General features: G+C 33.8%; 5 protein-coding genes and 1 long non-coding RNA gene across 7 annotated transcripts; 3 read left to right on the top strand and 3 right to left on the bottom strand.

Annotated features, from left to right (window-relative positions):
* Positions 1–2,186: 2,186 nt before the first annotated feature.
* LOC146888595 (uncharacterized) lies at positions 2,187–4,317 on the top strand. Its single transcript, XR_014992966.1, has 3 exons — positions 2,187–2,485; positions 2,772–2,788; positions 2,905–4,317. It is a non-coding gene; the product is annotated as an uncharacterized LOC146888595 (long non-coding RNA).
* A 659-nt stretch (positions 4,318–4,976) lies between these two features.
* LOC114194157 (uncharacterized) lies at positions 4,977–5,853 on the top strand. Its single transcript, XM_028084249.2, has one exon. The coding sequence runs from the start codon at positions 5,106–5,108 to the stop codon at positions 5,721–5,723; it is 618 nt and encodes a 205-aa protein (XP_027940050.2). The 5' UTR covers positions 4,977–5,105; the 3' UTR covers positions 5,724–5,853.
* A 17,031-nt stretch (positions 5,854–22,884) lies between these two features.
* SMT1 (sterol methyltransferase 1) lies at positions 22,885–28,035 on the top strand. Of its 2 annotated transcripts, XM_028050423.2 has the most exons (14): positions 22,885–23,045; positions 23,138–23,255; positions 24,752–24,818; positions 25,182–25,255; positions 25,340–25,424; positions 25,520–25,575; positions 25,668–25,722; positions 26,094–26,141; positions 26,411–26,494; positions 26,729–26,845; positions 26,949–27,032; positions 27,140–27,265; positions 27,424–27,521; positions 27,775–28,035. In XM_028050423.2, exons 2-14 carry the CDS (start codon positions 23,191–23,193, stop codon positions 27,836–27,838), a joined length of 1,023 nt encoding a protein of 340 aa, XP_027906224.1. In that variant the 5' UTR covers positions 22,885–23,045; positions 23,138–23,190; the 3' UTR covers positions 27,839–28,035. The 2 variants fall into 2 exon arrangements, with proteins under 2 accessions (XP_027906224.1, XP_027906938.1); XM_028051137.2 differs by lacking the exons at positions 22,885–23,045; positions 23,138–23,255 and adding an exon at positions 24,473–24,495.
* A 376-nt stretch (positions 28,036–28,411) lies between these two features.
* LOC114164670 (amine oxidase [copper-containing] gamma 2-like) lies at positions 28,412–31,547 on the bottom strand. The gene is made up of 4 exons (XM_028049413.2): positions 30,181–31,547; positions 29,785–29,898; positions 28,939–29,486; positions 28,412–28,833 (listed from the first exon to the last, which is right to left on the bottom strand). The coding sequence occupies exons 1-4, from the start codon at positions 31,444–31,446 to the stop codon at positions 28,623–28,625; spliced, it is 2,139 nt and encodes a 712-aa protein (XP_027905214.2). The 5' UTR covers positions 31,447–31,547; the 3' UTR covers positions 28,412–28,622.
* Positions 31,548–38,187: 6,640 nt separating this feature from the next.
* On the bottom strand, positions 38,188–41,023 carry LOC114164078 (amine oxidase [copper-containing] gamma 2-like). Its single transcript, XM_028048622.2, has 4 exons — positions 39,702–41,023; positions 39,322–39,435; positions 38,697–39,244; positions 38,188–38,591 (listed from the first exon to the last, which is right to left on the bottom strand). The coding sequence occupies exons 1-4, from the start codon at positions 40,962–40,964 to the stop codon at positions 38,381–38,383; spliced, it is 2,136 nt and encodes a 711-aa protein (XP_027904423.2). The 5' UTR covers positions 40,965–41,023; the 3' UTR covers positions 38,188–38,380.
* A 16,027-nt stretch (positions 41,024–57,050) lies between these two features.
* LOC114180751 (amine oxidase [copper-containing] gamma 2-like) lies at positions 57,051–61,658 on the bottom strand. The gene is made up of 5 exons (XM_028067047.2): positions 61,562–61,658; positions 59,758–61,285; positions 59,359–59,472; positions 58,394–58,941; positions 57,051–57,462 (listed from the first exon to the last, which is right to left on the bottom strand). The coding sequence occupies exons 2-5, from the start codon at positions 61,075–61,077 to the stop codon at positions 57,252–57,254; spliced, it is 2,193 nt and encodes a 730-aa protein (XP_027922848.2). The 5' UTR covers positions 61,078–61,285; positions 61,562–61,658; the 3' UTR covers positions 57,051–57,251.
* Between the last annotated feature and the right edge of the window lie 10,431 nt (positions 61,659–72,089).

Raw genomic sequence — 72,089 nt, 5'->3', positions numbered from 1 at the left:
AGCAATGTCTAACTTATTTTTTGTTGGAAGGCTGAAGCAAGGGTCTTTACTTGAGTTTTTCCTTCCCGCGCCTCCATTATTACTAACTACAACCCCACATTAAGCGTAAAGACTAAAGTATCCTTACTCATTGTATTCTACTAGAAAGGAAAAAAGAATAAGAAAGAGAAAGTTCATTCTAAAACCCATTACATTACATGTATTTCAAAAAGCATGTTTAGGAAAACTTATTCTGAAAAGTATAATATATATTTCAAAAATATCACATTTTGGTCTAAATTTTTTGTTTCAGTATCTAGAAATACTACTCCAGAAATAATATCTAAAAATTCTATCATACTTTGAAAATTATAAAAAAACATGTTTCGGGACATTTTCAAAATAGATAGTCTGAAGTTCTTTTTGTGAAAGATAAAATGGCTATATTATAAATGATGAGATGTGTTTAACAATTATGGGAGTGCAGAAAGAAAAGCCCTTTACTTGCTTTATGGATGAACGAACACTACAAAATAGAACTTGGGGCTTCTCCGAATGGCATTTTTGAAAATAAGGTAAGATAGTGAGGGTATTAATTTGGTGGTAGTTGCGTAAATTAGAAAAAGTAGTAATGTTATTTTGGATAAAACATCAAGTGAGACGTGTGAAATGGCGAAAAGCCTAGTAAAAAAGTTGTCAAAGTACGATGCTTCTTTTATATATATGTAATAGAAAAAGTAGTAGTATTATTTGGGACAAAGCACTAAGTAAGATGCGTGAAATGATGAAAAATTCAGAAAAAAAATTGTTCAGGGATTGACACGTGACAAAATACAATATTTATGTCGATATCCAGTATACTTGATCGGTGTTTTTAAGAAATAAACTAAAATTTAAAAATCAATAAATGTGAATATCTGATAAAAAATATTAATCGTATATGAATATTCAGTATACATAAAAAATAATTTTAGATGTATATCGAATATTAATATACATTTTATATATCACATCAATAAAAATTTGTTAAATTCAAATATGTAAATTCCGTGTGTTTATAAAACAATATTATTCTTGACCGATTTTAATATCTTTATTATCGCCACCTACTTAAATAAGAGGGAATAACGATAATTAGACCGAGTCTTTGAAAATGAAGAATAAGGGGTTGGAAGAAGCTACCATAGAACTTGATTCCATGTAAGAAGGTGCCAACTTTCAAGAACATGATAACAAATTTATTTTGTTCCCTTGACCTACCTCATTAATATTCCTAATTGTTCTACGAAAATAATAGAATTTTATTCCATTTTACGAAGTTATTCTATAATAGGTTTTTTTTTTTTTTAAAAGATAGATGCATACAGAATACCAAATACTGCATGATACTGAATTGATGTCTTAGCAATAAGGTTCCAATTCAAGAAAACATAGACAACACAATTTTATTAGCAATAGATGATTGGGAGAAGTAGAAAACAGTGCTTTAAAAGTTGTCATTTTATCATCTCTGAATTCTACTAATTTATAATTGAATTAAATATAGTCAAGACTCCACACTGAAAAATGTTCTATTACAGATAGATTTTTGAAAACTTTTAGTTTTTATTATTAATTATACTTAATTTAGTGTTAGAAATGAAAAGTATCAATATATTTATTATCATAAGTAATACATAGAAGTGATACCACTTTGATAATTAGCTTTGGTGAATATTTTTTTTTATAATTTTATTTTTGTTCTATTATTTCTTCTATCTAACAATTGTGGCAATTGCTTTATATTACACAACATAATTGCAGATATATACACTTAAGATAATAAGAGTATTTTTGCTAGTTTTCAATAAATAATTAAGATAATTACATTTAATTTACTTTATTTTTTACTATCTTATAAACCATAGGTTTTAATCGAAATTTGTTAATAATTATTAAGTTAAGTTTAATAAAGTATTATTAAAAAATATAAGTTTATATTATATAACAAACTATAAAATTATGCTAAAAATAATAGTAATGTATTTAGGAGGTTTGTTTAGGGAAAAGAGAAATAAGTGGTGATAGGATGAATCGGAATGTGGTCACAAAATCGTGTAGAAGATTTGGTTTGAGCATTGGAAAGACGAGGGAATCTAATGTGACCTCTACTATATATCTAAGAAAATGTTAGTATAATGAAGTTACTGAATTAGATGTTTTTTGGTCTTTTTGTTGTTGTTTGTGTTTTGGCCCGTGATAACTTTTGCATTGATTGATGATTGACGTTGGCAGTCAGAAATTATTATTCTTCCTCTCCAAGCCAAGCTATTTTTGAATGTTGGCTGCTGCTGAAGCATAGTTGTGATTATTTTCTCCGTGCATCCTTCTACTTTTTGACGAATGTTTGAATTTTTTTTACTATTGCTTCTTTTCCTTCATGAATCGATCTTCTTCTCCAAGAAAAGTTATTTTCAATCTTCTTCCTCCACAAAAAGGCAATTTTACAGAATCAGACGGCCTCAAGGTTAGTTCTCCTTCTTGGCTTTTTTTTTCTTATTGTTTGAAAGACATTTTCAGATTTGCTTTTACTTTTTCTTCATGAAAGCTTTAATTTTTTTGAGCTTTTTTGTGTTTAAGATGGTTTCTCTGTCCATCTTCTTATTCTTCTTCACGAAGGTTTGAATTTTTTTTATTATGTTCTTCTTCTTCTTCTTCTTCTTCTTCATGCATCTTTCTTCTTTGTGTATCCTTCTCCTTCTTCGTGAAAGGTTCTATTTCAACTGAACTTTATTTCTATTTCGTCTATGCAGGTCTCCTTCATCAAAGGGTATTTTTCTACTTTTTATTCAGTGAAATATATCCAGACATCCTTGTTGTTCTTAGATCTTGTTGTTCTTCTTCTATTTTTTTTAACTGAACTTTGTTTCTATTTTGTCTCTGCAGGTCTCCTTCATCAAAGGGTATTATTCTACTTTTTATTCGGCGATATATATCCAGACATCCTTGCTGTTCTTAGATCTTGAGTCGACTTTCTTTTGGGTCTGCGGAGGTTTGTTGGGTATTTTTTTTCTAATGTTATTGTCGGGTTAGTTGGGTATATTTTTATGTTTTTGTTCTATACTTAGGGGTTTGCTAAATTTTGTTGTAAAATGCTTTGGTTTGTGTTTGCTATGGATGTCGTTGATGAATTTTTTGTTTGCTTTGTATGATAGTCTAAAACAAGCATTAGCTTTCAATCCTATTGACTTGAAGTTTGAGTTGAGTTTCTTCTAGGTCCGCAGAGATATAACCTCAAGACCCTGTTATGAGATTTCCTGCAGTGATTACTGATTTTTTTGGGTGCTTTTTTCCTTCTTTTGTGTTAACTTGAATCTTCAAGGTAGGTTTTTCATAATCTTCGTTTTGGAAGAAGGTTTTTTCGTAGCTTTGTATGTTTTAGATGTTATCTTCGTATGTTATATTATTTTGTTGGTTTTGTTACTATGGAGTGGTACATTTAATATTTGCGTATACTTTTGTCTTGGTTTTTGTACAAGATGAAGATGAGCATAACAGAGTGCCACTCATTGAAATTGTTTCTTGCTTTTGTAGATTAGAGGATACACATTTTATTTTAACAATGACGCGTGGATACACATTTTATTTTAATATAATATACATGTATTTATATCAACATGTGGTTTTATTTAAAAATGTTAACATCAATTTCATGTTGTATTATTTTATACGGGACAATATTACACAATATGTCTACATTTTACTTTAGTAACGACGTCCCGTGGATACACATATTATTTTAATATAATATACTTGTGTTTATATCTACATGTATTTCTTTTTAAAAAATTTAACATCAATTTCATGTTATGTATATTTTGTATGGGACCATATTACACAATATGTCTACATTTTACTTTAGCAATAACATGTGCATAAGCATTTCATTTTAATTTAATGTACATGTGTTTCTATTTAAAAATGTAACATCAATTTCATGTTATATTTATTTTGTGCGGGACTATATTACATAATATGACTACATCCTACCTTTAGTAACGACCCATGCATACTCATCTCATTTTAATATAATATAGATGTGTTTGTATCTATATGTTTTTACTTAAAAATTTTAACACCAATTTCATGTTGTATTATTTTATAAGGGACAATATTACACAGTAGGTCTACATTTTACTTTAACAACGACCCGTGGATACATATTTTATTTTAATATAATATACATGTTTATATCTTTTTGTGTTTCTATTTAATAATTTTAATATCAATTTCATGTTATATATATTTTGTACGGGATCATATTACACCATATGTCTACATTTTACTTTAATAATGACTCATACATACACATTTCAATTTAAGATAACATTCAAGTGTTTATATGTACATGTGTTTCTACTTAAACACGTATACATATAAACATGAAACACAAGTGTTTAAATACATATAAATTAAATAAACATGAACACCATATTACATAATATGTCTACATTTTACTTTAATGATGACTCATGAATATGCATCTTATTTTAGTATAATATAATATGCATGTTTTTATTTATATCTACATGTGTTTATATTTAAAATCTTTAACATCAATTTCATGTTATATATATACGGGATCATATAACATCATACGTCTACAATTTACTTTAATAACAATCCGTAAATATGTATTTCATTTTAATATAACATGTTTATATGTACAAGTGTTTCTATTCAAAATATTTATATATATACATTTCAATATAATTTAATAATAATAATATTATTATTATTATTATTATTATTAATATTATTATTATAAATTGTTATAATTAATTAAATCAATAATATATTTAAATAATAAAATTAATTATTATATGCAATTAAATCAATAATAATAATAATTTAAATAATTGATTTATATAATTACAACAAAATTTCAGTTTTAAAAATTACAAAACATAAAACTAAAAAACATGATGCACACATCTCCTACTAGTTTCTAGGAAATTAGATAACCATGTTTGGTAATTTTTGCATGAACCCAATAAGTTTTGAGTGCAATGGGTTTGGTGGGCTTGAAAAGCCCAATAGAGTAAAATTCGGGGAGGACAGTTAAAACTTTATAATAGGAAAACAAAATGACACGGAGCATAGAGTCAACATCAAATGTCCCAACTTCATTTCACATAATTTCATCGCATCATCGGATGCACAACCCATGTGGGGGCACATCGCATCCACCACGATCACCACGTATACCAACGAAAAACGACGTCGTTTTCCTCCCGCATCTTCAACCCTACCGCCGTCCCCATGATCCCGCGCCCTCCCCCCATATGCTGACCAACGCCGCCGTCGCCGCCTCCTCCTGGCTCCGCCGCCGCCGGATCCGCTACTTCTTCCTCTTCCTCTGCTCCCCGCTTCTCCTCCTTCTCCTCTGCGCCGCCCTCCCCTTCCTCTGCGCAGCCGAGCTCTGCCTCCGCCTCCGCCTCCGCCTCTGGCGGAAGCTCCTCCGCCGCGACTCCGCCGCCGCCGATCGTCTCCGCCGCTGCGAGGAAGGGTTCTGCGAGGAGCAGCCGCAGGAGAAGGGCCTCTTGCATCGGTACCTCGAAGATCAGCTTTTTCTCGTCGGATCCATGTACGAGTGCGGCGACGATGACGATAACAACGGTAACGACGAAGTAGAAGCTTCTAGAAGCGTTGAAGATGTTGTAAGGTTAGGTAGTTCCACTGCTAGAAACCCTCTCTTGAGATGATCACACAGTGAAACAAAGGAAAGAAAAAAAATAAACTTATTTTTTACATTTTGTGTGTATATAAATGTTTAATATTGTTCATTGTTTTTACTTTTTATAGGAAAAAAATTGATTGAGATTCTGGGAACAAGTTGTGTCTCTTTTCTTTTCAATGTTTTATCAGTTTTCTTTTACAATTTTCCTTCAATTGAATCTCTAAAAAGGTTGATTTTTGATGATTCAGTAACAATGTCACTGCCATTAATGCAAACCACTAAAGCTTTGAAAAAATCTGGTGCCACCTATGTTCAAATTTGTGGTTTTCCTTAATTAACAAAAAATTAATCAATAGTGGGCAATGAAATGAAATAGTATATTTTATTTTTACCTTTTAAATATAAATTGCCTTAAACTTTTCCACACATAAATACAAGTCATGCATGAATTTTTTTAATAAACAATTGAATGATAAAATAAAATAAAATAATTTAATTTTGTTAACAAGATAAATCAATTTATGTAATATTTTTTGCAAAATCTCTCTGTTTTTTTTTATGTTGGGTTATATATTTGAATTAAAATCATAAAGTAGTTATATATTATTTTTGTAAGGACATCTTAACATGTTTGTTTTAAATTTCAATGAAAAATGATGTTTCTTTAAATTACCTCTATATTTCAACTTTAGAAAAAATAACGTTGGGAAGAACATTGTTTCTGCACATTAATTTGAATCAAAGATAGATAGAAAAACTTATTTGAGCATTTCTCAACCCTTTTTTTTTTCTTTCTAACCAAATTAACGAAAAAATTTCCTTCCATTTTTAATTAATTCATATGATTTTTTATTCAGGAACTTCAAGTTCAAGGATGAAATGGAGTATACTTAAATAAGAATTTAGCACCCCTAAATGTGTTTTTGGATTTTTTTTTTATAATGTTCGTGAGAATGGTATAAAAAATATTATATTTTTGACTCAAAAGAGTTTTTTTTTTTTATGTACGCATTAATTATTTCTAGCTCTATTCTTAATTTAAAGAATTCACATCGGTAAAAAAGTAAAGGTTTAAATAGTTTTTTGTCCTCATTTTCGTATTTTTGTAGTGTTTGATGTAGATGATTCTCATTTTGACATAATGTTTAAAATGTTCCTCATTTCTATTGAATGTTTAAAATGGTCATTATTTTCGCAATTCGTGTTTTATTTGGTCATTTTCTGTGACGTCATTTAAATCATTAACGGAGCATTCGATAAAAATGATGATCATTTTAAACATTGTGTCAAAATGAGAATCATTTGCAACAAACACTATAAAAATGAGGACCAACAAAATATTTAAGCCAAACGTAAAAAATAAAGATTACAAGAAATTAAGAAAATTACGAAAATTTGATAAACAAATTTCTTTAATCTAATCTTTATATAAACTAGAGTGAAATCATCATTGTTCTTTCAATATTAAAATTTTAATATTTGAAATGAATTGAGTTATTGATGTATAACTTAACCGTTATTAAATAGGATCAAGCTATTAAATGTTGATTCATATTCAAACTACAAGCACCATTCATAATCACGTAAGCAACTTAAAATTTGGAATTGATGAGAGAAAGAAACATGCGCATTCACAAAGTAAATAATGATAAAAAAAAAAAAACTTGAATTCTAACCGCGTTTTTTGAAAGAGTTTAGCCTTCGTTTCAATTAATGATGGATTCAAGCTTAGAAAAACACACAAAGAATGAAAGAAAATGAGAAAAAAAGGATGTTGCACATTTAGATCAAGATTGAAAATGTAATTAATTATAGAAATGATAAAGTGACTCCATTTTTTTATCCCTTTCCTTACTTCTCGAGTTGAGAGGTAGATGTGACGGGTGGGATGACTTTTATTTTTGAAATTAATATAATTTTTAAAAAAAATTTGAGGTAGACGTGACTTTTATTTTTTTATTAAAAATTCTTTTTAAGAAAAACACTCTGACATAGTGGTGGGAATTGAAGGGATGGAGAAAGTTGTTTTCGTTGCGCAGACCACTCCATATGAAGAAAGGGGAAAGGAAGAAAGGATTTGTCTGTGACCAAATCTCTACTTGTTTAAATCAACTACACTTCTTCAATGTCATTCAAGTGAAATTGAAGAAAGGGCAAAGGAGAAGACGAACCTTGCAGAATCCCATTTCGTTTAAAGATTTCTTTTGTGGTTGTAGCGGCGTTAGGGTTTTCAGTGCTTTTCGTTGTTCGATTCAACCCGATGGCTGGCAAGTTGGGTTTATTTTTCGTTTCTGTAATACGCAAACACGTCAGAGTTTTTTTTTTTATTTGAAATCATCGTTGTGGATTTTTGGGTTAAGGAAGTGAGATTTTGTTTTGCTTTTGTTGGCCCTGAAATAAGGCCATTGAGACTGCAATGCTTGGTTGATATACCTTGGTCATTGAGAGAGATGATTGTACATAACTTATGAGTTAGGGCTAGGGTAATTATCTTAAACCAAATGTGAGTTTTATATATCTTTTTCTGTTTGGTCTTCACTATTTATACATTATTGATGTTTAATGTAGGTACTATTGGAGTTGAAAATGGTTATTTAGAATCAAAAGTTAGTCCTGGGAGTGATTCTTTAAAGGCAAAATTGATATTTATATTATGCAGGTCGATTACCGCAACACTATAATCTTCATTGTTAAATTTTAATAACATATGAACATCTTTTTAATTACAAATAATGCTTGTTTCATACTAATGAAGTTTTTTTGTGGTATGTATGGTTTAAAATTTCCAATTTTCCTTTGTTTAAAACAAAGTTCTTCTTTCATTGTCAAATTGAGACAAAAATAAATTCTATGGTGATCAATAATTGTGTGGATCAATAATTGTTTTTTCTGTCATCATGGCATGAGAAGAAGGACATTTAGCTTATGGTTTTGTTAGAGAAGTCTGACCTTGTTCTAGTAAGCATGATAGGTAACATAAGTTGTAGATTGATTACTTAAAAATAGAACTAGGTCATTATTTTGGTATGATTGTGAGAGTGGGATGATTGAATGGCTTGGTGAAAATGAATAACACTTAATTTGTGTGTTTTGCTTGTCAAGTATAGTGTTTTTGTAATATACTTTATAGTTAATATGTTTGTCATGTGATTTAGAAAGATGATTTGGTGGGTGCTTTATGTTGAGGTAAGTCACATTAAGTGATTATGTGATAAGTGTTTTTGTGCACGAGTGTTAGTTGTTCAAAGTGAGAAGAATTGCGTTGAAGTAAGTTTGAGTGTTGACATTGTGTTGACCTAAGTTATGCATTCAAGTGATAAATATGAGTGCACTCAGTGAGGGAAGTGGTTTCAGTATTGACCGCAAGGTAAGATATATTTTGGAATTCAATTTTTGAATTTTTTTATATGATTAAAAATGGCATAAATTTATTTGTTTGTTTGATGTTCCAGATTTGTTTTAGGCATTCATGCCAAATAAAATTGATTGGTAGTTTGAATAAGAAGTTAACAAAGGAACAAAAGTCATTTATTCGAGGAACACCATTTGGATGGTTGATTGAGTTGAAAGAGTCTATGAAGATATTTAGGAATCTTTTGAGTCTGTTAATTAGTAGGTGGGTGGAAAGGTTGAGGGTTTCACAAGAGTATAAAAGTTGTTGGATTTACCTATTTAGATGTATGTCTTGGTCTGAGTTTCAGAGTGGTGGGTGAGAACATTGATTTATACCGGGAAGGGTTAAATAGTGATTGTAAGAAGTTTTTTAGAGTTGACAAACTTGTTCATATTGAAATGGTATATGATTACCTATTAAAACATATTAAAGAGCTTTGTTTAGAGGATTTTTGTAAGCTTTATGTTTTGTTAGCAATTTTTTAGTTTTTGTTGCCCAATCATAGTGGAAGCGTTTTTTTTTTCCATTTTGTTCAACGTTGTTGATGACCTTGGTAGTATAGGGAAATATAATTGGGGTCGAGTGGTGTATGAGTATTTGGTTGGGAGCATTTGTGAAGCTAAAATGTTCTTGAAGGACAAATAAAGTACCAAACACTTCCATGTAGTTGGATGTGTTTATTTGTTACAAGTAGTGTATGTTCAATTCATTTGAAACTCATTTGAAGACTTTAAAATATTTGGTGATGAGTTGTGACTGATTTTCGTTACAATTTTTTAGTTATAGTCTTTTGACCATTTTCTAATTCCAAACTCAAAGGAACTTCGTCCAACGACCAAGTTCCCTATAATCTTGCATTGGATGGAAATGAAAGCAGGGGACGATGTAATTAAAAGGAGTTTGACAAATACCGTAGCAGACTGAGTTTTTTGGTATGATATTAATTTTTTGAATTGTATCATCTGTACTTATTGATGGTTGTTGTGAAATGTTATAGGTTGTTTCAGATGTTGCTGCCTCTGTAGAAGAGTTGACCAATTCCTTTGTTAAAGAAGGTTTTGAGGTATATGGACGTCGAACTAAGGGTAGTAGAAAAGTTGACTTACTGAAAGCTGTTGAACATCAAGAAAGCGTGCTAGGAGAATTGCAAAAAGAACTTTTATACTTGAATGGAATGATAAGTGAGAGGAAGAGCCAACGCCATAAGCATGGGGGCGAACATAATTTTTGTGAGTGGGGTGAACCAAGTTTTAGTGAGAGAGAAGCAAAGAATTTTGGTTAGAGGGCTACTAATGTGCATATACCCCAAAGACTTTACTGAATTTGGCGATTTTGGTGAGATGGATCATGTTGACAAGGCTGATTTTGTTGATAATACCATGGATCAAGTTGCCCAAGAAGAAAATGTTCCAAATGAGGAAGCAGAGCAATCACAAGAGAACAACATGTATGCGCGATGAAAGGATGATACATGAATGTGTGTCAAGAGTTTTGCAATAAGAACTCCTTTTGCAACGTATAACAGGAGGAAGTGCCATAAATAGTTGATTTAGAAAAGTTATGTTTGGTGTAGTTAGAATTTATATTGCTAACTTTGATATTTTTTAAATGTAAACTTTATGAAACTGATTTATGGGAAGTTATTCTTTGCCTTATTGATTGATTTATGAAATTCTGAGTGATTTATGTAAAGTTATTGTTTGGCTTATTGAGTGTTTGTGTGGGATATAATTGTTGGTTTATGGAAAAGTATGGTGGTGGATATAAATGAATGTTGTTGATCCTCATTTGGATTGAGTGATTTGTTTTGAATTATTCAACCATATTACTATGTCTATGATAAATGTAATAGAAAAATATTACTAAATCTAATAAATCATGTAATGTCACATGCTTACAAAAAATGCAGCACATGTCATCACTTGTGTGCACACAAGTCATCAACAAAAAATCAAACAGTTTTAATCAACTTGGTTATGCAACAACATGAAACACATATCTACAAATTTGTACAGATGCACAAAAGTTAATCACCACATTCACAAGTTGTCACTACTAAAACATGAATGTTTCAAAAATTGAGTGATACCACATGCTTGCAAAAAAATGCAGCAAAGGTCATCATTTGTGTGCACACAGGTCATCCGCAAAAAATCAATCAATTTTAATCAACTTGGTTATGAAACAACATGAAACACATATTTAGAAATGAACACAGATGCACCAAAGATAATCACCACACTCACAAGTTGTCACTGCTATAACATGAAAGTTCTAATAATTGAGTGATACCACATACTTGCAAAAAATGCAGCATATGTCATCAGCAAAAAATTAGACAGTTTTAATCAACTTGGTTATGCAACAATATGAAACACATATCTACAAATTTGTACAGATGCACCAAAGTTAATCACCACATTCACAAGTTGTCACTACTATAAAATGCAGCAGAGGTCATCGCTTGTGTGCACATAGGCCATCACCAAAAAATGCAAACAGTTATGATCAATCTATTCAGAAAACTAGTATTCACACACCTATCAAAGTACTTGGTTCATAAAAAAAAACTTCAACTTCGACTAATTTCACATCCAAAGTAAACCTAACCAACTCCATCACAGAAAGATACTCACATAAATACAACAAACGAAAGCCCTAAAATCAACAATCATCTAGTTTAAATGGAAAAAAAACAAAACTTTGGGTGCTTTAAACACTAAAACACACCCTAATGCAACAAATAGTAAACAAATTCTCCATACCTCCAATGTCGTACAACCACCATCGTTCTTAGAGCTGCAACCTTTGAAAACAATGCCCAAACACCCCAAACCCAATGGAGGAGCCGTTTCACCTCACTGATTGAAGAAATTGTAATGCAACTCCTTGTCGTGCTCTTCGTGACATACAAAATGCCTTCGTCAACAACAACTTCACATTTTCTCCCTCACGTCGTTTCATGTTCTATGAGAGAGACAAACAACCTTCGTCAACAAAACCAAAAACTCTTCTCCCTAACCCTTTCAAGCTTTGCCCGCGAGAGACAATTCGAAAAACTTATTCACCTTTTGTCCCTAACTCTTTTTACGTCTTCATTTTCTATCTTCCTTCGTAAAAACCCTTACAAAATTTGCACAAAAACTTTCATTGATGGTGAAAAGAGAAAAAGAGTATGTGTGCGCGGGAAAGAAACAGAGAAAGACTCCAGAGAAAGTGAAAGTGGGAAAGTCGGGTTGTTCACTTCCCACCACTACCGGCCTCAGCATTTTTTATAAAAAAAATACACTAATTTCAAAAATAAAAGCCACCTCACCTAGTCACGTTTGTGTGCTAGCTCAAAAAGTAATGGAAGGGTTCAAAAAATGGAGTCACTTTATCATTTTTCATTAGCTATATGTTTCTACAAATAACTTTTCCCTATTATTTTCATTTTAGGAATAATATTTAAAATGGTACAATTGACTCTCATTTAGATATAATTTAAGTAAGTTGTGTCCAAATTAAGATGAAAAACTAAAAAATGTACTTAAAATACATGACATGCAACTTCAAGAGTAATTTTAGTCTGGAAATACTAGAAAAAATTAATAATTAAGTCCATTCAAGTTCAATAATTCTACCCTTATCTAATGTTAAGAACACCTAAATCATAAATCAATTATATGCAAACAAATTGCAAATATATATCCAAGAAATGTTTCATCACTTTTGCATATCTTGTCATTTTGTTTACGTGATGATTTTTTTTTTCTTTTTTTTCGTGAAAGATAATGCAAAGAAACAACAAAATGAGGAATAATTTGTTATATCAGGATCATTCAATGTGAAATTATATATATATTCAATAATAACTTTTTGATAAATATTTTGTTCATAAAGTTGAAAAACTTATTAGAGTAATTTTTTTTTTTGAAAGTTGCAAAAATAAAATAATAAAGTTTTAGAGTTTTTTTTTTTATCAAAAGTTAATATTTGTCAAAATTTATCGACCAAAACTTTGTCAAAGTATATTTTTATTATATATTTTCCTAGTTTAACTATCAATTGGGCAAAAATCTGAGTTTGAAATTTGTAACTTCATTTGCCAACCTGTGGAATTAACTCTTGACAGGTTATTGATTCCTGTACTGCCATAATTACTAACTGTACACTCTTACTAATACAAAGACTAAACTACCCTTTTATCCCAGCTTCCATCATCGCTGTTTCTACAAAGGAAAAAGAAGAGAGAGAGTGAGAACGCTGTAAAGAAGGAAAAAAATAAAGACAATATGAGAAAAAAACAAAACTCATTCCGAAAAACTCTTTTTAAAATGCATTTTATATACTATGGGAAATACTTTCCGCAACGCGTTTCATGTGAGGTGTTTCAGAAAACTATTTTGTGGCTTTTTTTGTTTCGAAAAATTTGTTCCTAAAGTTCTATTTTGGAAAACTTATTTCAGAATACATTTCATATGTAAGATGGAAAGCACATTCACAAAGGATAAAATTGTAGTTTTGTAAATTTGGGTGTGTGTAAAAGCATTTTGGGGGTACAGAAAGTAAAAGCCATCTTGATATAGCTACCGAATATTTTCTAGAAAGGTTGGGCCCATTATCTGTATTTACGGCATAGACTACGGAGTCTTTACTTTGAACATTCTCTTCGTTGTTTTTTATATTTTAATCAAGGTAATTAGAAAAGGCTTTGTGAAGAAATTGATGGTTTGAATCTCTTGAACTTTTTATGACCTTAAAATCGAAAAAAATGACATTTTTGTAGTGATTAGAAGAAAATTATGTTTTACAAGTCAAACTCTTACCATTATAACCAGGGAAATTAGGCGACAGGCTGGGTACGGTAATATTACCTTACTCGCAAAATAAATATTTATCTCGTATCCGTACCTATATTTGTGTGTATGTATTTGTTATGTGGGTACTGAGATATTTTTTTAATATCCACTAGTATTTGCGGGTATTTACAAAAGAAAATTTTAATATTAATAATATATTTTAACCATAAATTCAAATAAAAATGCAATACATAACATTTATAAATTTTGAGCAAAGTGCAAATAACCCATTTAAATAATGTTGAATAACCGTTTACAAAGAAATTAAGATTTTTTAAAACCAATTTATAAAAAATAACCTTTTCAATTTCAATGTCTTAATGTTTTAATTATTTTTTTTTAATTTAAATTAAAATATAGCAGATACAGGTATCCATGGGTACGGATACTATGATACCCGTACCCGTCCCGTTAACATGCGGGTATAAAAAATACTCGTACCCATTACGTAGAGATATCCATTTACAATATACATTTTCTACCTATTACGAGTTTTATCCGCGGATACATGTCGATCAAAGAGGATAAAAAAGGCTTTTCTAGAGTTTTAAATGTTATTAGAAAATTCTTCATGAATTAAAACTCTTTTAACATTCAAGAAGAAAAGATAACAACTAAAAACAATATATTTTTTGAAAAAATAAGACGTACCCTAGCCCTATTTTAAAATACTGAGAAAGATCATTTGGCTAAATAAAGTAATGAATTACATATTTTTTTCACCAATTATGTGCAAGTTTTACTTTTAATAACAAAACAAATTACTCCTTGTTATAATCAATCACACATCGAGATACTCGAGTATAGAGTAAGTTCTAAGCTTTTGGAAAACAAGTAGATATTATAATCAATTGCAAAATCTATGTAAGTGAGTAAGTGATTACATGGTGTAGTATTGGATTTCATGAAAAACATGCTTTCTAAACTAATAAATTACACGCATTGCGTAACAATTAAACAAATATATATATATATATATATATATATATATATATATATATATATATATATATATTTTCAAATTTGTTAAAATAATAGATTACATTGAAAAACATTTGATTACAGAAGTTTAAATTGGTTTATGGAAAACTTATATCAACAAGAGGAAAGTAATAATATGGACAAATTAATCGATTATAAAATGTTCTTATTCAAAATATAAGATAACCTTATTTGTAGTAAAAGTAAATACTTGAAAAAGTCTTGAATAAGATAACGTTACGTATGTAGAATGTTAAGGTAGAAATGTTTGAGATTTAAAAAAAGCTTTTCCAACATGAAATTTATAGAAAAGGAGTTTATTTTGAGTTTGACGTTTCTTCATGTTTAGTCTTTCCTGTTTATTTCTTACAAAATGTTATTTGTTCTTACAAGTATTGAAGTGATATCAGAAGACTGATATTTTTCTCATTACTTCTATTTTCTTCCTTTTCCCTTATCTTATATATATATATATATATATATATATATATATATATATATATATATATATATATATATATATATATATATATATATATATATATATATATATATATATGTATATATAATTTTTATCTTGGTTGTCTGTAACTATAATCTTTAAAGTTTGTTGAGATTCAGGTATACCAATTTTTGTTATATTTATAACACTTCAGTGAGGTTTTTAATTGAATGAGTCTACATTATGACCAGTGGCTCCCCCATTTTTTTTTTTGAATTTTTTTTATATATATTTATATATTTTTTAAAATTATATTATATATTATTTATATTAAAATTATATTATGGAAAATTATAATAAAAGATAAAATAAAATTTTTTAATAGAGACATTAATTTATAAAAGAGATTAGGGTTTTTTTTTCTGACTATAAGATTTTTCCATCATGTAAATTATCATGAAAGTATGTGAAGAGAGATAAATACAAAGGTTGGGAAATAGAGGTTGAAAACACATAGATTGAGATTCATGTATACATTCTTGCATGATCTATCACAAATCAAGGTTAGTATCTTATTATGATTTATATATGTTAATTTATGATTCTTTTTAGGATGTTTCTTCCAAATTAAGTTTATCCCAAATTAATATAACCTCTAATTATGATTTTAGGGATTCTTTTATGAAATTGGTATGAACCCTAATTATAATTTTTTCTAAATTATTATAATCCTTAATTATGAAATTTAGGGATTTTGTGTTTTTCGCTACCTATGGTAATTTTTTCTTAAGTTTTGAATTTATACAGTATTGCTTATTTAATTAAAGTAGTATGAGTTTTGTTATGTTTTGTATTGTGATAATTGTGATTTGTGAATATAAATTTTATTTTTTCTAAATAGGTAAGAGGTGATAAATTTATATTAGAAAGATTATGATAAAAAGTAAAAAAATTGATTCCTTTTTTCCAAAGAGGAAGGTTTGTGATGAAGATGAAAAAGAAATGCATTTACATTAACTAAGCTTGAGAAATTTAATAAGAACCAAGAATTTAAGACAATATAAAACAAATAAAGTTATCAGAGTTACATATAATGAATTTAACAATTCAATAGAATGTGATCTGGAAAAAACGACATCAAATTTGACAATACCATCAAATCAAATTGATGAGATACGAATGACTTATCTAAAATGGTATTCATGAATTGGTATCATGATATAATAGCCAATGATAATAATATTTCTTTGAATTCTACTATTATATGTGTTTGTTATAAGAAGAGGAAATGAAGAGAAAAAAATGAATAGTTTTTCTTCTAAAAAAAAATTATATATAACAAATCTAATTTGGCCCCCCTACAATTTTAGTCCAAGTTCCGCCACTGATTATGACTCAAGTCTTTAGATTATGTGATCAACTTTTAATCATTTGATTATTTGCTTGATCCATATTACCTTTGAGAGGTTGAGATGTTAATACCACTTTTTTTTTTCCATATCATTTTGTTGGAAGTTCCACATGACTAGAAATAAGGCAATTTCATAATATATAAGTGAGGTGCAAACCTCACCTTACAAACCAGTTTTGTGGGGTTGAGTTAAGCTTACAATTCACTTCTAACATGGTATCAGAGCCATTGTTTAAAAAAAAATAAAATTAAAGCTTATCCTAACGAACTTTCTTGGACATTTTGTACCGCCCGCTATCTCGGACCGCTATCGGACCATCCATTTCTAGTCCCATGCACAAGATGAATATACTTCAATGTGAGGGGGTGTGTTGGAAGTCCCACATCGACTAGAGATAAGGTTGTAAACAATGAATTGACCCATTTGGTTAAACTAAATTGGTTTGAATCAAAATTCTAGTCAAGTTAGCTGGAATTCAAGTTAGGTTGAGTTGGTTTGAGTCTAAGTTGAATAGAGTTAGCCTGGAGTAAGGTCAAGCTTAATTCACCTAGATCCAAGTCAAATGTTAAGTTTAGTCAGAACAGACCTTAGTTGAGTCGACCTGTTAAGTTGGCTTGGGTCCAAGTCTTGAGTCATTATAAGCTGAATTCAAGCCGAGTCGGACTAAGTTAAGGTTGAGCAAGTCGACCCAAGTAGAGGTTCAGGATGACAAATAAACCCGCCTCATGGGTATTCCCGAATCCGTCCATGTTTTGACGAGGAATCCCTACATTAATTGAATATGGGTATGGGAATGGGAATGAGCATGCAGAATACCTGACTTTTTCAATTGGATATGGGGATGAGGATTTACATATATGCCTCGTCCTTGTCCCTATACCTGCCATAATACTGATTATTGTCATATCCTTATCCATAGGGATGACAATGGGTCGGGTCAAGCACAAATAGTGCCTACTTGCAACTCGACCCGCAAAAAAATATTCACCTACGACCAGCCCATTTACCCATTGGGTATCTGTTTAAAAAATACCTGTGAATTTTTTTAAAACCTACAGGTACTCGTGGATTCATACCCACAAATATTTAAAAAAGATATATATTTTATAATTTTTTTAAAATAAAATTATTAAAAAAATATATAAATTAAAATTTAATTTTAATTCAATATGACTTAATAAAATATAAATTTAATTAAATTTAACTCAATAAAATATAAATTAAATTTCAATTTCAATTTTTTGCGGGTAACGAGTACCTACGGGTACAAGTAGTATGATACCCGCACTCGACCCGTTTATAGCGAGTATTAAAATATCCACTACCCGTTACCTACTAGTACTATCTATCCGTCACAGATTTTATCCGCGGATACTCACGAACACAAATATTTTCGCCATCCCTATTCGTCCTTGCTTAAATTTTTAAAATACTGAGAGTCTATTAAGTTTAGTGTGTAGTGTGTGTGTGTCTATATATATATATATATATATATATATATATATATATATATATATATGATTACTTAATAGACTATGAGTATTTTAATAATTTAAACGAAAATGAGGTTATGCCAAACACATGCATATTATACTAGCAACTCTCAAACCTAGTTCCTCCTACTTCTCTTCCTTTATGTTAGATGCTCTTTTTTTTAACAACTTGTATAATCCAGATTGTATCAACACATCTTTTACTTGAGTTTGCCAGCCAAAGTTGATCCTTTCATCAAATTTCTCTATTTTACACTTGACAGCACTTGCAAATGTCATTGCAACAAAGGATGATTCTCTAACCAGGATTTAATTTTTTCTGATGTGGAAGATCATACTAAGCTGCAACCACACAATGAAGATACTTGGACCAAAATTTTAATGGTGCCGAATTAGACTTTTCATACATAAAATTGTTTTTTTTTAATTAAAAAAAACTTCATTTTGTCTACTAAAACAAATACACATAATAGTAGAATCCAAAAAGATATAAATATCATTCACTATCATATCATAAATGAATCGTAAAAAATTATCATTAAATGTCAAAAATTATCTAATATGAAATAAATTAAAGTAATTGAAGTAGTATCCAACATTAGTTGTAGATGATATATAAATTTAAATGTAATATTAAATTTCATATAATAATATATAAATATAATATTAAAATATATATAAAAAATAAAATGAAAAAAGTTTGGGGAGTGGTGGCTCCCCTTTGTCCTAACCAATGATTGTTCCTGCAACCACAAAACATATTAAGAACAAATCCTACCAAACCTTAGACTCTTGATATCACTTGTTGGGACAACGACATTGTTTACCACAAAATCACCTCACACAATCAGGGGAAATAATAACAACACAATTAACACAAAAATAAAATGTGAAAACTCTAAATGCGGAAAAAAACCATAACCAAGAATAATACTATCTCAAAATTCTTACAACACTAGACAAAACTCTCAAACCTCCTAATTAAGTACACCCACACTTCCAAAGCAATAATTTAGCCTAAATCTCACAACACTCTAGTACAAGAAGAAAAAAGTCAAATAAGCTTAAAGTGTCTTTGACTTGGGGTAAGAAACACCATAAACCTTAAATCCATTAAATAACCTCCATCATTTATTTTACGATATATACTAAGTGATACGAGACTTACAAGATATATTTTGGTTGACCTAACACGGTATAGGAATAAATATTTAAGTAATATACATATTGAAATCTTATCTTATTTATACTACTTTAATAAAGTTTTACTTGAATAGGTTTAGACAATTATGCTAATACATAATTAACGCTTAATTATCTTATTGCTTATTTAATAAAGATTGCTTTTAAGATTTAGACATGTTAAGAGAGTTGTTGAATAATACCATATCAATTTATGAACAATACACGCGTGAAAGAATGAAGTACTGAGTTTTGTCTTTTCAGGTATTGTGAAGTGCATAGTGAAATCATTATACAATATTTATAAAAATTTGCTAGAGTTCGATTGTTCTATGATTTATTGTCGTAATATTAATGTAATACAGTATTACAATTGGTGATTTTCCTTTTCCCATTTTTTATATTTTATTAATCTGTAAATACTTTCTATTATAACTGTGACAGCTTCTTTAAATATTATTGACTAAGTTTTACAGGGTTGAATCAATTATTTAAAAAAGACGATGATATTTATTTGAAAAATCAATTAATCTCAATAAAAAAGAACATATTTTATTCAAGATTCTCATTACAAAAGATCCAAGGGACAAATGATTTTTTTTTAATAACCATCCATTCAACCCAAATTTTATTGAATATTACATATTTGGATGGGGAAAAGAAAACAAACAACTGAATTTGTACAGTAGAAAGACATGTACACCAATCAAATGTCAAAGGAAAAAATAACAAGCTACTGCAACTTATTTTTTGTTTTGTTCTAATTCATTTTCTCACACTGCATATTTGGTAGATTGAAATTTGGAATTATTCTCAACTTTATATTGATAGGTCAATTTATTGCATTGGTGTAAGATGATAACCACTTATCCATTGAACCATTCAAACAAAAGTATCATCTTGTTTAAATAAATTTCTTGGAGAACTTTAAAGGAGAAAAGTAAGAACCTTTTTAAAACTAAAATTAATTAATAAAATATAAGGTAGCTTATAAAAGTTCTTTTATAAGATATTTATAAAAGCTCTTCCGTGTAGTTTCACTATATTTTTACCTTTTAATTTATATAAGTTAATTTTAATTTAGGCAAAATTTCATTTTAATATTTTTATGTTAGAAATTCAAATTGATAAATAAATCAAAGGAATAGTTTGGTTGTTCAAAATAAAAACATAAAAGTTATTTGAAATATTTTAAATTTGAATGTTGTTGTTTGATTAATCGTTTAAAATTAGTATTACTATAGTTGTTATATTTTATTTAAACAAATCATTTAATGTATTTTCTAAAGAGATGTATATTTTCTTTTTCTGATATAATTAGAAGGTTTGATCCTCCCAGCACGTGGATCCATTTTTGGAATACAAGTAATTTTAGTTGTGAATCCATGTTTAAACAGAAGATTAAACCTCATAGACATTTGCTAAGGAACGTAAATGTCAAATCACGTCATATTAATCTTCTCTAAGAAAAAACGTATAGTTTATGTAAAAAGAAACGTGATGTGTTAATAAAGAAACGTGATGTGTTATTTTATTTTATTTTTTATGAATAAAGGAAAAGTCTTGGCCATAAAAATTTAATATAAAATGAATAATAAATATATAATTAATTTTTAAAATAGCTATTGAAAAAGATAAAATATATGCATATAAAAATTTTTAAAATAACAATTTAAGATAACTTTTTTTTAAAATAACAAATAATTAAATTTTAAAATAATTAAAGATAGAATTAGAATAACGAAATATAAACAGAAAAGAATATATATCTTCATAGATAATATAAAAGTCATTCGATTATAAAAATTTTACATATTTAATGAAATGAAATGAAAAAATTAATTAAAAGTACTCACAAAATAATTGAAACTTAATTAAATTTAATGAGGCATAACAAAGTCTTTATCATTACCAGTAATTAGTCAATTTAAACAGGACAGTCTTTAATGTTAATAAATTTCAAGATTGAGAAGTGTTCAAAAGTTACAAGTAACATTGTAATCTTAGAAAATAAAAAGAGAAAAATCATGTGAGCAGCTTTCTCTGTAGTATATATACATAAATGTAACATTAAATATTTATACTTATATTTAAAATAGGATTAAATATATTTTTAGTTTCTCATGTTTAAGATAAAATTTGGAATTAGTTTATCTTTAAAATTTTTGACTAATTTAGTCATTCATCTCTAAAAATACATGAATTTAGTCATTTTAATTAAATTTTATTATGTTTATCTAACGTTTCAAGCGCATTTCATAATAGTATTTGAATTGTTTATATCATTTGAGACATTTTCGCTTTAATGTTAACTCAAATATTATCATAAAATGCGTTTAAAATGTCAAATAAATTTAATAAAATTTGATAAGAATGACTAAATTCACACATTTCTAAAAATAAAAGACCAAGTTGGTATAAAGTCTCAAACATGGACGAATTCCAAAATTTAGTGAAACTTGAAGAAAAAAAACATATTTAACTTTTTAAAATATGTTATTATATAATACCGTTTTTTTTTTAAACTTTAGTTTTATATTTTCTGTCAATTAACTTTAGTCCTTATACGATTAAATTAATTTGTTTAGTGCCCATACTTTTAAAAATTACATATTCTCATTTAAATATTTTTTCTAACTAATGTTCGAAATTAACTAATGTTCATTTCCCAACTGCAAAAATCATAAAGACCCAATTCCATACATAAATTGAAGAGACAGTTATCTATTCCGATGTAAACCATTGATTATATACATTTATTGATTTTTTTATTTTAAGCTATGCTAATTAATTATCTCACTGTTCTTCCATTATTTTAAACTAGGAATCTTTTAGAGGAACCTATTGATAGGTTATATATATTTTATATAGGTTATGGTCATGGTCATGGCATAGTTATGGTTATTGAGAGATTGTGGTTCTATATGGTTATATGACATTAGTCTTACACATATAAGACCTTAGACACCACTTTTACACCAAAACCTTAAGGCAATGTTGTTATGGGTATATAGTGTTTAACTTTGTCTTTTCTATCCAATGTGGGACTTTTTGACTCACACTTGGACTATTCCCAACATCTCCCCTCAAGGGTGAGTCCCTTGTTTTTTTTTTCTTTTTTCATATGATATATTTCCCTTCAAGTGTATGAGTGACCCCTTTGATTGTGGTTATGCGGTCAGTCACTTAGGTGACCCCTTTGGTTATGGTTATGTGGTCAGTCACTCCGAACCATCGGCTCTGATACCACTGATAGGTTATATTTTTTCATATATGGTTATATGATTATAGACATGGGTGGGCATGGTTATGACATGGTCATTGAGAGATTGTGGTTCTATATGATTATATTATTATAATTATTATTATTATTATTATAATTATAATGCAATATAATATAAAATAATATAATTTTGTTGTAGGATAATACCCTTTCTAACTCAACGTGGTCCTTCAGAAATTTTCGCGCTTGTCCATCACATGTTTCGTTTTATTTTTTTTCTTACTTTTCAGTTTTCTATATAACAATTCGCTCCTCATTGTTTATGTTCACCGTTCATAGCTTCCTCCGCCTCCAGTTTGTTTTCTCTCACCGTTCCCACGTGAGTCACTTTTCCTTTTCGCTTTCTGCATTTCTCCCTTTATCCATCGTTTCTCTTTCTCCTTTAACGCAAACAAATTCGCTTCGTTGTAGATCGAAACGAGGTCTTTTGAGCTGTTAGCGGCGCAGGAAAACTTGCAGCAGCTATGGATTTGGCATCCAATCTCGGTGGCAAGATTGAAAAGGAGGAAGTTCTCTCCGCCGTTGAGAAGTATATATGATTCTCTCTTTTCTTTATTTTTTTCTTTCTTTTAGTTGCTTGTGCATGGAATTTTGTGGTTGCATTGTGATTTCAGACTCCGAGAATACTTTTTGTTGTCTTCAAAACGAGGTTTCTGTGTTACTTTCTTCCTACTTGTACAATGGCGCAGTGTTTTAGGGATACTGTACTGTAGAGGATTTAAGTACAGTGATAATCGTTAATTAGAAAGTTAATTAGAAAATCAACGGTTGATTATAATTGTCGGAATTATTGATTTTTTGATCAGCTTTTGGGAATGAGGAGTCAAATCCACTGTTGCACGTGTTTGGGAATCTTTTTGGTGCTTTGATCTGGTTTAAAGGAACTTGTTGCGTGATTGTAGGGTGCGAAAATTTTTGGACTATATTTAGTTTATAAAAAAGCAAAATAGTGGGTTTCGGTGAATTTTTTATTTATTAAAATAAAATACAAAAAAATGTAATTATTCGGATGGAAAGATATTGAATCTGATAATACAGGGGTTGAGTAATCTATAACTGTGAATATTAGGGATCAATTAATTTGAAGAAAATAGAAATGCTAGCAGATGGGGAGTCATGAATTTTTTTAATATGAAGAAAATAGTTGTGATTTTGTTTATGGCAATGACAGAAAAACAACAGTCCACAATTCTCTGGTTCGATCTGATGTAACATGATCGCGGTGTGCATTTGTATAAAAAAAAATATTAAAATGTGGGGGTGGGACTGAAAGCTTTGTGGTCTTGCGTGGAATGTCTTGGACTTTATTGAAAGTGAATCATATCCGGGCCCACCTGTCTCTTTTAGCTCGTGATTTTCACCTAAAGTAACAGCAACTTGATAGTGATACAGGTTTAACGAAACTGAAAAATGGTTTCAGATTTCTTGCAGCTAAGCAAATATCTCTGATAACTACGAATGTACTAGGTGAAATGAAATTCAGCAATTGCTTCAAAATTTTACTAGCTATTCTATATTTGTTTCGGAGTTCAATTTTTTTTGGCTTGGATCAAAATTGAGAAGAGAATGAACTTTGAGATATTTACCTTCGCGTTAACGTGAACAGTGTATCTGAAGTTTCGATTTTGTACATTTAAGTCTGTTTTATTATTTTTATTATATTTAGAATAATGAATACTTACACAACTTTGATTTGTAAAAAGGTAAGGAATTTTAGTACTATGGATTGCAACTATATGTTGGTTGGCCACACTTAAATTCATGAGCTGGTATGAGAATTTTATATTTAGGCTATTTATTTATATATATGGACGAGTAATCAGGGATGGCTATGTTATTTTATATAATTACACAGCTACATGTGGGCATGCCCATAGGCATACCCATTGTTGTATAACCATATGAGTTTGTTGTAAACCATTGTAGCTGGTACATATGGCTAAGAAAAAAATTATGGCTGTTGTCATGCATGATAATTTCTCATTTTCTTACGGAGCTTATAAATTTTTTGATCTTATGATTCAGGTATGAGAAGTATCATGTTTGCTATGGTGGTCAAGAGGAAGAGAGGAAAGCTAACTATAGTGATATGGTGAGAGATATTAATATTGACAACCTTTAACTTCTATAGCTCTAATTTTCTTTTTTAGATGCATACGGTATGCCTGGCCTCATTTTTTCTTTTTTTCTGCTCACTCTTTCTCCAAATGGGAAACAATTTTTTTTTTCTTGAAATACTAAGAGATTCTAATCCTAGAAGATGCTAACAAAAAACTTTTTGTTTATATGGAAACTTGGAAAACTTCACAATTTTTGTGTACCGGTCTAATTTATAGGAGGCAATAAGTGATGCTCTGTGACTTCACTTGTGAAGTAATAGAGATGTGTTTTTGTCTCCATTATAGTCAATTTGATTATCAGCAAAAACGTTGATTAAATCTGCATTTGTCTTTAGGTGAATAAGTACTATGATCTTGTTACCAGCTTTTACGAGTTTGGCTGGGGGGAATCTTTCCATTTTGCGCCCAGGTTTCCATTTACTTAATTTTGCACTAACAAAATTGAAGAATTTTCTATTACATTAATCATGTTGATAATTTTCTTATCTTGCAGATGGAATGGGGAATCTCTTCGAGAGAGCATCAAGCGACATGAACACTTCCTTGCTTTGCAACTTCGACTCCAGCCAGGGCAGAAGGTTTTCCTATGTTCAATATAGCAAATAAGCAAGCTGATATCTTATTTACAGTAATTTATTATTAAAACTTAATGAGCTTTTATAATTTATTTTAGGTTTTGGATGTTGGATGTGGAATTGGGGGACCATTAAGAGAAATTTCTCGATTCAGGTTAACAAGATTAACTTCATTTAGGCTTCTTTTCCTTTAACTTTCCCTGTGTTACATTTTCTGGCTAACAAAATCAAGTGATACCTGGGCAGCTCAACTTCAATTACTGGGTTGAATAATAATGAGTACCAGATAACAAGAGGAAAGGTATGTTTTCGGAAATTAAGTTCATTGAAAATAACAATTATGAGGTGTAGATTGTTAATGCATTGACATAGTTATTTTTACCTTTATTTCGATCATCATATCTTGTTGTTATAAACTTATAGTACACTGTCACTGTTGGTTATGCTTATTCTAACAAAACATCGATGCATTATTTAAGTTTTAATTTTGCTTAATGTACTTGAAAGTCATCTTTTGTTAATTTATTATGCATAATCTGCCATGTTAATTGTTGAAAGCCTTTTGGATGAAGGATTTATTTTTGGATTCTCAATATGTTTTGAAAGACGATAGCACATTAAATTAAAAGTTCTACACACTTTGATCACTGACAGATTTTTGCTAATTAACAGGAACTCAATCGCATTGCAGGAGTGGACAAGACTTGCAATTTTATCAAGGTTGATTTTTGTATATCAATTATTTTCCTTATTGGGAGTATGAGGGCTTTTATTTCAGAACTTATTGTTTCGGTTTATAAAATTGCTCTGCTCCAATTATAAATGTTACGAATATATTGCCTTATTTATTGTTGAAAAAATTTATAATCAAATGATGACGATATCTTAGCTAAAATGATATTGTAAATTAAGCATAACCATACATGTTGATGAAGGCGGATATTGGTTTGAAAAGATAGTTGACATGATCATCGTATTTGATAATGCAGGCTGACTTCATGAAAATGCCAATCCCAGACAACACTTTTGATGCAGTATATGCGATTGAAGCCACTTGCCATGCACCAGATGCTGTATGTGACAGTATCCTGTACTCTCTAATGGGTTTCACGCGCTAATTTCGCCCCATCCCTACTACAACTTTCTATCTCCCCCATTTACGTATAAATTGTGAAGTACTATGAAGCAACTTTAATGTGGTCTGCATGATAGCATGGAGTGCATGTGTTAATTGTGAATCTATAAAATGGTGTCTATAATTTTGTATTGGCTGACTCTTATTTCTCGTGCCATGGAATTTTGTATAGTATGGATGCTATAAAGAGATTTTTAGAGTGTTAAAGCCTGGTCAATATTTTGCTGCTTATGAATGGTGTATGACCGATAGTTTTGATCCCCAAAACCCAGAACACCAAAAAGTCAAGGTATGTTACAGCGGTGTAGATTGAACTAAGATTGAGGTCTATTTATTAGGCCCTGTTGAAACCTCTTGGTTTGTAATCAAATCGATAAAATTCCTGGTTGCAGGCAGAAATTGAGATTGGTGATGGGCTTCCTGACATTAGATTGACCACTAAGTGTATTGAAGCTCTGAAGCAAGCAGGTTTTGAGGTGAACATCATTTTCTTCTTTGTCACCTTTCACTAGTATTGGCTTTTGTATATCCAATAGTTGAACCTAACTTGCTAAAGGGGATTCTCTCCTTTTCTGTGTGAAAGATAATATGGGAGAAAGATCTAGCAGCTGACTCTCCTCTTCCATGGTACTTGCCTTTAGACAAAAGTCATTTCTCGCTGAGTAGCTTCCGTCTAACTGCCGTTGGGCGACTTTTCACAAAAAACATGGTATTGCTATTGAACATCATCTGTAAATTTTTTTTACTTGGTATTGTCTATGATTACTTATAGAGTTCTGTAATTTGATTGTATGTTGAGAATTTTAGGATTGGTAAATCTAATTACTCATTCAACATTGGTTGGGGCCAACAAATTAATATCTGCAGGTCAAGGTTCTGGAGTATGTTGGACTGGCTCCAAAGGGTAGTCTAAGGGTTCAAGATTTCCTAGAGAAGGCTGCGGAGGGACTAGTTGAAGGAGGAAAGTAAGATTTGCACTTTCTCATGATATCACTCTTTCTATTCTACCCATGCATATGAAATTTATGAATATAAAAATGAGAATGCTCCTAGCCAGCATGATGTACAGTTCTCATCTGTTGCAATTTCAGATTCTGAAGGTCTCTTATCTGAGTCCTTGAGAGAAATACTGATTAATGAATTAGAAGATTGAACATCAATATATTTTTCTGGAGCAGAGGAATCTGAAATATGACTTTCTTTTTGTTTCTTTTCCAGGAAAGAGATTTTCACACCAATGTACTTCTTCTTGGCCCGGAAGCCTGATTCAGACAGTAACTAAGGTGGTTGTACAAATAGGTCGATGTTGTTTACAGAGATTGTGGTCGGGTGAATCGGTTGTTTTTGTCCTTGTGGCCTTAGTTTCCTGCTGTTTCGAGTTGCTTGTTTTTGTTTAGGTTACCAAAACTTTTGCTGTTTGTTCGATTAAGCAGTGTATTTTGTTCTTTTATTCTGTTTAAAAGTAAAAATTTAAATACACTCATTAGTCTTCTTACTTTTATTCTTTCATTTTAGTCTTCCAAGGTTTTTTAGTTCATTAAGCCTCTAATTATCTATATCTATATATAAACTATAACAATAGATAAATAGTACTATTTTTTTGATATAATATATTTTGTATATTCTATTTTATTACTGTAATTTTTCTATTATTTTTCTTCTACAATCATGTTTATATTTTTCAAATCAGTTATATTCTTGAGTTACACCACAACCTCTCCACTCTATTATTTAATCACTAAGCTGGTTTGTAAAACTCATGTAACACTTTCCACATGTCCTTACTCGTGTAACACTTTCCATAGGCCCACCAATGGCTGAACTCGTTCAACAATAACAAGAAAAACACAAAGCATAAGAATGAAAGGAAGCAACTGTAATATAAGAGAGGGTTCTATCACATACACAGTTCTTTATATATACAAGTAAAGAAGTATAATATCACAACTTTTAAGACAGTTAAAGAAGCTTTATAGTAGACATTCTTCTGGGCTCTTCTTCCCACAATCATGATTTTAGAGCCAATAAACTATATGTACTTAGACTAAAATCCATCCGATGGAATCTCAACCTGAATCATGACCTTTACAAACCGGTAAATCATTTTTGAAATTGGGAGGCACTCCAAGGATTGGATTTCTCTCAAAGAAATTAACAGGCTTCAAATCAAAACTTGATGACACAGTAGGCATTATAGGGTAGTCCTCTTGGCATGGTATGTGATGAAATCCTATTGTGTACCACAACACTATGTCCTTATTCTCAATTCCACGATCCCTGCATATTAAACATCAAACACTTTCACAAATCAATATGATGAAAGGTAGAATTAGCATTGAACCATTACTTAAGAAAGGTAGAATCATGAAAAGAATGTGTGACCTGTTGGACCACACTTGAAGAGTATCATCTCCTTTGCTCTGATAAACGAATAAGCCACCAGCCCATTGCTCACTCTTGTTGTAAGGGGTGACCCATATTTGATTATTGGTAAAGGCTGCCCTTTTCTGTGGTGGGTCTTCTGGATCCAGCAAGCTACCTGCTGTGGCACCTGGAACCAATTTGTACCCAACAGGGTTCCCTACCCTTGTTTTCTTCAATGGATTCACCACATGATACTCAGATGGCTCATACAGTTGAAGTCTTATTTGAGCATCTTTCTCTGTCTTTGCCACTTTTTTAACTGCTTTCAAATAACTCTTTCTGGGTGATTCTCCCGGAGCCGTCTCTTGCATCTTTAAGTTTATCTGAACAAATGAATTGTCTGACCCATCAACATCCATGTCTAGGTAATACGTGATAAAATGGTCATGGATTACACCAATAAGGTTTTCGCTCAAAAGGGTTCCATAAAGATATTCTTTTTCAGGAACTTGGTCCATGTTCTCATAGGTAGTTCCTTTCACCATTAAGATACCACTCAGTCCAACCTGCATCAGACAAATGCCTATATATTAGGATAATCCATCTTACCCTAGACCATCATTATTTGCTGTCTCATTCGCTATTCTAAATGTCTCATTACTGATTTTTATGATATTTTCATTGTTTATGTATCCATATGTTCCCAAAACTTTTCAAGTGAATATGAAGTGGAGTGGGTGCTCGTGTGCATAAACTTTTCAAGGATTTTGGATCACATCAAATTTTGATATGTCTGCATAGGTCATGGGACTGTCAATCCTAAACAAGAATGTGTAGAATTAAAATTGAATTTTCCTCACTAACCTCTGCTCTGATTAGCCCATCGGTTTGAAATTCCCAATCCATGATGTAGTCATAGTTTCCCAAGGCTGCTGCCATCCTAACCACTAGTGTCACCTTTGGCCTTGCTTCTGTAACCTGTCACCGCAGCACGTACCCAAATAAAGTTAAGAGATAAAATCTATTGAATTATTTATAGATCAAACAATCTTTATTCCCAACTAATGAACAACAGCTCAAAAATAGTCAAAATTCATAATTTTAAGTGTCCATGTCAATCTATAATTAGAAACTAAACAATACATGAGGTTTGCTTTGAACAGTGTGTTTGGATTATAAGGTCATTAATGTCCACTATGTCAAACCAAACACACACACAAACACACTTTGGTTTAAGCTTGGTATGAGAGAAAAGCTTACCTTGAGGCCAGTAATGGGGCATTCAGCATGTCTCCAAGCAATATCACCAGCATAACTCTCAAAAATGCAAATCATGTTGGGTTGGAGATAAGGTGTTCCATCATAAGATGCAAACACACCATCCATGTAGTGAGCATTTCGTGGACAATCATTCAGAGGGTTCAACGGCTTTGACTGCAACCCATACTCACCAGCATCCATGTATGTCCTAAAGTACCAACCTTCTGTGGGGTCCATGTAGGGCACAAATAGCTCAGATACGAACCCTTTGTACATTACATTTCTCAGCATTGATGTGTCAGGGTCCCTCACCTTCACCTGTGAAATTATGATCCCTGCCCTTGGGTCAGGTCTGAGGTGAAATTCCCAGTTTGCCCATTTCACCATGTGCCCATCAACACTAAAGCTTGGACCTTTTGGTTGCTCCAAGGATATTGGATTCAGCAGCCTCATCTCCCCACTCAGCTTCTGAATGGAGTAACGGTAATCAGTGTTGGCACCACTAGCCACAGGGATGTTTTGGCCATCATCTGAAACAGCTACCACCTCTTTTCTATCAATGTCAACCAAAGCAGTGACACCCTCGATTGGTTTCATGTAAAAGTTCACAGTGCCTTCTTTGGAATAGCACTGTACCTTCATCAACCTTCTATTCTCCTCCTCCGGTTTCTCATACCACCCTGAAGACAACGCCAAGCACACCAGGTCTGCTAAATTCACACCACGTTTGGTGAACGAGTTGTTGAACTCAGGGCACCTGAGGGGAGCCTCTAGAACCCCGAATTGGTCCTCTAGAGTAACCATGGGGTACCCAGAAACCAAATCGGTTTCATTTTCATGGCTCGTGACATGGCCAGTTTCGAGGTCCACAGTGAGAACATGAGAGACCCTCTTGACAACTGCAACCACGGAAGCCTTCCTTGGCAAGGGTGGATCACCCTTTTTCCATTTGAGGACTAGTTTTTTGTCTGGTTCTTCAAGGACCACAGAGTTTAGAGTGTAGCTGGACGAGGACTTGAAGAGAGGGTGAGAAGAGAGGATGGTTCTGACCCTGTTGAACTCTTGGATGGTTAGAGGGTCAAGAGGGTGTTGAGGAGTTTCTGATTCAAGGTGATGATAGGTAGGGGATGATGAGTAGAAGGTGTTCTTTGGGATGTACCATCTTGAGTGAAATTTAGAGTTTGGAAGTGATGGAAGGTGAAGCCATGTGAGAAGTAAAACTAGAGCCAGAAGAAGCACGAAGCGCCATAAGTTTCGGGCTTCCATGTATGGATAGATAGATAGATAAAATGGGTATATTTGGTTTGGAAGAAGAATTATTAAAAATAATGAAAACTTTGAGCTGAATGCATTTATTGGACATGCTCATGTTTATGGAGTCAGGCAGTTAGAAGACGATGAAAGTTTGAGTCCAGGTGTCTGCAACAATGATATATGATAATGATATTTGCATATTAGAATTCCGTATACCGACACTTGACGTATAAGTCATATTTATTTATTTTAAATTAAGAAACAGAAAAAACAAATACATGGCTATAAGTTACATAAGTAATTAAAATATAAAAACTTTAAATAATACTTAACAGTTTTATAAATAATGAAATAATTGACTCACAAATTATTGAAAACATTGATTAAATAAGAAAGTTGATTTGTTTTAATACTATGTAAATATATTAGTAATGAAAAAAAATTGAATGAATAAAATTTGTGTTTATAAAAGTACGAGATTAAAAGATTTATTGTTACTTTTAATACATGTGCTTATACATTAAGTCACGAGATCTTATTCCCATGCAAAACGAATTAAATAATTAATTAACACCACAATGTTATACACAAGACTTGAATCAAGTCCAATCAAGTCCTTTCATATAATCAAGTACTCTCAACCAATTGAGCTAGTATTATTCCTTATCTTCTCTTTCCACCTTAATTAACTTAGAGATTCTCGCCCTCACATTTATTAAATATTTATTTATTTTTCTCGGGTCTTACACATTGTGGGGAGAATCGCTTAAGATTGCAGTTTATCTCTTGAATAGGATACCAAGTAAGTAGTTAGCATAATCCCTTATGTGTTATGGACTGGTAAAAGGCCAAGCCTAAAGCATTTACGCATTTAGGCTTATCTAGCTAAGGCACATCCTTATAGGTCGCACAAAAGCAAGTTGGAATCAAGGACTGCTAGCTGTTATTAGTAGGCTATCCTGAACGCCCTTAGGGTTATATATTTTACAATCCCACTATTAAATCATGTTTTGAGACAAGAAATGCAATATTTCTTGATGATGTTGAGTTTGGGAAGGAATAGAACATAAGGAATGTTGTCTTTGAGGAGGAACCTGTTGTTGACAGTGATCAAGTCCCTATGCTTATTACCATTCTAGTACCTACCTTAGTAATAGATGACAATGATGGATTCATTCCTGACATTGTTCCAGCTTAAGACAATGTTGAGGTTCTCACTCAAATACCAATAGAACAAGCTTAACAACCTCAAGAAGTGGCACTAGAAGATCCACTAGAGAGAGGAGAAATGCAATTCAAGAGGATTATATTGTGTTTCTCCAAGAACATGAGGATGACATTGGTTTAACAATGGATGATCTAATCAACTTTTGTTAAGCTATGCATAGTTTTAACTCTCAAAAGTGGATTGATGCCATGAAGGATGAGATGAAGTCTACGTAAGAGAATAACATTTGGGATCTTGTTGAATTACTTGAAGGTGTGAAACCCATTGGTTGTAAGTGGATATTTAAAATCAAGAGGGACTCAAAAGGTAATATCGAGAGATATAAGGCTCGTTTAGTTGTTAAAGGCTTCACTCAAAAAGAAGGCATTGATTATAAAGAAACCTTTTCTCTAGTTCTTCAAAGGATTCTTTTAGAATAACAATTGCACTAGTAGCTCATTATGATTTAAAGCTCCATCAAATGAATGTTAAGATCTTGTTTCTAAATAATGACAATGAAGAAACAATTTATATGATGCAACCAGAAAATTTTATATATGATGACTAATAAGTGTAAAGAATAAGTAAATTTTTCTTATGAAATTGACAATTATCATGTATCAAATGGAGCTATTTATATATAAAACAAACATCCTTAAGCTCAAAATAAAAAATGAGGTATTGAGAAGTAGAATTTTATGAATTGTAATGATATTTTGCTATTTTGCAGTAAATATAAAAGAAAATATCAAGTATGCAACTGAGCCACAATACTTGAGCTGAGCCACAAAAGTAGACAAGACAAGACAACATATTTTGACTTTCTAGTTGAGCACAACAAATGAAACTGAGACTCATGAGGAAACCTTCTTTGCAAGGAAATTTGGAGCACAAAATCATGAGACTGAGTAGCCAAGAAAACCCTCCCAAGAGGGAACTGTCACGTGCTAAGCACCAGGACAAAGGGCTGAGTTGAGAAGGACACCCACTTGTGAAGAAACCCCTATATGGCTGAGCACCATTCAAAAATTCCTATAAATAAAAACCTCATGTCTTCATTCTAGGAGGCACAAGGGAAATGCTCTAAGTGTAAATCTTATCTGTAGATGCTATTGGAATTACATTGTAATATTCTATGAGTAGTTGAACTCCCTTATGTCCAGTTTTGATGTAATCAATTCTGATTATATATACTTCTACTTCTTGGATATTTATCTTTGCTTTCATTCAATTATTTGTGGTTCGATTTATGCTTAATGATGACTTGATAACTCATCTATTTAATAGGTTTGGATTGAGTTTGGAAACTGGTCTCAAACTATGGTCCAATCAAATCATCATACTTGTACTAGATGATTTATTGCATGCTAGAAGGGATGATGGATGAAAGGGTCTTGCACATGACAATGATTCATTCTACGAGTCTTCCACATCAAAGCAAGGATTCATTCTACCAGGAGTTGAGGAATCACACTAGGTTTGAAGTCCTTAGGTTCTAGTGATTCAGGGATGAACCTAAATTTACATATAAAGAGTACTCCCAGGATATTGGATAATTTGTATGGTAAGTAAACAAGATGATAGTGGTTTAGTAGAAGAAGGTGAGATGAAATTAATTCATAGCCTATACTTCACTCAATCTATCTAATTCCTACTATCTATTTTTACTTGCACTCTTTATCAAAATCAAAAACCCAAAAATTAAACTACCAATGTACTTGCTAAATCCTTGTGGATATGACACTTGTTGATACTACTATGCACCAGTGCACTTGCTGGGAAATGGTTATTGTGAAGCAGTCATCAGTGACTCTGAGTCAATGGTATGCAAACTAAAGAAATCCATCTATGGTCTCAAATAAGCTTCTCGTCAATGGTATTACAAATTTCAACAAGTTATTACCTCATATGGTTTTGAGGTAAATATAGTTAATGATTGTGTTTATCATAAATTCAGTGGGAGTAAATATATATTATTGGTTTTATATGTCGATGATATACTGCTTTCTAGTAGCGATATAAGCTTATTGCATGAAACTTCGACAAAGAATTTTGAAATGAAAGTTCTTGGTGAAGCCTCTTTTGCATTAAGTATTAAGACACTAAGAGATCATTCTCATGTTGTCCAAAGGTTATCACACAAGAATTATATCGATAAAGTTTTGGACATATTAGGCATGAGAGATAGTAAACTAGGAGATACCTTTATAGCTAAGGGAGACAAATTTAGCCTCAAATAGTGCCCTGATAATGATGTCGAAAGAAATGAGATGCAAAAGATACTCTATGCTTTGGCTATGGGCAGTCTAATGTATGTTCAAGTATGTATTCGTCCTGACATATCATTTGTAGTGGTTGTTTTGGGAAGATACTTGAGTAATCCTTCGATGCAACATTGGAAGGCAGTAAATCATGTAATGTGTTATTTAAAGAGAATAAAAGGGCATATGCTCTCTTATCAAAAGTCTAACAGTTTAGAGATCATTGGATACTCTAACTCTGATTATTTGGATATGAAGACAGCAAACACTCAACATCTAGATATATCTGTATGTTGGCCAGAAGATCTATCTCTTGGAAGTAGGTTAAACAAACTATCATAAATTCTTCAACCATGGTTGCGGAGTTCATTGCTTGTTTTGAGGAATCGAACCATGAAATATGACTGTGAAATTTTATCACTAATTTACATGTGGTTGATTGCATTGAAAGACCATTGTAAATATATTCTGATAATAACTCTTTGATTCTCTATTCCAAATAATAAGTCTTTCATAAGCACATTGTTCATATGGGTGTAACTCCTTATAGTACCTTAGTTTATTCATTTATGTCAAATATCTTCTTTAATTATTTGTTTTCCAAATATTTATATTATTTGGATTTTCTGCACGAATAAAGTTAATGTTCATAATTCTATTGTGATAATATTTGGTGATATATATATATATATATATATATATATATATATATATATATATATATATATATATATATATATATATATTACGATTTATTTAGATCTTTATAAAGATTTTTTTTTGGAATAGTTGGGAATAGATATGACTAGCATCACATTACATGTTATTTTCATGTAATATAAATGCATAAATGAATATGAAGTCCAAATGGAAGATGTTAAAAATTTTATTTTTTAACGTGGGTTATACATATTATTATATATATATATATATATATATATATATATATATATATATATATAAGTTTTTTAATGTATGATATTTTTGACCTTTGATGTTTGTCCAAACACTGACGTCGTACATGGTGACGTCAAAATAATGTCAGAAAACAAAATAACGTCACTTAACGTCGGGGCAGTAGGGGTCCGACATTATCCAACGTCGGGGCCAAAAGTAGCATACGTCAATTTTCGCGCTAAATGGAGCCATAAAACAGAGCAATTTGACTTCTGTTGGGCTTTGACAGACATTAAATAACGTCAGTCATGGTAAGCTCAAACGTTAAATAACATCGTTAGAGCACCACTAGACGTCAAAATGCTATATATATTTTTTTTAAATTTGGTTGTTTTTACAACATTCCCACACCTGAAAATCAGCAAATTTCTAGAACAGTTTCATAATAATTTCAGCACAATTCTGGAGTTACAATTATATCTAATAACACTTAAGTTTCAACATATATTCTAAACTAATATACACAATTCCCATGAATCTTCTTGCTTGTTACACTAAATATTACAAATAAAATAAACACATATCAAAGTCATAAGTTGACATACAAAAATTAATAACTTTAAACTAAATGAGTTCTAACCTTTTGATATAATACTTTAAGTTGTTGGCCTCTAGACTTACCCACAATGCTAATGAAATTTTAGAAACATAAAACATATGTTAGTTTCTATAACTAAGTAGATACACAGGTTAGGATTGAAAAAAAGCAATACTTATTCTTGTAACATGTTTTTCAAAGCAGGTGGAATCTTCCTATAGCATAAATAAAACCAAATAAAACCATACAACTGTGCATTGTCTTGGAATGATGACATATAGTTGCCAATGATAGCTACCATAAATCACAAGTACTTCATAATAATACTTCATAAAATATTACTAGCAAAAATACCTACGCATCAATGTATGGCGCAAAGTAGATCTCTCTATTTGACTCAACCATCTATGTTTGCAAATAAAGTTTGATGTGGTCATGTGAGTTTCCCGAAAGTTGAATGGTTTGAGGTTCAATGAATCCATAGACGAAAGATCGACCTTGGTCCACAATGAATCCATAATAAATCTACATACATAAAATAAAAATTAATGCAACAATAATATTAAAAAATCAAATACAATTAGTCCAATTTTACAAATAACAATAAATATAATTTTATTTCGTAATTTTATAAATATTATTATAAAAATTCAATTAAAAAAAGAAATAGGCCAAAAAAACTAAAAAAAAATAGTCTAAGATAAAAATTATAATTGCAAATAAAAAAATACAACCAATTATATACATACAATGAAAAAGAGATAACAAACAAAATAATCTCAAAAAGATGCAAATGGGGATGAAAACACATAATATTCGGTTGAAAATGCCTAAAATCAATCCACAATCAAATCCCAACCAGTTTGGTGGTGAAAAATGTTCGAAGTTCACCTAGAGGAGGTCGGAATAATGGTCACCATCAGGAAGGATCGCGAAACACTGCAAATGGGGATGAAAACGAAAAATATTCGGTTCAAAACGCCTAAAGTCAATCCATAATCAAATCCCAACAACTTTGGTGGTGAAAAACGTTCGAAAATTACCTGGAGGAGCTCAGAATGGTGGTCACTGGTAGAGAAGCTTCGCAAAAAAATGGTGGCGCGACGAAACGGTTAGGGTTTCTACGTTTCGCGTAGAGAAAACCCAAAAATTGACGTCAGGACTGCATGGTCAGACGTTAATTAACGTTGGTACAGAGGGGATTAGACGTTAAATTAAGTTGGGGCAGAATGAGTCAGACGTTAAATTAAGTCGGAGACAGAGAGCTCAGACGTTAATTTTTACATAACGTCGGGGTCTGTGGGTCAGACGTTAAATTATGTCTATGTTGGAATGGGCAGACGTTAAAAAAGTCAAATAATTCACAAAAATGACACCAGTCATTTTTAACGTGGGACTTTTTCTGGACGGACGTTATATGGGTGACGTTATAGGGCTTTTTTGTGTTAGTGATGTATTAGTTATTTACATTTAGTTGAGTTGAATAGAAGTGATCTAATTTTAGTGGATCTTTATACCACGCGTGGTGAAACTAAAATTGACATGGGCTTAAATGAATGAAAACTAGTTTGGCTCGTTAAAAGTTAATGAGAATCCTAACAGGTTTAAAATCAGAAGGATGATCATGGTCTACAAAATGCCAGATTAAAAACATACGTTTCTTTGTCTCCCATCGTAGAAACATTAGGGATATCAAGTCATATTTAGGATTATGTTAATTTGGCTAAGAGGATGGTTGCACCAAAAGACCATCCTTCTACAACCTTTAGTCAATACCAAAATGGAAACAGTTATGCTTATCCATGCTTGTTTGTCTTTATTGCTTATATTAATAAAGATGGGAAACATTACTCCAAAATATAAGTAGCGTACAGAATAGAAATAAGATTACGTACAAACTGATAAAATTTATTCCGACCTATGGTAGACATTCTTGTGGGGTCTTCTTCCTACAATCATGATTGTTGAGCCAATAATGGAATCTCAAGCTGAATCATGAGCTTTAGAAGCCGGTAAATCTTCCTCAAAATTGGGAGGCACTGCAAGGATCGGATTTCTCTCAAAGAAATTAACAGGCTTCAAATCAAAACTTGATGACACAGTAGGCATTATAGGATAGTCCTCTTGACATGGTATGTGATGAAATCCTATTGTGTACCACAGAACTATGTCCTTATTCTCAATTCCACGATCCCTGCATATTAAACATCAAACACTTTCAAAAATCAATATGATGAAAGGTAGAATTAGCATTGAACCATTACTTAAGAAAGGTAGAATCATGAAAAGAATGTGTGACCTGTTGGACCACACTTGAAGAGTATCATCTCCTTTGCTCTGGTAAGCTAATAAGCCACCAGCCCATTGTTCACTCTTGTTGTATGGAGTGACCCATATTTGATTGTTGGTAAAAGCTGCTCTTTTCTGTGGTAGGTCTTCTGGATCCAGCAAGCTACCTGCTGTGGCACCTGGAACCAATTTGTACCCAACAGGGTTCCCTACCTTTGTTTTCTTCAATGGATTCACCACATGAAACTCATATGGCTCATACAGTTGAAGTCTTATTTGAGCATCTTTCTCTGTCTTTGCCACTTTTCTAACTGCTTTCAAATAACTCTTTCTGGGTGATTCTCCCGGAGCCGTCTCTTGCCTCTTTAAGTTTACCTTAACAAATGAATTGTCTGACCCATCAACATCCATGTCTAGGTAATACGTGATAAAATGGTCATGGATTACACCAATAAGGTTTTCGCTCAAAAGGGTTCCATAAAGATATTCTTTTTCAGGAACTTGGTCCATGTTCTCATAGGTAGTTCCTTTCACCATTAAGATACCACTCAGTCCAACCTGCATAAGACAAATGCATAAAAGTTTCAAATTTTGATTGATTATGTCTCATGTGACTGCCAATTTTCTTCGCTAACCTTTGCTCTGATTAGCCCATCGGTTTGAAATTCCCAATCCATGATGTAGTCATAGTTTTCCAGGATTGCTGCCATCCTAACCACTAGTGTCACCTTTGGCCTTGCTTCTGAAACCTGTCAGTCACCACAGCACGTACCCAAACAAAGTTAAGAGATAAAACAATCTTTATTCACAATTAACGAACAACAGCTCCAAAATAGTCAAAGTTCATAATTTTAAGTGTCCATCCATAATTAGAAACTAAACAGTACATGGGGATTTGCTTCTAACAGTGTGTCTGGATTATAAGGTCTTTAACGTTCATTGATTCAAACCAAACACACTCACTCACTTACACACACACACTGTAGTATGAGGTTTGCATGAGAGAAATGCTTACGTTGAGGCTAGCGACGGTGGCTTCAGCATGTCTCCAAGCAATGTCACCAGCATAACTCTCAAAGATGCAAATCATGTTGGGTTGGAGATAAGGTGTTCCATCATAAGATGCAAACACACCATCCATGTAGTAAGCATTTCGTGGACAATCATTCAGAGGGTTTAACGGCATTGACTGCAACCCATACTCACCAGCATCTATGTATGTCCTAAAGTACCAATCTTCTGTGGGGTCCATGTAGGGCACAAATAGCTCAGATACGAACCCTTTGTACATTACATTTCTCAGCATTGATGTGTCAGGGTCCCTCACCTTCACCTGTGAAATTATGATCCCTGCTCTTGGGTCAGGTCTGAGGTGAAATTCCCAGTTTGCCCATTTCACCATGTGCCCATCAACACTGAAGCTAGGACCTTTTGGTTGCTCCAAGGATATTGGATTCAGCAGCCTCATCTCCCCTCTCAGCTTCTGAATGGAGTAACGGTAATCAGTGTTGGAAGCATTAGCCACAGGGATGTTTTTGCCATCATCTGAAACAGCCAGCACCTCTTTACTATCAATGTCAACCAAAGCAGTGAAACCCTCGATTGGTTTCATGTAGAAGTTCACAGTGCCTTCTTTGGAAAAGCACTGTACCTTCATCAACCTTCTATTCTCCTCCTCCTCCAGTTTCTCATACCCCCCTGAAGACAGCGACAAGCATACCAGGTCATCTAAATTCAGACCACGTTTGGCGAGCGAGTTGTTGAACTCAGGGCACCTGAGGGTAGCCTCTCCCACCCCGTACAGGTCCCTTTCAGTAACCATGGGGTACCCAGAAACCAAACCGGTTTCATGGCTCGTGACATGGCCGATTTCGAGGTCCACAGTGAGAACATGAGAGACCCTCTTGACAACTGCAACCACGGAAGCCTTCCTTGGCAAGGGTGGATCACCCTTTTTCCATTTGAGGACTAGTTTTTTGTCTGGTTCTTCAAGGACCACAGAGTTTAGAGTGTAGCTGGACGAGGACTTGAAGAGAGGGTGAGAAGAGAGGATGGTTCTGACCCTGTTGAACTCTTGGATTGTTAGAGGGTCAAGAGGGTGTTGAGGAGTTTCTGATTCAAGGTGATGATAGGTAGGGGATGATGAGTAGAAGGTGTTCTTTGGGATGTACCATCTTGAGTGAAATTTAGAGTTTGGAAGTGATGGAAGGTGAAGCCATGTGAGAAGTAAAACTAGAGCCAGAAGAAGCACGAAGCGCCATGAGTTTCTGGCTTCCATGTATGGATAGATAGATTGATAAAATGGGTATATTTGGTTTGGAAGAAGAATTGTTATGACAGTATATAATGAAAACTTTGACGTGAATGCATTTATGGGACTTGTCCTCTGATGTTTATGGGGTCAGGTAGTTAGGAGACGATGATTTGCAATGTTTGGGTCCAGGTGTCTGCAAACATGATCTATGATAACGATACTTGCAGATTAAAATAATGAAAATAATATTTTAACTACTAAATATAATAATTTTGATATCTTTTTCTTTTGATACTATTTATTATTTTGTAAATGATTTTAAAATATTAAAAATAAAAAAATAAAAAATTTTAAAAACAATACCTAAAATAAAAGAAACTTGTCAAAATTTAATAATTAAAAAACTATTTTCTTTAAAATAAATTAGAATTCCGTATACCGACCCTTGACATACAAGTCAAATTTTGGCCCATTTTTTCTTTTTCTCAAAATAGGATATTGTAACTAATATTACAAGAGGAACATGAATCACTAGCAATTTAGAATTCGACTATTGGAAGGTTGTCGTTAGAGTAATAGTCACAATTTAATTATTGAACAACTGAATCTGGATTAGTTTAATGTATGTTTGTTTTTTGTTTCTATTGTTATGAATTAAGAGAAAATAATTTAGAAATAAGAAATAAGAATTAGCTACTTTGTAAAAATCGTGTAAACAAATATTTATTTTGAAAATAATGACTTAGACGACTAAGTATTTCAAGGTATAATTATTTAGAAAAATACATTAAAAAAATAATAATAATCTAGGAAACTGATTATTTTGAGAAGTAATGATTTAGAAATATATATATATATATATATATATATATATATATATATATATATTTTAAGAGAATAATAATAATTTAGAAAAATAAATTGGTAAAGTATACGTTTCAAAAAATGTACTTTTGATGAAAATATATGTGGTAAAAAATAATTTTGTAGCAAAATATATGTGAGAACCCCTTTTTGTTTTTCTCTTTCCGTGTACTTACTCTCTTTCTTTGCTACCATCCAGATAGAAACATCACTCCACTCATCTTGCACCTCTCTTTCTCACAATTTTCTCTTCCCTCTCTCTAACAAACAAAGGGGTTTGGGCTCCAATTCAGTTTCTAAATTTTGCTTTCTTCCTTATGTAACAACAATCCAATCTGAGACTAGCAAAAAATCTTCTCCCCAAGTTGTTCATTCCATCCCTACGTCTCCTTAGGTGCTGAAATCGAATCATCTTCCGGTTGAGAGTTGAATTTGCTTGTGATCATTGAAAAGCAATCCAATCTGAGACTAGCATAGAATCTCCTCCCAAGCTGTTCATTCCATCCCTACGCCTCCTTAGGTGCTAAAATCGAATCATCTTCCTGTTGAGAGTTGAATTTGCTTGTGATCATTGAAAAGGTAAGGGAAGCTAACCTTTTTACTTAAATTCGTATAGAAATCTATTTGATGAGTTTGAATTGCATGTTTAAGTGTTGAAATGATGTTTAAATTGCATGAATTGGTGAGTGATTGATTTGTGTATGAGGAATCTGGGCTGCTGCATGTGGGAACAGGTTCATAATCTGGTATTTTCGCCTAGGCGAGTGACTCTCGCCTGAGCGAAAACACCAGAAAACCCACTCCTGTTCCTGCGCGAAGTCTCGCCTAGGCAAGCTAGGGTCGCTTGAGCGAGAGACACTCTAGTCTAAGCGAACCAGCTTAGCCTGAGCGAGAGTTCGCCCGATTTTTTATTCTTGCCACTGTTAGGGCCTCGCTCAGGCAAGACTGACTCGCCTGAGCAAGATGGCCTCTCGTCTGGGCTAGATTGTCTAGCTTGAGCGAGAGCCACTACAGTGGGGTGCTTCAGTTTCTGTTTTTATCAGTAAGATTATATGTTTTAATGTGGTTTTGTGCAACTAGTCCCTTGTATGTTTGGGAATGTCATTATCAATGTATTGCATGATGAAATTGGATGAATATGAATTATGAGGAGTTGTGGTTGGAATAGAATTTCAAGGGAAATTCAGGTGAACTTGTTAGTGTGTGTAAGGACGTGAGGAAACCATATTGGTTGGTATCTTGAAACTCCAATAATCATTCACGCTCAGATAGAGCAAAATGGATTATGTCGTGAGGAGTAGCAAGAGGTCCTAGTCTTTGGACTTGATCAAGTCCTAGACGCGAAAGAGACTTACCTTGGGAACGGTCGGGTGAATACTCCTTGTGTCCAAACTCTACAGAGTCTGGGAACCGTTACAGGTGCAAGCCACCAAGAGCTCTAATGTCGCTTACACAATCTAGATATCGAGTCTAGAATTATATAATCGAGCTATGTGTTATGAATGATATTTCTATTGTGAATTGTATCATTTCCTCTTATTTCAGTTAGCTTACCTTTCTTGTTTATGTTTGCTTGCCCTTGTGTGTTCTCCTTTGCAATGATCACCTACGGTTGGTGTGAGCAGAGCCGAATCCAGATGAAGATACCCCTCTTCTGAGCAGGAGTTGATGTTTTACCGAGAGGTTCCGCGGTAGTTTTTGGGTTTGATGCTGTGGAGTTTTGGAATGTGCAGTTTATCCTTTTTCTTGTACCTACACTTGCCATGAGTGTTTTCATGTGATTTTTGGATGACTGTACCAGCTGTATATATAAAATTTTATATGACAGTTATATCCTATTGTCTGCTTTGCTTGATTATAATATAATGTTTGATTCGGTAGTGTGAAAGCTATTAAATAGGATGTTACAATATATATATATTTAATTTTTTTAGTAAGGAATTATTAGTTTTGTGTTGAATTATGTAGTATTAACATCGATTAATTTAAAATTAAAAAACAAAAAAAAAAACTTAGCTATTAATTAAATAAATAATTTAAATGTAAAAATTTAAATGATATTAACAATTTTGTAATTAATAAAAAAAATTGTGCCCCAGAAATTATTGAAAATGTAGATAAATAAGAAAGTTGATTTGTTTTTGTACTATGTAAATATATTAGTAACACGCAAAAATGTAGATAAATAAAATTTGTGCTTAGAAAATATGATGGAAGAGAGAAAAAAATTTATTTTTATTTTTAAGAAAAAATAAAAAATAAAAAATATTTAATAATAAAGTTTTGATGTTTTTTATGTTTCATTATAATTATCAAAATACATACAGATTGAAAAAAAAAAGTAAAACAAATTTTTAGAATTTCTCATAATTTCACGACGTTTCTTCTGGTGACAAAATTTTCAATAGTCAAACTTCTTTTGGATTGATCATTTTTTTAATCAAGAATCTTGTGTTTGTCAAATTCAAACACTATGTTATTTGAATTTGAATTCGAAAAAGGAATTATTTGTGTTGTGTTGAGTTAAAATATGTAGTATTCATATTTATTTATTTTAAATTAAAAAACAGAAAATAAAACAACTTAGCTATAAGTTAAATAAGTAATTATAATATAAAAACTTTAAATGATACTTAACAGTTTTATAAATAATAATAATAAATTGCCAAACAAATTATTGAAAAATTGATTCAATAATAAAGTTAATTTGTTTTTATACTATATAAATATATTAGTAACATGAAAAAATGTGAATGAATAAAATTTATGTTTATAAAATTACAAGATTAAAAGATTTGTCGTTATTTTTTTAAAAACTTGAAATTGTAAATATTCAATAATAAATTAATGATATACATAAAGATTTAAAAAGTAAAATAATTTATTGATTTTTGTATGTTAATAACATTAGAAATATATAACATAATTTTTTTTTATTAACACAAAAAAAGGTTTTGACGTATGTCATTTTAGATATTTTTTTATGTTTGGTAAAGGTTCAACGTTATAAAAAAAACGTTAAATTGATGTTTATTATCTTTGAACAAACATGGATTAATAATTAACATATGTTACATTTGTAGCATGTAGTAGAAACAATATATGTCAATTTGTACGTTTTTTTTATTATTTTACACTGATATTTTCCTCCATTAAAATTATGAAAAATCAATATATAATTAAAGAATATATCACAAAATTTTCTATAATTTTCCAATGACAATTATAAAATATGAAAAAATGAGTGAAAAATACTACAAAAAAACCTTAGAATTTGTGACTAATTTGAGGTTTTTCACCCCAAATCTTCACAACTCTGAATTTGTGATCAACATCTCAGATCTGAACATTCAACAATTGAATACAAAAAAGAAAAGTTTGAACCAAAACGCAAAAACACAAAAGTGCAATCTTTAGGACACACGTGAATGAAAAAACCAACCTTAATGCAAAATGCAATTAAGTAGAATGAAAGCTTGAGTCCAAATCGAGGACTCCCTCAAAACAAACGTTAAAGGACGTCAAACTACTCTAAATTTGACATCAAGTTCAAAATTGATGTTGGTTATGAGGATGTCCGACGCCAATTTTGACAAAATATTTACAAAAATATTACTGCTCATTTTTAACATCGAATGTCGCTGCATTCAATGTAAAATTGGTTACTTTATAAACCTTTTTTGCATTAATGATTGAGAGTTAAGTATCAAACACTAGGACTCCTAAGACAATTATTTTTCGTGTACCATGGTGTTTGACAATACAATCATCATTTTGGAAGACTTTGTTTTCCGGTTTATTTCAATCCAATTCTTAAAGATTTGTACCATCTTTGAAGCTTCGTTTATTTGTTGGATTGTGGTACACTTATTGACCTCTGTATGTTTGTTCGTATACCTAAACTTGCCAAACAATGTAGACTCCATTTCATCCCATTTATACACAAAATTAACCTATATGTCAAAATCATAACAAATATGTGTACAAGCAACAAACACATTAGAATATACCAAGTACAATTTTTGGAACTTCCGATAATTACAATCTTTTGTCTAGCTACACATTTTCTTACCAGTCAAATCTCTTCTGGGTTAATCATCTCCTTGACCAAGAACCTCTTGTTACTTTTTTTCAAATTCAAGTACAAACACTCTTTTAATTTTAACTGTAGTTATATATTAATTGTATCACAGGTGTTCTGTCTCCAAAGTCGAAAAAAGAAAATACATAATAAAAAATCTTCTTTCTAATAATGTTGTGTAGTGAGGTTAGAGAGAAGGGGTAAGAGGCTTCAACGTTTCCGTTCAAAATATCCACAAAATATGGGCCATGGTGGTGCAGAACCTACATAAAAGTCTGTCTCCTACCTACATCAAATCTCATAAAGAAATCACACATAAACTAACATTTCTCTAAATCAAACACCACACAATGACCAAAAGCTAAAAAAACTGTCCTTTTCTTACCATAATCTTTAATGAAAAAAATAATTGATTAGTTTCTTAACTAATATTTTTAGTGTCTCATATTGATTAACACATAAATAATAAAGTAAGATAGGAGACATAGAATGATATATAGTCACATCATCTGATTAATAAAAAATTAAACAATGTGAATTTAATTAAAAAAATATAAAAATTTTCAATATACAATAAATTAAAAAAACTCAATTAAAATCCACAAATAAACTTAATTTTTTTATCGGCATATACTTAAAAATTGATTAATTATATTTATTATATACTCTTATTTTCGAGTGACATTTTTACGAAGATATTATTATTTATTCAATTATGGTTTTCTGATGTTTGACGTTCAATATTTATTAATTAATTTGGTGAAAGATATGGTTTGAGGTCGTTAAATATTAACATTTTGAACATGAGTTTATTCATTTCCGATAAACTTTTGATAAATTGAGTTTCAGATTTGTACATATTAAATTATATTCATCATGTTATCATTAAGACTGTGGTTGTTTGAATATATTTACTGTTGAAGGATATTTAGGAGGGTCAGATTTGTGTGGATGTTATGCATTCATAAGTTGTTATTTAGTTATTTTGTCTCTCCATGTAATGATTATAATTTGTAAGTATTTCACCCACTGTTTCAATAACCCTTCTTATAATGTTCTTGCTTTGATCACATCAAACAAAAAAATACGTAACTATGATGAGTAAAAGCTATCCGTATGCAATCTGAAATTGTGTTATCTATTTTATCAAATTATACTGTTTAAATAGACTGCAAAATAAAAGAAAAAACTGTTCTCCTTCACTCTGCCGAAAATTAATGGACAGTTTTCTAATAATAGGATAGCTAATATTTAGCTCTCACAATCTCCTAAGATTTGGTCAGCATAAGACCGTTATTCAGAACAGAACTTTAAATAAAACATAACAAATATGCAATTTTAAAATATAGAAAATATCTCCTAACAATCCTTCCCTTAAACTAAATGTCCAAAAACTTTAGTTTACATCTGATGCTGCAATCATGCCCAACATACGTCTGATTTTCATAAATTGCTCCAACTTAAGTGGTTTAGTCATTATGTCAGTAATTTGATTTTGAGTACTGCAGTGACTCAGTTTGATTTTTCCTTCTTTGACAAGGTCTCTTAAGAAGTGAAATCTAACATCAATGTGTTTACTCTTACCATGAAATACTCGATTTTCAGACAATTTAATAGCTGAATTGTTGTCACACAGAATGAGAATATGATTCTGTCCTTTAAAACCAATGGTCTCCAAAATTCTCATGATCCAGGTACATTGACATGCACATGAAGCTGCAACTATGTACTCTGACTCTGTAGTAGATAGTGTCACTATTGGTTGGTTTTTAGATGACCATGAAACTGCTCCAGTTCCTAATGAAAAAACAAAGCCTGATGTGCTCTTTCCATCATCTACATCTCCTGCATAATCACTATCTGTATAAGCCACTAGAGTTATATCTTCTCCCATTTTCTACAACATGCCCAGCTCTGTAGCCCCCTTTATATACCGTAGGATTTGTTTGACAACATTCAATTGACTTTCTGAAGGATTCTCCATGAATCTGCTAATTAGGCTGACCACATACATCATATCAGGTCTGGTTGCTGTGAGATACATAAGGCTTCCAACTACTTGTTTGTAGAGTGTGGCATCTGCTTTAGGTCTTGTGTCAGTTATGGAAAGCTTCATTCTTGGAACAATTGGATTCTTTACTGGATTGCACTCCACCATATTAAATCGAATCAATACTTCATGTGCATATTTTCGTTGACATACAAAAATACCATTTGTATTCTGCAAAACTTCAATTCCTAGAAAATACCTCATATTTCCCAAGTCAGTCATATAAAAAACTGACATCATAGACTCCTTAAACTCATCACACATACCTTGATCATTGCCAGTGTAAATTAAATCATCCACGTATAGACTTACGATCAAAATTTACCTTCTTTTGCTGACTTTGTGAACAAAGTATGTCCACAAAAACACCTTTCAAAGTCATTTTGTAAGAAATATGCCTCTATTTTGTTGTACCATGCTCTAGGTGCTTATTTGAGCCCATAGAGTGCCTTCTTCAATTTATACACCTTTTCTTCCTGTCCCTTTTCTATAAATCCAGTTGGTTGTTGAACATATATTTCCGCCTTCAGTTCTCCATGAAGGAATGCACTTTTCACGTCCATTTGAAATATAAACCACCCATTTTGAGCTGCCATGGATAAGATTATGCGAATAGTATCTAGTTTGGCTACTGGTGCAAATACCTCTGTTAGGAATCCAAGTGTGAGCCTAAGTCCCACATTGACCAGAAATGAGAAAGTAGAGCACTATATAAGAATAAAGACCCATAAACCCATTGCCTTAAGGTTTTGGGTTGAGAGTGGTGTCAGTGTCTTATGTGGTTAGGCTCAGATCTCATTGGTGTTGTTCTCCCCAGTGAAACACCCTCTGTAAAACCTGACAAGTGGTATCAGAGCCGATGGTTAAAAACCGGCTCAAACGAGTGCAGGTCCCTGTATCGAAAGTCTTCCTGGCAAGAGTCCTAGTTAAGGGTTCCAGGTAAGCGTGTCCCGTTAAGATGAACGGCGGTACGAGAAGGAGTACTCGTGGTTGGGAATGCTTCCGCTGGAGGGGGAGTGTACCAATGTGGTTGAAGGGACTCACCCTTGAGGGGGAGATTCCCAACCACGAGTACTCCTTCTCGTACCGCCGTTCATCTTAACGGGACACGCTTACCTGGAACCCTTAACTAGGACTCTTGCCAGGAAGACTTTCGATACAGGGACCTACACTCGTCTGAGCCGGTTTTTAACCATTGGCTCTGATACCACTTGTCAGGTTTTACAGAGGGGGATTTCACTGGGGAGATACAACACCAATGAGATCTGAGCCTAACCACATAAGACACTAACACCACTCTCAACCCAAAACCTTAAGGCAATGGGTTTATGGGTCTTGATTCTTATATAGTGCTTTACTTTCTCATTTCTGGTCAATGTGAGACTTAGACTCACACTTGGATTCCTAACAATCTCCCCCTCAAGGGTGAGTCCCTTCAACCACATTGGTACACTCCCCCTCCAGCGAAAGCATTCCCAACCACGAGTACTCATTTTCTGCCCTTTTCTGTACCGCCGTTCTTCTTAACGGGACATGCTTACTTGGAACCCTTACTTGGGACTCTTGCCAGGAAGACTTTCGATACTAGGACCATACTGGTACTACACTCGTCTGAGCCGGTATTAACCATCGGCTCTGATACCACTTGTTAGGTTTTTTACAAAGGAAGACTTTCGATACAGGGACCTGCACTCGTTTGAGCCGGTTTTTAACCATCGGCTCTGATACCACTTGTCAGGTTTTACAGAGGGGGTTTCACCGGGGAGAACAACACCAATGAGACCTGAGCCCAACCACATAAGACATTGACACCACTCTCAACCCAAAACCTTAAGGCAATGGGTTTATGGGTCTTTATTCTAATATAGTGCTCTACTTTCTCATTTCTGGTCAATGTGGGATTTAGACTCACACTTGGATTCCTAACAACCTCCGTGTAGTCCATTCCATAATGTTATGCATAGGCATTTGCCACCAATCTTACTTTAAACTTTTCAACCTCACCGTTCTCCTTGAGTTTGGTTTTGTAAATCCATTTTACTCCAATCGGTTTTACATCTTTGGGAGCATGAGCTAACTCCCAAGTTTGATTTTTCTCTATAACCATCATTTCTTTCCCCTTTGCCTCTTGCCACTTCTTGCTTTTAATTGCTTCTTCAAATGTTACTGGATCAGTTTCAGCTGCTAGCATAGCACTAATATTGCTATCATTGTATATATTGCCCCATTCTTCATAGTCTGTCATCCATATTGGTTTTCTTCTATTTCTTTTTGCCTTCCCTTCAGCTGGAATCTCAATGTGGGAGTGTGAGAGTCATTTCTGACAACTTATGATTCTGGTTGCTCCTCCTTTGGTTCAGATTGTGAGTCACTGCTTTCTTCTACAGCAATTTCTAGATGATTTTCTACTCCACTCTGCTCCCAAATCCAGCCTTTGTTTTCTTCAAAAATAACATCCTTGCTGATTATTATTTTCTTGTTGACTGGATCAAAGAATCTGTATGCCTTTGATTCATCACTGACTCCAAACAGAATGCAAGGTTTGCTCTTGTTGTCAAGCTTAGATCGTTGCTGGTCTGGTGTGTGGACATAAGTTAGGCAACTAAACACACGGAAGTAGTCAACAAAGGGTTTTATTCCACTCCAAGCTTCCTCTGGAATATGATCTTGTACTGCATATGTAGGACTTCTATTCAAAATGTGTGCACACCATTTTGTAGCTTCTGGCCAAAAAAGTTTTGGAACCTGTCTTCCAATCAGCATAGTATGAACCATATTCATGATGGTTCTGTTTTTCCTTTCAGCAACCCCATTCTGCTGGGGAGTGTAAGCAACCGTTAGTTACCTCCTTATCCCTTGATTACTACAAAACTCCTCAAATTCTTTTAAGCAAAACTCTCCCCCTTTATCAGTTCTTAAGCAAATAATGCTTTCTCCAGCTTCTTTTTCAATTAAGGCCTTGAAGTTTTTGAACAAGGAAAACGTTTCAGACTTCTCATTTGAGAAGTATAGCCAAGTTTTCCTTGTTAGATCATCAATGAAGCTTAAAAAATATCTCTTATTGCTGCTAGAAGTTGGTTTGATTAGCCTACACATATCTGCATGAACCAACTGCAGTTTCTTGGAGGCTCTCCATACTCCTTTTTTGGACATTGAATGTTTGTGTTGTTTTCCTCCCAAGCATTGTGTGCAAGCCTCTCGAGGAGTTGTGATCCGAGGTAATCCTATCACCATTTGTTTAGAGGCAAGAGTACTCAAGCCATCATAGCTTAAGTGTCCTAGCCCGTTGTGCCAAAGTTGAGAGTTACTTTCTGTATTCATCTAAAGACACATATTTGCTTCCATAGTTGCTGTTAAGACAAACATCCTGCTAGCATTCATTGGGATTTCATATAGTACTCCTTTCTCAGGATCTGTAATGGTACAAGTGTTGCTTTAAATTCTGACGTGCAGCCCTTTTTCTGAAGTTGTCCTATGCTCAATAAGTTGTTTTTCAGTTCAGGAACGTAATATACATGTGTAATAACATGCATCACACCATTCACCTTCATTTTAATGATTCCTTTCCCCATTACAGTTATGTGAATGTCATTTCCCAGCTTTACTTTGCCTCTGAAACTTTCATCTAACTTTGAGAAGCATCCCTTGTTACCACTCATGTGGTTGCTGCATCCTGAGTCCAAGAACCACTCATCTTTTTTTCCTTCTGCTAGGACCATTAGTAAGATTTCTTCCTCATATTCATCTTTATCCTCCATTTCTGCATAATTTACTTTCTTCTCCCACATTGGACAATCATATTGAAAATGTCCAAGTTTATGGCACTTGAAACATTCAACTTCATTCTTGTAAAATGTTTGTCTTCCTCTTCCTCTGCCTTGGAAGGCTCCTTTTCCTCTCCCTCTTCCTCTTCCTCTTCCATTCTTCTCATCAAATACTGTTTGCATAACCTACTCTTCTTCCACTGAGCATGCCATTCACTGCTTATGCACCAATAGGCTACTTTGTAATTCATCTATAATCATGGTATTCATGTTGTTGGATTCCTCAATTGAACATACCACATAGTTGAATTTCGTAGTCATAGACCACAAGATTTTTGCAGTGATGACACTCTCTTCCATACGTTCTCCCACTGCTTTCATACTTTTGGCTATCTTTAGAGTGCGGCCAAAGTATGACTTAACCGATTCTCCTTCCCTAATTTGTAGTGTCTCGAATTCCTTTCGTAAGGCATGCAGTTGCGCATGTTTCATCCTTGTAGAGCCTTGAAATTTTTGATTCATATACTCCTGTATAAACTTGGACGTATCATCATTTAGTATTGTGTCCAAAATCTCTCTATATATTGCTTGATAAAGATAATTCTTTATCTTCAAATCTTTCAGTTGTTGTTCCTCCAGTCGTTTAAGCTTTGCTTCTGATGCAGTTGCTTTGTCTCGGACAACATCAATGTCATGCTCGACCAAGTTCCAATACTCCTTGGAACGCAAGAAATTCTCCATTAATTTGGCCCAATGGTCATAGTGACCATCAAATTTGGGAATGGCAGGTTGAACGTACTTGCTTGTGACTGCCATTTCTAATAGCACTCACTATTTTCCCAAACCTCACCGGTGTATCACTCTTCCCAACCTAGTTCAGAAAACAAAGCTCTCTAGTGTTTCTTTCTCTCTCTCACTCACAAGTAAGTTTTTGGTTCAGGCCTTGTGACGAAGCTCTTGATACCAAATTGTGAACGTAACTATGATAAGTAAAAGCTTTGTGTATGCATTCTAAAATAGTTTTATCTATTTCATCAAATTACACTGTTTAAATAGAATGCAAAATAAAATAAAATAAATGCTCTCCCTCACTCTGCCGAAAATTAATGGGCAGTTTTCTAATAATAAGGTAGCTAATATTTAGCTCCCACAATCCCCTAAGATTCGGTCAGCATAAGACCGTTATTTAGAACAGAAATTTAAATAAAACATAACAAATCTGCAATTTTAAAACATAGAAAATATCTCCTAACAGCAATAAGGTGTAAAATATAATCGTTTATAAACTTTATTTTGCTGCAAAAAGAAAAACCATTTTGTTTTGACAATAAAATTTCAAGTAAAAGCACAAAAATTATCTTCATCTCTATCATAATACAACTGCCACTTAAATTAGTTATCCTTTCAGAAAATTCTGATTTGAATATTCTCACACTCTAGTTAACTTATCATATAAAGAAACCCCTTTACAATAAAAGCTCAAAATCAAAAGTTTAATTACGAAGGGAAGATTATAGTACCTTCCTCTGGTGCTAATTCTTAAGAGAGTAATCTTAGTTTGTGAAGTTTGATACTCAATGGCAAGAGAAACCCAGATATTGCCACATTTGGGAAACAATGAAGTTATAATTTTGAAAGATGGGAACAACACAACATCATGACCTTCTTTGTACAAAATTATCAAGGAAAATTGCATCATGACTTTCCTATATTTCATCCATCACCAGTAATATTTAAATCTTTACTAATTGTGATTATTTTTTATTTTAGATATTTGATCAAGGGAGTGTTCCTAATGAAGAAACAAATGATTCAAATGAAGATCGATAATTGAAGAATGTTATTAAACTTTCACTATTTTATTTTTATGAAGAAACAAAAATATTGTAATATTTCACTAGTTTGAACGTTTAAACTTTATTATTTACCTTTAACTTATAGATGATGTTCCTTGTTTTTATGAATATTACATCTAGTTATAAACAAATATAAAAATTTAATAATTTTTGCTTTTTATTTGATATGTTTTAGGAATTATGTGCATTAAAAAAGTGTAACAAATAAAATTAAGGGGACTGGAAACATCAAGTAAAAACATCAATAAATGATGAATTGCATTGCAGGGGTTAAAAACCCACTGGGGATTTAAAACCACTTCAAACTAGAAAAATTTTGAAAATCCCTGAGAAGTACTAGGGGTTCCAAAACCGCAGGTAAGTAACGGGGTTCTAAAAATCGTCGATAGATAACGAGGGTTCTAGAACGCCGGTAAGTAATCGGGGTTCCAAAAATCGTCAATAAATAATGTGGGGTTCCAAAAATCGCTAATAATCCGGTAAAAATGCTTGTTTTTTAAGGGAAAAAGCAAATTGCAAGAAACGCCTTTACCGAGGGTTAAAACCACCCAAATAACCCTGCTAAAATTATTTTTATTCATTTTATCATATTTACTTATGTTTATTACATGGGTTAGTCCACTAGTTATCTTGATTAGGGTAGAACCTTAATATATTTCATATGCTTATCAAAACATTCATTTCTTCATCAAATTCTTAAAAAAAGAAGCAAGATTGTTAAGACCAAATAGCAAAAAGTAATTTTGATATATGTACGACCTGGGAAAATTAAATAAATAAATAAATATTTATTTAATAAATACGAGGCGGGAATTCCTAAGTTAATTAATGTAGAGAGTTAAGACAAGAAATAATACTAGTTCAAGTGGTTGAGATTACTTGAATGAGTTGAGAGGACTCGGGTTTGAGTCCTGTGTATGTCATTATTATTTTTATTTAATTGTTTTATTATTTTGCATGGATGTTTGACCATGGAGTGTGATAATATAATCATAGATGAGTATGAATTATCACGAAACATGAAATGACTTGTTGGTTTGTGTATTAACTTGGTAATTGGGTTGTAAGGGTTTGAACCTTGGTGAAAACAAAATATTTCCTTTTGCGTTTAGATTGTTTTAGCTGTGAGAAGAGATGTTCAGAAACCCTAGCTCTCATAGAGGGGAACTAGAAGGGTTGGGAAACCGTCAAGTAAATGACAATTGATGGTCATTTATCCCTTCCATTTAATTTTCATTTTTTAGTAATGTTAGTGAAATGCTTAGGTTAAGATTAAAGTAAAGAGGAAACAGTAAGATTCTGGTGGGGATTCATTTGTGGGCTGACAGAGGAATGATTTTCCAAGCACACACTTGAATTCAAAGAGAGCTAGTGCGTGTTCTAGTGTGGAGGCAAGGGTAGTGATCTTTTCGGAGCAAAAAGAAACTCTAGCAGAGCTTTGGTGCAATAAATCCAGGTTAGGGGAGCTGCACTGAGTTCTTTAAAATTTGATTATTTATATTACGTAATGTATGGATGCATGTAGGGTTTTGTTTTTGTCAAATTATCTGGGTTTCTTTCGTGTTTCTAGAATTTTCCAGAAACCGCCTGGCGGGCCTTCAAAGCCGTCAGGCGACTCATGAATAAAGTACTCAGTTTTTGGGTTCGCATAGGGGGTGGTATATTTTCTCTGTTTTGTGGATTGCTGGGAATTTTAGGGACCCGTTGGGGTTTTTGTACTCCTTATAAATGTTTTGGTTGTATTAATTGTATGGAATGACTATGTGATGAATGCAATTGGGGGAATTGTTGGTTGGATAAGCATGTGGGTTAACTTTGGGGTCGGGAAGAATTAGAGATCATGATGCATGTTATAAAATTATGGTAATTGTTATGTTGTTTGTTTTAATCGAATTTGTAAGAAGGCTGGAACCATAATTGAATGACTTTTATGGGAAATTTCATGAATATGGACGATTATTTGGGGTTGGGGCTCGTCCAGTGCAGGAAAATCTAGGATATGCCCAACGATGCACCGCTTGGCAATACGTGAATTACCGCCAGGCGACGGAGCAGTGCATATGTGCACACTGGTTTTCTCAGCGTTGTGTGGAAGTTGGGTGGTTAGGGGTTCTATCGAGATTGTTTTTAAATGAGATTGACCTATTTGGCAAAAGGTATTGGGAAGGGGACAAATGTATGACATGTGATTTCATATAGGTGCTAGACTTGGTTGAGCATGTGTACATTGGAATAGTTCCTGTTTTGGGAACTTTTTTTTATGTGCAAATTGTATTTTGGTTAGAAATCAATATGACATGCTTACTTGGTAAAAGAATATGTGTAATGGATTCTTGTTCAACATTTAAGTGATGGTATGATCTCAAGTTGTGAAATCATTATGTAAATGATTTTGTTGAAGTGTGTTTCAGTCATAATATTATGACTAGATGAACATTTTTGGTGTCATGGACTGCATGCGTGGTGATTGGGTTCTTTGGAACATGTCCTAAAGTGCCAAAAACCAGTAGGAGTGAGGCTATTGGTGTGGCGCCTGGCGACATAGGGTAGGCCGTCAGGCGATAGCGGCCAAGATAGTGACCATTGGAACGCGAGGTGTCTAGTGATCTGTGGTGCCCTCTATGTGTTCTGGAACGATGTTTTGCCTGGCGACGCTGGAGTTGTGCCAAGCAATTCTGCGTGCAGAGTTGGGTTGTGTTGGAGGATTTTTACACCGCTTTGGATGAAGTCCTTGAGGAGATGACTTGCTGAGGGCCCATTTACGAGTTGTAGCTTGTAATGGGGAGTTAAACATGTGGCTATTCTAGGTTGGAGCCTGATGGTATTGGAATTCTGGTGTAAGTGTGCTAGTTGTGGCTAGTACGGACGGTTCACTTGATTGCTCTTCACAGTCGGAGCCGATGAGGCTGGTAGTCTTGTGATGAATACAGATTATGGTCCGTATTGGGGAGCTCCACTCGATGTTACAAATTGTAATCCGTAACTGGATAATACCTGCATGTGATCTACAAGTGGTGGTCGGTAGATGGTTGAACCATGAGTTGGAGCTTGTGACAACAAGAGTCATCTTAAGGATATCATATAAGGGTGTAGAGTTAGGATGTGCACGGTGGTGGTTGTGGTTACTTGAGTTTGAGGATGGGAGTCCTCAAAGGGGTTGTTGGTTTAAACTTAATAATCGATATTTAAGTCTCATTGTATTGTTTATTTTTTCTATTAATCCTAACTCACCATATCTGTTTGTGTTTGGCGATGATCGTGTAACTTGTTACACAGGAGCAAATGGTGTTCTAGGTGAGGATATGGATGCACAACGTTGGAAAGAAGGCTAGTGGAACATTGATTTAAAGACTTGTATTTTCTTTTATTTCGATTCCAGTATGATTATGAGATTTGAAATTTTAATATTTAAACTGGATTATAGTTTTGGATTTAAACGCTCGAAATAAAGTTTTAAATTTTTCTATGTTTTAAAAAAAAATTATTAAATGCTGATTAATTATAAATTTTCTATATTGATTTATTTAAACTAATAATATCGACCAGGATAATACAATATACATTTTGGATTCAAGTCACATTCTAAAATTCTAAAAGTATAACCTGATAGTCCAAATTTGGGTGTCCTTACTAGTTATTTAAATATATGTTTGGGCACAACATTTTCTTGATGTATAAATAAAGCATGCATCTAGGTCAAGCTGATTTATGAGCCTGGCAAACAGGTAAATCTTCCTCAAAATTAGGAGGCACTCCAAGGATCGGATTTCTCTCAAAGAAATTAACAGGCTTCAAATCAAAACTTGATGACACAGTAGGCATTATAGGGTAGTCCTCTTGGCATGGTATGTGATGAAATCCTATTGTGTACCACAATACTATGTCCTTATTCTCAATTCCACGATCCCTGCATATTAAACATCAAACACTTTCACAAATCAATATGATGTCTTCACCACTAACATCAGACCCTAGATATAAAGTCACATTATAGGTAGTAGCAATTAAACTTGAAGTCAAAAAAGCTCAGAATTTGGTGAGTGAGCCCTTTGTCCAACCTAAGTTTGTTGAGTACACGACAGTTTCTTTTTCCTTTTATAGATCCATGACAGCACAAGACATGAAATAATAAATCAAATGTTGTTGTTCCTAAATTGTGTATGGTTATATACCTCACAAACAATGATTTTAAATTGTTCTCCATTCTTATTTGCCAATATGTAATGAGAATGGCATCATGTAAAATATTTCTTTCATTTTCTCACCAACTCTTCTGGTATATCCAAATAAAAGACTAATTCCTCAAGAATACGCATATAAATTTAAGAGTCTAACCATTCTTTTCGGCACACTCTACACTCGGTAAAATTATTTGTCTCTCAATTTCTTGTTGTGGGAAGTACACATCGACTACAGACAAGACTAATTCACAGTATGTATATGAATACAAACTTCACTTTACAAGTCGATTTTGTAAAATTGAGTTAGACTTACGATCGAATTCTTTGCACTTATGTAGTGATCCTATTTATCAATTGATGGATCTACATGGATTTCAACTATTTACCTCGGATTTCTAATTTAGTGGTCCTACTTCGAAAGTGAAGGATCAACATGAATTTCAACTATTGGCCTCTCATTTCAAAGTCAGTGGTCCTGTTTTTTTAAGTGATGGATCTACATGAACTTCAACGGCTTATCTTCAATTTCCAATTTAGAGGTCCTATTTCTGAATTGATGGATTACATTAATTTGAACCAATCATAAAGTATATGTTGAGAAAGAGCAGTGTTGGAGCATGACATAAAAAAGGTAGAATCATGAAAAGAATGTTTGACCTGTTGGACCACACTTGAAGAGTATCATCTCCTTTGCTCTGATAAACGAATAAGCCACCGGCCCATTGCTCACTCTTGTTGTAAGGGGTGACCCATATTTGATTATTGGTAAAGGCTGCTCTTTTCTGTGGTGGGTCTTCTGGGTCCAGCAAGCTACCTGCTGTGGCACCTGGAACCAATTTGTACCCAACAGGGTTCCCTACCCTTGTTTTCTTCATTGGATTCACCACATGAAACTCAGAGGGCTCATACATTTGAAGTCTAATTTGAGCATCTCTCTCTGTCTTTGCCACTTCTTTAACTGCTTTCAAATAACTCTTTCTGGGTGATTCTTCTGAACTCGTCTCTTGCTTCTTTAAGTTCACCTTTACAAATGAATTGTCTGACCCATCAACGTCCATGTCTAGGTGATATGTGATATAGTGATCATGGATTACACCAATAATGTTTTCACTCAAAAGGGTTCCATAAAGATAGTCTTGGTAGGGAACTTTGTCCATGTTCTCATAGGTAGTTCCTTTCACCATCAAGATACCACTCAGTCCAACCTGCATCAGACAAATAAGACAAAAACCTTATCATCAATCAAGAGAAGTTCATTCATCTCACCCCAAATCATCAATCTATAGTGCAACTTGTCAATTTTGCTATAATCCAACATATTGCGTAAGGGACACATTATTGAAAAAGGTGCGTTCAAGTGATCAATTAATGTGACAATGGTTTTCAGGAATCTTGGATTGCAGCCTCACTTGAAAAGATAAAGTATCACGTAACTTTATTAGTTTATTATACAGAAAGCTTTCATGGTGTTTGGATTGGAGCCATGCTTTTTTTTTTTGTATTATGTTAACGTATCACATCAAACGTTGATTAGTTTATTGTACACATGCCTGCAGAGTTTCTCGGGAGTATCAATGCTGAACAATAATACATACAAACTAAACTGAATTTCCATCTCTAACCTTTGATCTGATTAGCCCGTCGGTTTGAAACTCCCAATCCACGATGTAGTCATAGTTTGCCACTGCAGCTGCCATCCTCACAACTAGTGTCACCTTCGGCCTCACTTCAGTAACCTGCCACAATAGCCCAAATACAAAATAAATTTAAGAGATAAATCCATTGAACTATATGAAGAACAGGCCACAGTGATTCATGATCATTGAACTTGCAACAAACTAGTGCTATGTGGGGGTTTGATTTTAACTCTGTTTTGAATGATGATTTGGTGCACATGTTGTCAAATTTTCACAGACGAACAAGCTCTACATATATGGTAACTTTTGGCTTGAATCTGATGTTTCAAGACATCAAACGTAACACAAACTTTGGTTTAAGGTTGGTGTGAGAGAAAATCTTACCTTGAGGTCAGTGATGGGGCACTCAGCATGACGCCAAGCAATGTCACCAGCATAACTCTCAAAGATGCAAATCATGTTGGGTTGGAGATAAGGTGTTCCATCAGAAGATGCAAACACACCATCCATGTAGTAAGCATTCCGAGGGCAATCATTCAAGGGGTCCAATGGCATTGCTTGCAACCCAAATCCATACTCACCAGCATCCATGTATGTCTTAAAGTACCACCCTTCTGTGGGATCCATGTAAGGCACAAATAGCTCAGAGGTGAAACCTTTGTACATGACATTCCTCATCTTTGATGTGTCAGGGTCCCTCACCTTGACCTGTGAAATTATGGTCCCTGCTCTTGGGTCAGGTCTGAGGTGAAATTCCCAGTTTGCCCACTTCACCAAGTGCCCATCAACAGTAAAGCTTGGACCTTTCGGTTGCTCCAAGGATATTGGATTGAGCAGCCTCAACTCCCCATTCAGCTTCTGAATGGAGTAACGGTAATCAGTGTTGGCACCACTAGCCACAGGGATGTTTTGGCCATCATCTGAAATAGCCAGCACCTCTTTTCTATCCATGTCAACCAAGGCAGTGACACCCTCAATAGGTTTCATGTAGAAGTTCACAGTGCCTTCTTTGGAATAGCACTGCACCTTGATCAACCTTCTATTCTCCTCCACCGGTGTCCCATACCACCCTGAAGAGATTGGCAAGCAAGCCAGGTCTGCTAAATTCACACCGCGTTTGGTGATTGAACGGTTGAACTCGGTGCTCTTGAGGGGAACCTCCAGCACCCCCACCATTTCTTCCACGGTCATGGTGGGGTACCCCGAAGCTGAGCCAGTTTCGTGGCTTGTCACCTGGCTGATTTCGAGGTCCACAGTGAGCACATGAGAGACCCCCTTCAAAGCTGCAACCACGGAAGCTTTTCTTGGCAAGGGTGGATCACCCTTTTTCCATTTGAGGACTAGTTTTTTGTCTGGTTCTTCAAGGACGACAGAGTTTAGAGTGTAGCTGGATGAGGACTTGAAGAGAGGGTGAGAAGAGAGTATGGTTCTGACCCTGTTGAACTCTTGGATTGTTAGAGGGTCAAGGGGGTGTTGAGGGATTTCTGACCGGTGGTCGTGAGTGGAAAGTGATGGATTCTTGATTTCCTTAGGCCGTGCTGAGGAATAGAAGCGGTTCTTTGAGGTGCACCATCCAGAGTAAAGGTTGCAGTTCAGAACCTCCTTGTTGGAAGATGATGATGGAAGGTGAAGCCAGCTAAGAAGTGAAATTATTGCCACGCCAGTTGAAAGAACCAGGAAGCGCCACAAGTTTTTGGCCTCCATGGATACACAGATATCACTGGTGTTGTTGAGAGAGTTTGTGTACTCTTGTTGTTGAAGTACACACTCTCTATCTTGACAAAGCTTCACGTGAGTATGGTCACGGTGGAAGTTGAAAATTGGAGGAATCTCTCTATAACAACTTAGTTCTTTGCAAATTAAAATAAACCAGGATTCTGATTCAGACACTTGCTATCTAGTCATGCTGACACTGCACAGAAACAATCAACCACTTGCGATAAAAAAATGGATAAAAGAATCTTATGCAGAGAGAGACTTTAGCAGTTTAACAGTCTCACAATTTTGTTTCTTACTACAAGAGTAACAGTACACAGATAAATTATGCTATATCACAATGGTTGGGTTGGTATTACTTCGGTTTATTTCACAAAATCTGAAATCATCTCACTACACTGACACGATTTCGATTAAACTTAAAGAAAAATATGTAACAAATTCAAATCGTATCAAAACTTCAAAATTGTACCAGTTTTGTAATTTCGTGGTCAAAATCGTATGGTGATTTTACCACAACAACTCTATCTTGCAAAAGGGTCATTCGAAGATAAGGTGCTTCAACGTGTAAAACCAAGATCTCTATAACTTGGGGTTACTTACTATCTCTATTCTTCTGCTGCTGCTGCCACATGAAAAAATTCAGCAGTAACCAATGTTAACCCACCATAGTCCTATTTCTCAGATTTTGTCCACTTCGTTAGGATACTGAGAATCATTATTTATACACTGTCCTCTCTTAATTTAGTTGCATTTAAAATGGTAGACTTATCAGAAATGATGCAGTTACTTTAATAGTATAATAATATCAGCGTATTCATTAAGAACCAAAGACTAATTAAAAACTATTTATAAAAACTTGTATCTTAATACAGTTACATATCTTTTGAGTATTCGAATCCTCAAATTTAGAAATGGATATTACAATATCAGCTGGCTTAAAGGGTAAGAATTTATAAACACCTGTTTTTGAATGATAAAATCTGAATAGAAGCGAGAAAATATCTGAAATAAATGGTATGAGATGGATGGTTAGGTATGTTGTAGAGTTTTGTGTTGATAGTGATATGGTTTGAAGGACCACGCATGAAAGTGAGGATTGAAAATATATGGTACTTAGGCATTTCCATGGCGTTTTTATTAGCAAGACGACATGAGATAAGTTAGGTGTCCGCGCACCAAATATCAGAATGCGCAACTTCAAGCCATATAAAGCCGTAAAGTAGCTGTCTTTCTACTTTAGCTTACATCATTATGCGCAATTTTAAAACCCTCACTTCTTTTGTTTTCTTTTAAAACATCATTCTTTCCTTTGTTTTCTTTCAATCATCATAGAGTAAGTCAAGGTTAATCTAATTCAACTCTGCAAAATTTACTTGATAGATAATCTTTGCACTATGTAAATTTGTCTTATTTCTAATTGATATGATATTTTCATCACTTAATGAGATTCTTTAGACATGTTATATATACGGTATGAGAGATGTATAAAATATCTCATGGTTAGATTGGACTCTCAATCATGTGTCTAAAAAGCCCAAATTAGTCAAGTGTATTTTGTTTCACTTAACTTGTGGAGAGGGATCTTCTAGGTCAAGAGAGAGGGTTAATTCTTGTCGGCGTTGGAAGAGAGAGAAAACCAGTTGACATATTCACTAAATCCCGCCTCAATAAAATTACTATTTTGACTTCGTTTACTGTTAGATTAAATTGAAATTTTGACAAGTTCGTGGAAAATGGTTATTTATTTTGATCATTCGGATCTTCAATTAGATATTTGTAGTTGAAAAAATTAGGTTCACACAATTGTTTTATTTTAGGTTTCTCTCCTTTTGTTCCATTTGTTTGTGCTTGACTTGACTCTCTTGTATTCATATGTGATCTTAGTAGAGCTTGATTGATATATATCCATGGGTTCTTATTTCTGATATTGACAGGGTTTTTTCACACTAAAAACATTGATTTCTACATTTTCCTAGTACAAATAAATCTCCTTAGAACCATTATCTATGTTGAACTGGTGGCAATTTTGGAAACATTGGCATAAAATAGGCCAAGGTTAAGTGAGTATCGTCATCTATCATGTATTAGACGATGATTCTTTTAAAGAATTGTCCCTAATATATGATAGAATATAATTCTTACTTAATCATCGCTAATCGCCGCTTAATCTTGATTGTTTCCTCCGCCATTTTTGTTATATTTGATTATCTTCATTGTAGTTTACATTGATTCCACGAAAGTCATTGTTATGTTGATTTTGTTTCGTTGTCGTTGTTATGTCGCCTTCTCCAATGGTGAAGACCACGAGTGTGTCAGCTCATTCGTTGTTGATTCTCATCCTTGACTGTTATCCTCCGTGGTTGGCTACTATATTGCATTTTGGTTGCCCCTCCATTATGGTTGTTTTTAGTCATCTCTATCGTCGTTGTTGGGCCCTTTACACTACATTCATCCATTACTGACACACTCCTCAATTGATTTTCTTTTTCTCTTAATTTTTAACTTTTTGTATAAAAGTTGTATGATAATATATGTGTAAATTGTTTGAATTATCATTTTTTATTTGAATTGTTATAATATTGAATTTATTGAACGCACGGGTATTGAAAGAGGTAGAGATCAATTAACTAATGCATAATTAAACAACTTGTGTCAATTTATGTACTAGTTGAAGTTTTTCTATTTTGCTGTATTTCAACATTACTCAACCATTCAATTCTAAATCCATTGACTACAATAAATTCACATAGGCAACTCATTCTATAAATTTATATCGCAAATTAGGCTAGATGATATTACATAACTATGTAAACTTCTTTTTGTAATTTTAATTCTCAATTGTTTCAAAATTTTTGATCTTGACAATTATAATACTCTTTTAAGGTTCCTTATGATATTCTTCATTGTTTCTGGTTCTAAAATGCATGTCGTATATAGGTTTCTCAATTAGAAGATCAAGATAACTAAAATCAATAAAATATTTAAAAAAAATGACAATAGAATGATGGTTAAGTACAAAATTATCATCTATATTCTGATATAGATAACAATTTCTTTAAAATTATCACCTATTTCAAACACTCATAGATGACAGTTCCTCATTAACAATCATTGTCTATATCGTTGTATAGACAATGGTTCTGACCATCATCTATGATGTCTTTTTTTCTTTTAATGAAAACATCATAGATGATTTATCATTGTCGTTTTACAATTAAATTATGACTAACTGTCTAATGCAACAGAAATTATCTAATGCACTACACTAGTCATCTAGTGCCTAGAACTAGGTCCTCTACTGCATAAAAAATAAATAGAACATAGTATAGATATGGTTAGTCAACCCAAAGTCATATTCTAATAAGTGTCAAGAATAAGTAAATTTTTCATTCGAACTTGACACTTATCATGCATCAAATGATGCTATTTGTATACAAAATAAACCTCCTTAGCTTAAGATACAGAATGAGATATTGAGAAACAAAGTTTTATGAATTATGATGATATTTTGCTATTTTACAATAAAAATAAAAGAAAATGTCAAGTATACAACTAAGCCACAGTATTGGAGTTGAGCCATAAAAGTAGAAAAGACAAGACAATATTTGGACCTTCTGGCTGAGCTCAAGAAATGGAGTTGAGCCTCGTGAGAAAACCCTTTTTGCAAAGAAACCCAGAGCCTAAATCCATGAGTCTGAGCAGCCAATAAAACCCTTCCAAGAAAGAAAGGTCACGTCTTAAGCACTAGGGCAAGGGGCTAAGTTGAGAGGAAATCCACTTGTGAAGTAACCCCTGTGGCTGAGCACCAAAAGTTGGGCTAAGCACCGCCCAAAAATTCCTATAAATAAAGAGCTTGGATCCTCATTTCAAGCATTGAGTGGAGGTCCAAAAATGTAACAGTAGGATAGAATAGGATCTGTGAGGCACGAGGGATGTGCTCTTAGTGTAAATCTTATGTGTAGATGTTGTTGGAATTGTATTGTAATATTCTACGAGTAGTTGAACTCCCTTGTGTATAGGTTTGATGTAATCAATTCAAATTCTATTCACTTCTACTTCTTGAGTATTTATCTTTGCTTTCATTCTATTATTTGTGGTTTGATTTATGCTTAATGATGATTTGATCACTCATTTATTTAACTGGTTTGGATTGAGTTGGAAAACCGGTCTCAAACTGTGGTCCAATCAAATCATCATACCTATATTGGTGCTTATTTAAGTAGCCAAAAGGGATGTTGAAGGAGAGAGTCCTGCACATTAAAGCAAGGATTCATTCTACCAGGAGTTGAGGAATCACACTAAGTTTGAAGTCCTTAGGTTCTAGTATCAGGGATGAACCTAGATCTACATAGAAATAGTACTCTCAGGACATTGAATGATTTGCATAGTAAGTAAACAAGATAGTAGTGGTGTAGTAGAAGAAGATGAGATGAAATCAATTCATAGCCCCTACTGTACCCAATCTGTCTAATAACTACTATCCAATTTACTTGCACTCTATATCACAAATCAAAAAACCAAAAAATCAAACTACCAATATACTTACTAAATCATTGTGAATACAACACTTGTTGATACTACTACGTACCAGTACACTTGTTAGGAAATGGTTGTTGTGAAACAATCATCATCTTCCAACGATGTCAATAGTAATCTCAATATTATATATTATAAAATTGTTCGTAGAAAAAAAAAAGTTAGAGAAAAGAGTAAAAAGTAAGGATGGTTTAATTGTATAGATGATATTAAAAATAATGGAAGTAAAATTATATTAATTCTCTAGTTCATCTATGGTTAATTTTTCATTAGTTATCAAATAATTATCATTTATCTAAGTCCTAAACATAGTCAAATTAATTAGATAAACATCAATTAATTAATTGAGCATCCCTCACCTTCCAAGCGTCTATGTCTAAGATTTTTATTCTTTTACCTAACAAGAACAAGAGATTAAACATACTAACCAGAACTATAATTAAGGACTAGGATATAATTCTCATTAAGCGTTCAAAGACAGCCCCAACAACAAAAAAATAGAATTGAAAAATAACATAATAAAACACAATCTTGATTAATTTATTAAGTAGAGGTGTCAATTTGGCCCAGCCCACAGGGCATGGCCCTGGCCCATGTGGGTTAGGACCAAAAAAGCCCACATTGAAAAAAAAGACCCCAACAAAGAAGCCCACAAGGCCAAAAACCCTACAAAAGCCCTATGGGCCAAGGCCAACCCATGGGCTTTCATCTTCCACATGAAAAATATATTATTTTTTAAAATATATTACTATTTGTGGGACAGGCCTAACAAACCGGACAAGCACGACGACCCGAATAGGTCGAACGAACCGGACCTGCCCAATGACCACGACAAGAACGACGACTCGCACGGGCCCGATGATCCAAACAAACGTAACGACCCGAACCGGCTTGACGACCCGGACGGGTCGAACGACCCAAACGGGCCTGACAACCACCATAAACCCAACAACACGAATGGACCCGACGACATGGACGGGCCCAACGACCCGGACAGGCTCGACGACCCAGACGGGACCGATGACCCGGATGGGCCCTACGACCCAAACAAGCTTGACCGGGCCCGTTCGGGTCGTCAGGCCCGTTCGGGTCGTTAGGCTCGTCTGAGTCGTCGGGTTCGTCCGTGTCGTCAGGCCTGTCTTGGTCGTCGGGTCCATACGGATCCTTTAGCCTGTTTGGATCATAGGGCCTGTACTGGTCATCGAGCATGTTCGGGCCGTCGAGCCTGTCCTGGTCGATGGGTCTGTCTGAATCCTCGGGCATGTCCGGGTCATTGAGCTTGTTTGGGTCGTTGGGCCTGTTTGGGTCATCAGGCCCGTCCGGGTCGTTGGGCCCTTTCGATTCGTTGGGTATTTCTGGAGCATCGGGCCTGTCCGAGTTGTTTGGCTCGTTTGTGTCATCGGACCCATCCAGGTCATCGGGCCCGTCTGGGTCAACGGTCATGTCGGGCCCGTCTAGTTCGTCGGGCCCGTCCGAGTCGTCGGGCTTGTCTGGGTCGTCGGGCCCGTTCGTGTCATTGGGTTTGTTTGGATCATCGGGTTTGTCTGGGTCGTTGGGCCCGTTGGGACCGTCTAGGTCGTCGGGCCCACCCGGGTCTTTGGGCTTGTTCGGGTTGTCCGGTCGTCCTTGTCATCGTGCTCATCCTAGTCATTGCGGTCATCCAGGTCGTCGGGCCCGTTCGGGTCATTGGGCATGTTTCAATCATTGGGCCCATCCGGGTAGTTGGGCTTGTTCAGGTCGTCGGGCCCGTCTGGGTCGTCGGGACCGTTCGGATCGTTGGGCCTGTCTGGGTCGTCGGGTCCATATGGTCCTTTGGCCTGTCTGGATAATCGAGCCCGTACGGGTCGTCGAGCCCGTTTGGGTCGTCGAACTTGTCTGGGTTGTTGGGTCTGTCTGGATCATCGGGTAAGTCCGAATTGGGCCTGTTTGGATCATCGAGGCCTTCTAGGTCGTTAGCCACGTTCGGGTCGTAGGGCCCGTCTTGGTCGTCGGGCCTGTTCAGGTCGTTCGGTATATCTGGATCATCGGGCTCGTCCGGGTCGTTGGGCCCGTTAAGACCGTCTAGGTCGTCAGACCCGTCCTGTTCGTCGAGCCCATTCGGGTCTTTGGTTTTGTTCGGGTCGTCGGGCCCGACCTTGTCATTGAGCTCATCCTGGTCATCGCACTCGTCCGGGTCGTCGGGCCTATCCGGGTCGTCGGGCCCATTTGGGTCATTGGGCCTGTCTGGATCATTGGGCCCATCCGGGTTGTTGGGCTTGTTCGGGTCGTCGAGCCCGTTCGAATTGTTGGGTCACTCTGGGTTTTTGGACTTGTCCGGGTCGTCGGATCCGTTTGGGTCGTAAGACTCGTCCGGGTTGTCGGTCCCATCCGGCTCGTCGGTCCCGCCAGGTTGTCGGGCTTGTCCGGGTTGTCGGGCCCATTCGAATTGTCAGGCTCGTCCTAGTCGTCGTGCCCGTCCTTATCGTCGGGCCTGTCCTGGTCATTGGGCCCGTCTGGGTCGTCGAGCCCGTCTAGGTCATTGGGCTCGTCCAGGTCGTCAAACCCATCCAAGTCATCAGGCCCGTCCGGGTCGCTCGACTTGATCTTTGACTCTAGGTTAATGTAGTATTATTTGGGGGCTAACCCACGTTAGTCCTAGCCCTAACCCACTAGAGAGGGAGTTTTGGGGGCTGGGGCTTTTTTTTGGCCCCCTCATTTGGGGGCCCCCTAAAATAAGGCTTTATGAAGAGTGGGTCAGGGCTGGGCATGGACTAGAGGTCAAATTGACACCTTTATTATTAAGTATCTCTTACCTTCCAATCCTATATGTTCAAGATTTGTATTCATTTAGTTCAATATTTGTATTCATTTAGTTCTTGAATTAAGTAAATAAAAAAAGTGTTATAATTAAGTAAATTAACTGAAATTCTAATAAAAGATTAGAATTAAATTATCAACAAGTCGTTCAAAAAATATTCAAATAGCAAAAATTTGAATTCAAAAGGAATAAAAAATAAGCTTACACTATTAAAAAATTAGATGAATGAACCTATTGAACACAAAACTTTAGAATTTAATCTAAGTGTTGAGTAGTGAAATGTTCGTCAAACAATTTCCCCTTTAACTCTAATGAATTCTCTTTTATGCAGCCTTTGGATAATAATCTTTGTATCTCCAATTCAATTCAGTATTGATTCTAGCAAATCTACAATATTAATTGTGTATATTCATCTTTTTGGCACTAGACACTCTAAAAGAAAAGTTTTGATAATTCTTCATATTGTGTTTGTCCCAGACCATAACTTGAGAATAATATCGTGTTTTTGTTCAGTTTACATGTTTTTCCCGAATAAAATTGCTCAATTCAAATCTTCAAATCAAATCTTTGTTGGCACGTTCAAAGGTTATCTAGTTGTCTATCACAACTAACCAAAATATACACTTTGGTGCAAACTAGATATTTTAACATATTAAACAACTCAGTAGCACGAATGAAGAAATAGTCAGGAAACACATGTGTGATTACAAGCTTCTTGGTTAGACTTTTATGAGTTGTCTAATCAGTCATCTAATGCTTCGTCTAATGAAGCATGACAACTTACTTTTAGGAAAGATTTCAACAGAAGCTTAGTTAACCCCATTTAGGTGGATCCCAAATAAAACAATGAAAATAGTTTCAATATATTCTAAGAAAGCTCAAATTAGACCTTCTAAGTGTGATGAAATTGTATTCATTAATGATGGTTTACTAATCGTAGATGAAGCCCTATTATAATCCTCATCTATGACCTTTGTTGCACTGGTGTTTTGTGATTATTGTTATTTTTTATCATTGTTCCTTCTCATAGATTCTTGAAAGTTTGGGAGAATTATTTTCGCTGCATACTTTAGTACTTTTGGTTGTTGTGTTGTTGTCTTCTCCATCTTAGAGCTCTTTAGTTTGGAGCTTTATTTACTTGCTTGAATGATAGAGGCTGTAAGACCCGAGAAATTTAAATAATTAATTAAATAATTATTTAATAAATGTGGGTAGTAGGAGTCTTTCAGTAATTTAATGCAGATTGCTATGATGTGGAAAAGTACTAGCTTAAATGATTGAAAGTACTTAATTGTGTGAGAGGACTTGGGTTCAAGTCTTATGTATGTCATTTATGTGCTATTTAATTTATTATTATTTTAAATATGTGTAGGATCATGATGAGTGATAATATAATCATAGAATTATATAAATTATCATGAAATATGAATTGGTTGAATGGTTATGCATTAATTTGACATTTGGCTTGGTATGGGTTTGAACCTTGGTGAACCCAAATTAAACTTTCCTTTTGTCAAAATTTTCTTTAGCATGAAGGTGAAAGGGCAAGGAAACCCTAGCAGCCAAGGGGGCTGGAAAACCATCATAGAATTGCCAATGAATGGCAATTAAACTCAAGTTTAATGGTATTTTCGTTTTACACCATTTACCTCTCATTAAGACCACTATTAGGGACCAATTAAGAGAAAGAAAGAGTGGTTTAGGGACTGTTATTGTTGCATAGCCTTAGGTATACGAAAATGGAGAGTGTAAGGTGAGAAGTGAGGGAACATCGTTGGTGATCAAGAGGGAACTCACAACAAGTCCAAAAATAAGCTAAGGAATCCATGTTAAGGGAGTTGGAACCGAACCTTTTATTTTGTGTTGTTATTTGTATGAAATGTATGAGAATTTGAATGCATGTACTATGTTATTTCATGTATTTTCGTGTTTTCTGTAATTTTCCAGAAATCGCCTGGCGGGTGATGAATCACTGTCAGGCGACTCATCCTATTTCTTGGTAATTGGGGGTTCTAAAGACGGAACCGCCTGGCGACACGGGCTTAACCGCCAGGCGACGCATGTTGGTGTACCCAGTTTTCTGGGTTTTATGAAGGGTCTGGCGGTGACGAATACCTGTCAAGCGACGCGAGCCACTTTTGGCTCGATTTTGATGTTTCACAGGTTTTGGGAGGTTTCTGATTGGGGAGAAATCGCGTTCTAATCTTTATGAATGATTAAACATCGTATTTCATTGGAAATTCGTGGAATTGGGGTTTAATTGAGAAGAAAAATGCATGAAGGTTATCTTAGGGTTAATGAATTGGGGATTTCGAAAACGACACTAATCTAAATGGAAAATGTGAATGAATTCGGGTATAGGAAGTGTTAGAGAATGAATTGTAATCCTAAAAGATGGAATCGTATCTTATAGAGTCATAAATTGGTTGAACTCAGAGTTGTTGTGAATGGGTTGAGGTTCGTAGGTGCAAAGAAGAATGTTAGGGTTCCTAGGACAACAGGAACCGCCTGGCGGCACGTTGATTACCGCCAGGCGCCATACCAGTGATGCGTGGTGCTCTGGTTCACAAAAAATGCTATTTTTCATTTTTTTCGCAGATCAGAAACCGCCTGGCACCAGTATAGTCCCGCTAGGCGCCACCAGTTTCTCTAGTTTGTGCAGTTTTCGTAAAACTGCATTTACCAGTTTGTTAACCGTCCGATTTTGTTGAAATTGTGGAAGGTGATTCACAACATGTTGATCTTCACTTTGAACGGTGGAGATTTGAATTGGATGCCTGTAGAGAGAGAGATATACGTTACTCATGATTGGTTGTTTGAATTCCCTAATAGTATGATTACTAATGGATGATTAAGTGTGCTCAAGTGCTGGTATGGCCTTGATTGGTGAATGTATATATATATATATATATATGTGATTGATGAGTATGTTTTTGGTAGTGCTTGCTGAGACATGTTGAATATATGAACCTATATATGTTAGCTCGAATGTATGATGTTATAAATGTGTGAAAAAGTCCACTATTTATGATATCACTATGACCGAGTGTTGCATGATCATGATGGGTTTTGGGAAAGTATGGGAACATGATAATCATACTTTAAATGTAATGGAATTGTGAGGGCATGCAACATAAGTATATAGCTTTGATTGTGTCTTATGTGGGGTGTGTGAATTCTCAACATGAAAAGGGTTGGGAAAATGAGAAGGGGAAAATAAATTGTGTGCTAGTTTAAGAGGTAAGTATATATGAATTATAAAAGAGAGGAATTTGTGCTTATACTTGAAAGATGCATAGGTGTTGTGATGTTGTAATTTGGAATATATGAATGTGTATGTTGATTTCTGGATGTTTGAGAATTGAATGGTTGAATTTTAGGAAATGAATTAGAGTACCTAAAACCAGTAGTGTCACATTACTGGTGTAGCACCTGCCGGTGTAGAGTGGACTGTCAGGCGATAGTAGGAAACATGGATGTCTTATGAGTTGTGGCGCTCGACGGTGATGTGGAACCGCCAGGCGGTCTATACTATCATTTCTAGCGACGCTTAGGCTGCGTTAAGCGATGGTGTAGTGGCAAGGTGCGTTGTGATATGTTTTGCATGACTTGTTGTGTTGGTCCTGGTCTAGGATATGCTTGATGTTGTCATGAGCGGGTAGGT

This window comes from Vigna unguiculata, chromosome 1 (assembly GCF_037176805.1).
Source record: "Vigna unguiculata cultivar grain cowpea cultivar isolate G323 ecotype 2 chromosome 1, ASM3717680v1, whole genome shotgun sequence".
NCBI classification, from domain to species: Eukaryota; Viridiplantae; Streptophyta; class Magnoliopsida; order Fabales; family Fabaceae; genus Vigna; species Vigna unguiculata.
This window is presented reverse-complemented; position numbering and strand designations above follow the sequence as displayed.

Coding starts and splice junctions, on each gene's coding strand:
- LOC114194157 (XM_028084249.2), top strand. CDS start 5,106: ATGACACGGAGCATAGAGTCAACATCAAATGTCCCAACTTCATTTCAC.
- LOC114180751 (XM_028067047.2), bottom strand. CDS start 61,077: ATGGAGGCCAAAAACTTGTGGCGCTTCCTGGTTCTTTCAACTGGCGTG. Junction 59,473..59,757: donor GCCCCATCACTGACCTCAAG/GTAAGATTTTCT, acceptor CTATTGTGGCAG/GTTACTGAAGTGAGGCCGAA. Junction 58,942..59,358: donor ACGGGCTAATCAGATCAAAG/GTTAGAGATGGA, acceptor TGTCTGATGCAG/GTTGGACTGAGTGGTATCTT.
- LOC114164078 (XM_028048622.2), bottom strand. CDS start 40,964: ATGGAAGCCAGAAACTCATGGCGCTTCGTGCTTCTTCTGGCTCTAGTT. Junction 39,436..39,701: donor CCACCGTCGCTAGCCTCAAC/GTAAGCATTTCT, acceptor GGTGACTGACAG/GTTTCAGAAGCAAGGCCAAA. Junction 38,592..38,696: donor CTTCAAGTGTGGTCCAACAG/GTCACACATTCT, acceptor TTTAATATGCAG/GGATCGTGGAATTGAGAATA.
- LOC114164670 (XM_028049413.2), bottom strand. CDS start 31,446: ATGGAAGCCCGAAACTTATGGCGCTTCGTGCTTCTTCTGGCTCTAGTT. Junction 29,899..30,180: donor GCCCCATTACTGGCCTCAAG/GTAAGCTTTTCT, acceptor CTGCGGTGACAG/GTTACAGAAGCAAGGCCAAA. Junction 28,834..28,938: donor CTTCAAGTGTGGTCCAACAG/GTCACACATTCT, acceptor TTTAATATGCAG/GGATCGTGGAATTGAGAATA.
- SMT1 (XM_028050423.2), top strand. CDS start 23,191: ATGGATTTGGCATCCAATCTCGGTGGCAAGATTGAAAAGGAGGAAGTT. Junction 27,033..27,139: donor TGAAGCAAGCAGGTTTTGAG/GTGAACATCATT, acceptor TCTGTGTGAAAG/ATAATATGGGAGAAAGATCT. Junction 27,266..27,423: donor GACTTTTCACAAAAAACATG/GTATTGCTATTG, acceptor TAATATCTGCAG/GTCAAGGTTCTGGAGTATGT.